Genomic DNA, 72089 nt, shown 5'->3' with positions numbered 1-72089 from the left:
TCATAATCTTCACAAGTCACAAGTTACGGTCCAAGTTCTGGTTTAACAATTTCTCCTCCGAAGACCGACACTAAGACCAACACTTGACCCATCCCAGACTGTAATCCTTAACCATGGACACGGCTATTCGAATAGGTTTAATCTCTGCAGAGGGTGTGCTCTTTACCCACGAGTAACGGATTCCTTTAGTCCATCGGGACTAATTCCGTCTACGGTCTTTTAGTTGAAAACACGCCTAACTTGCACACACCAGCTCAACTCACCGGTGTCTGGAATCACCCACGGCACCTGTCAAGCAAACTCTAAGTGGGGAGGCTACAACCTCGCGTAGCATGGGATCAAATTTATATCGCGCGCTCTAAGGGGTGGCCTCCCCTCTCGGTCCCAACCGGAAACACCCATGCCCCCGGACCAGGTGGCATGCCTACCGGCTACAACCGATATCTTCCACCATGGCCTCTCTGTACGGTGTGTGCTTGAAAGGGGTTGACGACTTACTGAACCATACCCTATCTGCGGCAGGGACAAGTGGTAGTACATAGCAAGTATGGGGGTTACTGGAAACAAGACTCGGTCTGCGGTCGACTCAGGAGGTTTATAAGTTCCCTGCATGACATGTATATCAAATATATTTCAATCAACAAAATCACCACTCAAAATACCTTACCATGCCATACCGGACATAACCGTCCCGACGGGGACCGGCGACAAGCTCACTCCTACCCAAGGCAGAGGCTTTCCCGGATTCCTTTCCGGCATGCATGCAAGGCACATGAGGATGATTACCATCACAAATATATTCATTTCCAACAGCAAGGAAATCACTAATATGCTTCCGTGCAAATGATCATGTCACATGAAATAACAAGACCTCTGAAATAAGGTGGTGTTATAAACGTGTCAAATAACACACCAAAAACATTATGCCAGGGTTCAGACTGCTTGCCTCTAATGGTGTGGAGAGGTGGGGGTGCTCTCCAAAATTTTGAAAGTTTCTTCTCTCTCTCCAAAATCCTATTTTGAAATATATTTGAATTAACACACATTTCAAAAACAGTACAAAAAAGTTGTTTGGAAAATTTTCAAATAAATCTTAAAATAAACTAGACAATATTTGAGAGATGTAGGAAAAAGAATTAATTCATTTGGAGTTATATTTAAAAAGTTATAGCCAGTCAAAGATTTGGTCAAAATCTGTTATTTGAAATAAAACAGAAAAGAAAACGTTTCAGAGGGGAATACGTTTTCGGAGCGGGGAAAACGTACTGGCGTGGATTACGCCTCCACTTACTCCAGCGTGGACGGCGCGCGTCTCACTGACAGTGGGCCCGCCTGGCCCACTGGTCATGTTTGACCAGTCGCCTTTCCCTCTCCTTTCTCTGTCCCGAGCGGAGGCAGAACTCCGGCGATCGCCGCCAGCGATTGGTGGCTCCGTTTGAGAAACCGAAGCCATCCACGGGCTCAGGGGGTCAAGGCGGTCCCGCCGGTGGGTGTTACGGTCTCGGGGGTGGACGGGGTCGTCGGCGGTGAGCTTCGCGGTGGACGGAGAGCTTCAGGAGCAGAGTGTGATTGGGGCTATGGTGATTCCTGATCAACATCGAGTAGTGGGAATGGTTCATGGGAAGATGAGGAAGCTCTTGGTGGAGAGAACGGAGAGTGGGAGGTCCTGGTGGTGCCGAATTGGCCGGGGCAGTGGCGGCGGCTGCAGTTGCCGGAGATGAGGAAGGAGGCCTCCCCGGGTCGATTGGCTGCCACGGGAGAACTAGGGGAGCATTCTAAGATTGCCTGTGTGCTTGAATGGGTTCGGGGACCTCTTTTTATAGCTCGTCGAGGTCGGTTCCACGGCGGCCGTGGATAAGCCCTCCGGCGAACCGCCTCTCTGTAGCCAGGGCGACGTGGCGGCGACGAGCGCTAGTGGACACACTCGCGGATGAGCACGCGCTGTCCCAGGGGCCTGGTGGCGAGCGGAGGAAGGTTCGGCGGCGCCGACATGGGCAGAGGCTGTCGGGCGGCGGCGGCGGCTAGCGCTTGGCCTGCCGGGCGCGGCGAGGGGCGGCTTGGCGCGTAGCTGTGAGAAGGGGAGCGCGTGGCGTGATGCCGCGGAGCGAGCCAAAGCCGTGGGGCCAGCGTGTCGGCTCGGCGCACGGGTCGTGCAATACGCGCGCTCTGGGCGCGTCCCGTGCACGCACTGAGTGTGCTCGACGAAATGCCAGAGCATGCTAGAGGTCGCGGTTGAGGCTGGGGGTTAACAGGTCTAGGTTTGGGCTTGCAAGGAGATCAGTGGACAAGCTGGTTTGGTCAAGGGATCAGGTTCACAGTGCAAACCAAAAATTCATGCCAAAACAGATCCTGCCCATAAGGTGTTTGGCAAAATGCCAAGGGCACTTAGGCAAGTCTTGGAGTGGTCAAAAACTCCAGATGGTGGTCTCTTTAGATGCAAGAGAGAGTGGTGAGGTTAGTTGGCCAAAAGCAGAAACTTGTTAGTGCAAGTTTTGCAAAACTTCAATTCTGGACAGGAAATAAATGATATTATTTCATGAACCAAAAATAATCCAATGGGTGCATGCTCCTGGATTTAGAGGTTTGGTAGGGCTGTCCACAAGTAGGAGAAAGCACAAGGTCATTGGAGCAAAATTTAATAGGGTTGCAGTAGAAATCACAAGGCTGGACCAGAATGGAAAAGAGGTTGATTCACTCAAATTTTTCAAATAACAACACAGGGTTTTTGCTTAAAGTTGAATCATGTGTTACTACCAATATCCCATAATTTTGGTGGAGGCTAGAAAGAATTATTTAAAAGGGTTGTAGTGCAAATAGCACTCTGGACCAGAGAAGGAAAAATTGTTGCAGAGCTCAAAATATTACATAAATAAAAGATATTTTTGCATAAAAGTTATTGAATAACATCACATGACATCTCCAAATTTTTGTGAGAATTTTAAGTGAATTTATCAAATGGTTGTAGTTCAAAAATGGCCATATAACCTTGGAAAACCATTTTCCAAGAAAATAAAGATCAAGCAATTTAATTAGGTAATTAGTTACACTGATAAAAGAAAAGTTTTTCTTGAGAGGTTAAACAAGTCCAATAACATATTTGAAAAGTTTTCTCTTTGGGAAAAACTCATCATAACAGGGAAGTAAATGATTTTAAAAAATCAAAATGGAGCTCAGATATTCAAAGTTTTAATTCCTGGCAAAAAATTTAATTCATTATAACAAGGCCAAATTTTTGGGGTGTCACACGTGATTTGCATGGAGTGAGGACATTGGATATGTAGTAGACCGGCCTTTGAAGGGGGATTTGTGTCCATCCGTTTCCCGCTCGACAACGAGCATTGCGCTGACAACTTGATGTGTTGCTGCAATGTACAATAACATTGGTTCGCCGGTGTTCGGCGCGGCCAGGACTGGGTTTGTTGCCAATATGGCTTTTATTTCATCAAGTCCGGCCGTGGCGGCATCCGTCCACTCGAAGTGTTCGGTGCACTGAAGGAGGCGATAGAGGGGTAGTGCCTTTTCTCCCAAGCGGGAGATGAAGCGGCTTAAAGCCGCCACACATCCGGTTAATTTTTGTATTTGTTTGAGGTCCTTTGGGATATCCAATTGTGACAAAGCTCGGATCTTGGCTGGATTTGCTTCAATTCCTCTACCGGATACAATGAAGCCCAAGAGCTTTCCGGCTGGAACGCCGAAGACGCATTTTTCCGGGTTGAGCTTGATGTCATATTTTCAGAGGTTATCGAATGCAAGCCTCAAGTCGTCTACTAGAGATTCGACATGTCTTGATTTGACGACCACATCATCCACATACGCCTCCACTGTTTTGCCGATCTGGTTTGCCAGACATGTCTGGATCATGCGCTGATATGTTGTGCCGGCATGTTTCAGCCCGAAGGGCATTGTGTTGAAGCAGAATGGGCCGTATGGTGTGATGAATGCTGTTGCGGCTTGGTCTGATTCTGCCATCTTGATTTGATGGTAACCGGAGTATGCGTCAAGGAAACACAACGAATCGTGTCCTGCGGTGGCATCGATAATTTGATCGATACGAGGGAGGGGGAAGGGATCCTTTGGGCAAGCCTTGTTAAGGTCTTTAAAATCGACACACAGGCGCCAGGATTTGTCCTTCTTTGGTACCATCACCAGGTTTGCTAGCCAGTCCGGATGTTTTATGTCTCTAATGAATCCGGCCTCCAATAGCTTGGCTAGCTCCTCTCCCATAGCCTGTCTCTTGGGTTCGGAAAAACGCCGAAGGGCTTGTTTGACAGGTTTGAGTCCTTTTAGGATATTTAAGCTGTGTTCGGCCAGCCTGCGTGGGATCCCTGGCATGTCTGAAGGGTGCCAGGCAAAAATGTCCCAGTTCTCTTGTAGGAACTCTCGCAGTGCGGCGTCTACATCAGTGTTCAGTCGTGCCCCGATGGAAGCTATTTTATTGGGGTCCGTTGGATGGACCTGGAATTTGACTATTTCGTCAGCTGGCTTGAAGGATGTGGATTTGGATCTCTTGTCAAGTATCACATCATCCCTGTTAACCGTGGAGCGCAGCGCAGTCAGTTCCTAGGCCGCTAAGGCTTCGGATAGTGCCTCAAGGGCTAATGCGGCCGTCTTGTTTTCGGCGTGGAGTGCTACGTCCGGATCACTAGCTAGAGTGATAATTCCGTTCGACCCGGGCATCTTAAGCTTCATGTACCCGTAATGGGGTATTGCTTGGAAGATTGTGAATGCTTCCCGCCCTAGTAAAGCGTGATATCCGCTTTTGAATGGGGCCACCTGAAACGTGACTTCTTCGGACCTGTAATTATCCGGCGTGCCGAACACCACATCTAGTGTGATTTTTCCTATGCAGCGCGCTTCCCGACTGGGGATTATTCCTCTAAAGGTTGTGCTGCTTCGCTCGATGCGGTTCCAGTCTATTTCCATTTTTTGAAGGGTTTCCTCATAAATGAGGTTCAGTCCGCTGCCTCCATCCATGAGCACCTTGGTGAGGCGAAAGCCATCCACCACTATGGGACTGGGGACAAATGCGGCTGGTGCTCGGGCTGTTCGGAATCTAGGTTCATCACTTGCGTTGAAGGTAATAGCAGTGTCGCTCCATGGATTTATTGTTGCAACTTGATAGACTTCGGCGAGGCTGAGGAGTGTTCTTTTTCGCATATTGTTTGATGCGAAAGTCTCGAAGACTGTGAGAACGGTACTGGTGTCCTCAGGCTGGCTTTCTGCGGCCTCCAGAATTAAGAGGTCCTCGCCAATTTTGGCCACCTGCCGGAGTATCCAACATGCTCTAAGGCTGTGAGTTGGTGTGGCGTCCTCTGTACTATGAATTCTACAGGGTCCATCAAGCCACCTTTCCAGTACGGTTCCATGCCCTGTAGAGGGTTTTGGCTTTTTGGTGTTTATCCCGGGTGTCCTATGATGATGCACCCTCTTAGTTCGGACGGGATTACTATTCAAGGCCGGATTATCCCAAAAAAAAATCGGTTTTCCAGGCGCTTTCCATCGCACAGTATTTTTGTACTATGGACGCCAAGTCAGCGAAGCGTGTAATATCACGACGACTTACGGCGTTAAGGACTCCCTCATCCGTGCAATTACTGCAGAAAATTGAGATTGCGTCTCCCTCGCGGCAATCCTTTATCCTGTTCATAACCAGGAGGAATCTGGCCCAGTAATGATGTACTGTTTCCTCGGGCCTCTGCCTGATTTGGGAGAGATTGCTTATGTTTGGGTGGGCGGGTGTCATTGAATCTGAAAACTCACCCAATCCAAGATTCGGAGGCCGAAGAGTTTCCGAACTCTGAAGTTTGGATTCTTGGATGTTGTCCAACGAATCTAGCCCGTTGCCTGATCCTAAGCTCAGGTCTTGAGTTACATCCTCCTCTCCGCGGGTATCCGGCTTGGAGGAGTCGGGAATTCGGACGTAGCTAGTCCTTAAAATAGATGAAGGGTCGCCGCACTGCGCCTCTACCACGGCAACGTGGTGGGTGACTTGGGGAGAGTTAATTTCTCTTAGATCGGGTTTAAGCCCAACCTGGTCATAATCCGTAGCAACCCCCAGGGCGGCGATGCGATCCAAGAGCTCGTTTACGGAAGAGAGCTCCATTGGATATAGCTGCTCGACGAGCTCCGAGCTGGCGTGTAGGTTGCTTTTGATGACCCGAGAGGTCACCGTCGGCGCAACAGCCGAACAGGCGGTCATGAGGAAACCACCTAGCCGGAGAGTTTGGCCGACAGCCAAGGCTCCCTTAGCAACGGCGCCGTCTTTAAAGACGGGAGGAGGCATCCTTCCTGATTGCGACGGCACAGAGGAACTCTCAATGAAAGCACCAATGTCGGTGTCAAAACCGGCGGATCTCGGGTAGGGGGTCCCGAACTGTGCGTCAAGGCCGGATGGTAACAGGAGACAAGGGACACGATGTTTTTACCCAGGTTCGGGCCCTCTCGATGGAGGTAATACCCTACTCCTGCTTGATTAATATTGATGATATGGGTAGTACAAGAGTAGATCTACCACGAGATCAAGGAGGCTAAACCCTAGAAGCTAGCCTATGGTATGATTGTTGTATATGGAGTTGATGTCCTATGGACTACAACCCTCCGGTTTATATAGACACCGGATAGGGTTAGGGTTACACAGAGTCGGTTACAATGGTAGGAGATCTTGAATATCCGCATCGCCAAGCTTGCCTTCCACGCCAAGGAAAGTCCCATCCGGACACGGGACGAGGTCTTCAATCTTGTATCTTCATAGTCCAGGAGTCCGGCTGAAGGTATAGTCCGGCTACCCGAACACCCCCTAATCCAGGACTCCCTCAATAATTCTTTCATACATGTCACACTTGATTCATTGCATATCCCGGTACACCGCCGGAGGCATTCATATAGAGTCATACCTTGTTCTAGTATCGAGTTGTAATCATTGAGTTGTAAATAAATAGAAGTGTGATTATCATAATTTAATAGATCATTGTCCCAATAAAAAAAGAGAAAGGCCCAAAAAAAGGGGCAACGCTACTATCCTTTTTTTCACACTTGTGCTTCAAAGTAGCACCATGATCTTCATGATAGAGAGTCTCTTGTTTTGTCACTTTCATATACTAGTGGGAACTTTTCATTATACAACTTGGCTTGTAAATTCCAACAATGGGCCTCCTCAAGTGCCCTAGGTCTTCGTGAGCAAGCAAGTTGGATGCACACCCACTAGTTTCTTTTGTTGAGCTTTCATACATTTATAGCTCTAGTGCATCCATTTCATGGCAATCCCTACTCCTTGCATTAACATCAATCGATGGGCATCTTCATAGCTCATTGATTAGCCTCGTTGATGTGAGACTTTCTCCTTTTTGTCTTCTCCACATAACCCCCATCATTATACTCTATTCCACCCATAGTGCTATATCCATGGCTCACGCTCATGTATTGCATGAAGGTTTATAAAGTTTGAGATTAGTAAAGTATGAAACAATTGCTTGGCTTGTCATCGGGGTTGTGCATGATGAGAGCATTCTTGTGTGACAAAAATGGAGCATGACTAAACTATATTATTTTGTAGGGATGAACTTTCTTTGGCCATGTTATTTTGAGAAGACATAATTGCTTAGTTAGTATGCTTGAAGTACTATTATTTCTATGTCAATATTAAACTTTTATCTTGAATCTTTCGGATCTGAATATTCATGCCACAATTAAAAGAATTACATTGAAATTATGCCTAGTAGCATTCCACATCAAAAATTCCAATATTAAACTTTTATCTTGAATCTTTCGGATCTGAATATTCATGCCACAATTAAAAGAATTACATTGAAATTATTCCTAGTAGAATTCCACATCAAAAATTCTGTTTTTATCATTTCCCTACTCGAGGACGAGCAGGAATTAAGCTTGGGGATGCTTGATACGTCTCCAACGTATCTATAATTTTTGATTGCTCCATGCTATATTATCTTCTGTTTTGGACATTATTGGGCTTTATTATCCACTTTTATATTATTTTTGGGACTAACCTACTAACAGCAGGCCCAGCCCAGAATTGTTGTTTTTTTGCCTATTTTAGGGTTTCTTAGAAAAGGAATATCAAATGGAGTCCAAACGGAATGAAACCTTCGGGAACGTGATTTTTGGAACGAACAAGATCCAGGAGACTTGGACCCTACATCAAGCAACCAACATGGAGGCCACGAGGTAGGCGGTGCTACGTCTTGAGCTTGCGTTGGTTTTCCCCGAAGAGGAAGGGATGATGCAGCAGAGTAGTGTAAGTATTTCCCTCAGTTTTTGAGCACCAAGGTATCAATCCAGTAGGAGGCCACACGCAAGTCCCTCGTACCTACACAACACAAAGAGATCAACGCAACCAACGCGATTAGGGGTTGTCAATCCCTTCAAGGTCACTTACGGAAGTGAGATCCGATAGATAATATTTTTGGTATTTTTGATATAAAGATGCAAAGTGAAAAGTAAAAGGCAAAGTAAAAACAAAACAAGATTAAAGTGATGGAGATTGATATGATGAGAATAGACCCGGGGGCCATACGTTTCACTAGTGGCTTCTCTCGAGAGCATAAGTTTTCTATGATGGGTGAACAAATTACTGTTGAGCAATTGACAGAATTGAGCATAGTTATGAGAATATCTAGGCATGATCATGTATATAGGCATCATGTCCGTGACAAGTAGATCGAAACCATTCTGCATCTACTACTATTACTCCACTCATCGACCGCTATCCAGCATGCATCTAGAGTATTAAGTTAAAAATAGAGTAACGCTTTAAGCAAGATGACATGATATAGAGAGATAAATTCATGCAATATGAAATAAACCCCATCTTGTTATCCTCGATGGCAACGATACAACGTGTCTTGCTGCCCCTTCTGTCACTGGGAAAGAACACCGCAAGATCGAACCCAAAGCTAAGCACTTCTCCGATGGCAAGAACTACCAATCTAGTTGGCCAAACCAAACGGATAATTCGAAGAGACTTGCAAAGATAACCAATCATACATAAAAGAATTCAGAGAAGATTCAAATATTGTTCATAGATAGACTTGATCATAAACCCACAATTCATCGGTCTCAACAAACACACCGCAAAAGAAGAAGATTACATCGAATAGATCTCCACAAGAGAGGGGGAGAACATTGTACTGAGATCCAAAAAGAGAGAAGAAGCCATCTAGCTACTAACTATGGACCCGAAGGTCTGAGGTAAACTACTCACACTTCATCGGAGGGGCTATGATGATGTAGAAGCCCTCCGTGATGATGGCCCTCTCCGGCGGAGCTCCAGAACAGGCCCCAAGATGGGATCTCGTGGATACAGAAAGTTGCGGCGGTGGAATTAGGTTTTTGGCTCCTCTTCTGATCGTTTGGGGGTACGTGGGTATATATAGGAGGAAGGAGTATGTCGGTGGAGCACCGAGGGGCCCATGAGGCAGGGGGCGCGCCCTGTAGGGGGGGCGCCCCCTACCCTCGTGACCACCTCCGGTACTTCTTGGAGTAGGGTCCAAGTCTCCTGGGTCTTATCCGAGAAGGAAATCACGTTCCAAAAATGATTTTTCTGTTTGGACTCCGTTTGATATTCTGTTTCTTCGAAACACTGAAATAGGCAAAAAAACAGCAATTCTGGGCTGGGCCTCCGGTTAATAGGTTAGTCCCAAAAATAATATAAAAGTGGAAAATAAAGCCCAATATAGTCCAAAACAGTAGATAATATAGCATGGAGCAATCAAAAAGTATAGATACGTTGGAGACGTATCAGGCATCCCCAAGCTTAATTCCTACTCGTCCTCGAGTAGGTAAATGATAAAAAGAGAATTTTTGATGCGGAGTGCTACTTGGCATAATTTCAATGCAAAATTTCTTAATTGTGGTATGGATATTCAGATTAGAAAGATTCAAGACAAAAGTTCATATTGACATAAAGAATAATAACACTTCAAGCATACTAATAAAGTAATTATGTCGTCTCAAAATAACATGGCCAAAGAAAGTTATCCCTACAAAATCATATAGTCTGGCTATGCTTTATCTTCACCACACAAAGTATTTAAATCATGCACAACCCCGATGACAAGCCAAGCAATTGTTTCATACTCTAACTTTTTCAAAACTTTTTCAATCTTCACGCAATACATGAGCGTGAGCCATGGACATAGCACTATTCGGAATAGAAGGGTGGTTGTGGAGAAGACAAAAAGAGGGGAAGATAGTCTCACATCAACTAGGCGTATCAACGGGCTATGGAGAGGCCCATCAATAGATATCAATGTGAGTGAGTAGGGATTGCCATGTAACGGATGCACTAGAGTTATAAGTATATGAAAGCTCATCAAAAGAAACTAAGTGGATGTGCATCCAACTCGCTTGCTCACAAAGACCTAGGGCAATTTGAGGAAACCCATCATTGGAATATACAAGCCAAGTTCTATAATGAAAAAATCCCACTAGTATATGAAAGTGACATAACGAGAGACTCTCTATCATGAAGATCATGGTGCTACTTTGAAGCACAAGTGTGGTAAAAGGATAGTAACATTGTCCCTTCTCTCTTTTTCTCTCATTTTTTATTTTTTTTATTTGGGCCTTTTCTCTTCTTTTTTATGGCCTCTTTTTTTCGTCCGGAGTCTCATCCCGACTTATGGGGGAATCATAGTCTCCATCATCCTTTCCTCACCTGGGACAATGCTCTAGAAAATGATGATCATCACACTTTTATTTTTCTTACAACTCAACAATTACAACTCGATACTTAGAAAAAATATGACTCTATATGAATGCCTCCGGCGGTGTACCGGGATATGCAATGAATCAAGAGTGACATGTATGAAAGAATTATGAATGGTGGCTTTGCCGCAAATACGATGTCAACTACATGATCATGCTAGAAATATGACAATGATGGAGCGTGTCATAATAAACGGAACGGTAGAAAGTTGCATGGCAATATATCTCGGAATGGCTATGGAAATGCCATGATAGCTAGGTATGGTGGCTGTTTTGAGGAAGGTATATGGTGGGTGTATGATACTGGCGAAAGGTGCGCGGTATTAGAGAGGCTAGCAATGGTGGAAGGATGGGAAAAAGTGCATATAATCCATGGACTCAACATTAGTCATAAAGAACTCATATACTTATTGCAAAAATCTAGAAGTTATCAAAGCAAAGTATTATGTGCATGCTCCTAGGGGATAGATTGGTAGGAAAAGACCATCGCTTGTCCCTGACTGCCACTCATAAGGAAGACAATCAATAAATAAATTATGCTTCGACTTCATCACATAACGGTTCACCATACGTGCATGCTACGAGAATCACAAACTTTAACACAAGTATTCTTTAAATTCACAACTACTAAACTAGCATAAATCTAATATTATCACCTCCATATCTCAAAACAATTATCATGCTTCAATCTTCTCTTAGTATTCAACGCACTCAAAAGAAAATTTCACATATCTTGAACACCAAGCATATTTATATTAAGCAAATTACCATGCTATTAAGACTCTCAAAATAATTTAAGTGAAGCATGAGAGATCAATAGTTTCTTTAAAACAAACCACCACCGTGCTCTAAAAGATCTAAGTGAAGCACATAGAGCAAAATTATAACGCTCAAAAGATATAAGTGAAGCACGTAGAGCAAAACTACATAGCTCAAAAGATATAAGTGAAGCACATAGAGTATTATATCAAATTTTAATTCATAGATGACTCTCTCAAAAGGTGTGTACAGCAAGGATGATTGTGTCACACTAACAAACAAAGACACAAATAATACAAGACGCTCCAAGTAAATTACCGATGGAAGTGGACGAAAGAGGGGATGCCTTCCGGGGCATCCCCAAGCTTTGACTTTTTGGTGTCCTTGGATTATCTTGGGGGTGCCATGGGCATCCCCAAGCTTAGGCTCTTGCCACTCCTTGTTCCATAATCCATCAAAAGAACTCACCCAAAACTTGAAAACTTCACAACACAAAACTCAATAGAAATCTCGTGAGCTCCGTTAGAGAAAGAAAACATAAAACCACTTCAAGGTACTGTAATGAACTCATTCTTTATTTATTTTGGTGTTAAACCTACTGTATTACAACTTCTCTATGGATTATAAACTATTTTACTAACCATAGATTCATCAAAATAAGCAAACAACACACGAAAACCAGAATCTGTCAAAAACAGAACAGTCTGAAGTAATCTGTAACTAACGCAAACTTCTGGAACTCCAAAAAATTTACCAAAATTAGAAGACCTAGATAATTTGTTTATTGATCAGAAGCAATTGGAATCAGTATTTTATCACGTTCTGATGATTTTTAGTAATTCAGGCACTGAACGCAAAGTTTCTGGAAATTACAGCAAGATCAAATAACTATCATCCAAGAAGATCCAATAGGTCTAGCTTGGCACAAACACTAATTAAAAAACAAAACCACATCCAAACAGAGGGTAGATGGGTTATTTATTCCCTAACAGAAGAAAAACACAAAAAACAAAAAATAAAATTGGGTTGCCTCCCAACAAGCGCTATCGTTTAACGCCCCTAGCTTGGCATAAAAGCGAGGATAGATCTAGGTATTGCCATCTTTGGAAGGAAATCCATAAGTGGATCTCATGATGGTTTCATATGGAAATTTTATTTTCTTTCTTGTAAAGTGTTCCATGCCCTTTTTTAATGGAAATTGGAATCTAATATTCCCTTCCTTCATATCAATAATCGCACCAACCGTTCTAAGGAAAGGTCTACCAAGAATAATAGGGCAAGAAGGATTGCAATCTATATCAAGAACAATGAAATCTACGGGCACATAATTCCTATTTGCAACAATAAGAACATCATTAATTCTTCCCATAGGTTTCTTAATAGTGGAATCCGCAAGATGCAAGTTTAGAGAGCAATCATCAGGATCGCGGAAATCTAGCAAATCACACAAAGTTTTGGGGATAGTGGAGACACTAGCACCCAAATCACACAAAGCATAAAATTCACGATCTTTAATTTTAATTTTGATAGTTGGTTCCCACTCATCATAGAGTTTTCTAGGGATAGAGACTTTCAACTCAAGTTTTTCTTCATAAGATTGCATCAAGGCATCAACAATATGTTCGGTGAAGGCTTTCTTTTGACCATAAGCATGCGGAGAATTTAGCATGGATTGCAACAAAGAAATACAATCAATCAAAGAGAAACTTTCATAATTAAATTCTTGAAATCCAATATAGTAGGTTTAGCAACATCTAAATTTTTATTTCTTTCAATCCCACTTTCGTCAATTTCATCATAAAGATCTAAATACTCCGAATTTTTGGAACGTCTTCTAGGTAAAGGAAGATCATATTCAGTTTCATCAAGATTCATATTGCAAAAAAAAAGATTTTATATGGGACACATCAATAACTTTTAGATCTTCATCTTGATTTTCATAAGAATTAGAAGAACACACTTTAATAAAGGCATCTTTGGAAGCACGCATCCTAGCGGTTCTTTCTTTACACTCATCAATTGAAATTCTCATGGCTTTTAGAGACTCATTAATATCATGCTTAGGTGGAATAGATCTAAGTTTAAAAGCATCAACATCAAGAGCAATTCTATCAACGTTCCTAGCCAAATCATCAATCTTAAGCATTTTTTCTTCAATCATAGCATTAAAATTCTTTTGCGAAGAAATAAATTCTTTAATATTAGATTCAAAATCAGAGGGCATCTTATTATAATTTCCATAAGAGTTGTTGTAGGAATTCCCATAATTATTAGAAGGATTACTAGGATAAGGCCTAGGATTAAAATTCCCTCTATAAGCATTGTTACCAAAATTATTCCTACCAACAAAATTCACATCCATAGATTCATTGTTATTCTCAATCAAGGTAGACAAAGGCATATCATTAGGATCAGAAGAAACACTCTTAGTAGCAAATAATTTCATAAGTTCATCCATATTTCCACTCAAAACATTGATTTCTTCTATCGCATGCACTTTTTTATTAGAAGATCTTTCAGTATGCCATTGAGAATAATTAACCATAATATTATCTAGGAGTTTAGTAGCATCTCCTAAAGTGATTTCCATAAAAGTGCCTCCCGCGGCCGAATCTAAAAGATTTCGAGAAGCAAAAATCCGGCATAAAAATTTTGTATAATCATCCACAAATTTAAACCATGAGTAGGGAAATTACGTATCATTAATTTCATTCTCTCCCAAGCTTGTGCAACATGTTCATGATCAAGTTGCTTAAAATTCATAATATCGTTTCTAAGAGAGATGATCTTAGCAGGAGGAAAATACTTAGAGATAAAAGCATCTTTGCACTTGTTCCAAGAATCAATACTATTTTTAGGCAAAGACGAAAACCAAGCTTTAGCACGATCTCTAAGCGAAAAAGGAAATAGCTTCAATTTAACGACATCATTATCGACATCTTTTTTCTTTTGCATATCACATAAATCAACAAAGCTATTCAGATGAGTAGCGGCATCTTCACTAGGAAGGCCGGCGAATTGATCTTTCATAACAAGATTCAACAAAGCAGTATTGATTTCACAAGATTCAGTATTGGCGAGAGGAGCAATCGGAGTGCTAAGAAAATCATTATTGTTGGTATTGGTGAAGTCACACAATTTGGTAGTATCTTGAGCCATCGCGACAAACAAGCAATCTAACACATGAGCAAACAAAAGCAAATGGGCAAAAAGAGGCAAATAGAGAGGGGGGATAGGGTGAAAGAGGGCGAATAAAACGACAAGGGTGAATTGGGGGAGAGGAAAACGAGAGGCAAATGGAAAATAATGTAATGCGGGAGATAGGGATTGTGATGGGTACTTGGTATGTTGACTTTTTGCGTAGACTCCCCGGCAACGGCGCCAGAAATCCTTCTTGCTACGTCTTAAGCTTGCGTTGGTTTTCCCTGAAGAGGAAGGGATGATGCAGCAGAGTAGCATAAGTATTTCCCTCAGATTTTGAGAACCAAGGTATCAATCCAGTAGGAGGCCACGCGCAAGTCCCTCGTACCTACACAACACAAAGAGCTCAACGCAACCAACGCGATTAGGGGTTGTCAATCCCTTCACGATCACTTACGGAAGTGAGATCCGATAGATAATATTTTTGGTATTTTTGATATAAAGATGCAAAGTGAAAAGTAAAAGGCAAAGTAAAAAAACAAAACAAGATTAAAGTGATGGAGATTGATATGATGAGAATAGACCCGGGGGCCATAGGTTTCACTAGTGGCTTCTCTCGAGAGCATAAGTTTTCTACGGTGGGTGAACAAATTACTGTAGAGCAATTGACAGAATTGAGCATAGTTATGAGAATATCTAGCCATGATAATGTATATAGGCATCACGTCTGTGACAAGTAGATCGAAACCATTCTGCATCTACTACTATTACTCCACTCATCGACCGCTATCCAGCATGCATCTAGAGTATTAAGTTAAAAATAGAGTAACGCTTTAAGCAAGATGACATGATATAGAGAGATAAATTCATGCAATATGAAATAAACCCCATCTTGTTATCCTCGATGGCAACGATACAATACGTGTCTTGCTACCCCTTCTGTCACTGGGAAAGAACACCGCAAGATCAAAACCAAAGCTAAGCACTTCTCCCATGGCAAGAACTACCAATCTAGTTGGCCAAACCAAACGGATAATTCGAAGAGACTTGCAAAGATAACCAATCATACATAAAAGAATTCAGAGAAGATTCAAATATTGTTCATAGATAGACTTGATCATAAACCCACAATTCATCGATCTCAACAAACACACCGCAAAAGAAGAAGATTACATCGAATAGATCTCCACAAGAGACGGGGAGAACATTGTATTGAGATCCAAAAAGAGAGAAGAAGCCATCTAGCTACTAACTATGGACCTGAAGGTCTGAGGTAAACTACTCACACTTCATCGAAGGGGCTATGATGATGTAGAAGCCCTCCGTGATGACGGCCCTCTCCGGCGGAGCTCCGGAACAGGCCCCAAGATGGGATTTCATGGATACAGAAAGTTGCGGCGGTGGAATTAGGTTTTTGGCTCCTCTTCTGATCGTTTGGGGGTACGTGGGTATATATAGGAGGAAGGAGTACGTCGGTGGAGCACCGAGGGGCCCACGAGGCAGGGGGGCGCGCCCCCTACCCTCGTGACCGCCTCCGGTACTTCTTGGAGTAGGGTCCAAGTCTCTTGGGTCTTATCCGAGAAGAAAATCACGTTCCAAAAAGGATTTTTCTGTTTGGACTCCGTTGAAGGAAATATGCCCTAGAGGCAATAATAATGTTATTATTTTATTTCCTTATATCATGATAAATGTTTATTATTCATGCTAGAATTGTATTATCCGGAAACATAATACTTGTGTGAATACATAGACAAACTAAAATGTCACTAGTATGCCTCTACTTGACTAGCTTGTTAATCAAAGATGGTTATGTTTCCTAACCATAGACATGTGTTGTCATTTGATTAACGGGATCACATTATTAGGAGAATGATGTGATTGACATGACCCATTCCATTAGCTTAGCATCCGATCGTTTAGTATGTTGCTATTGCTTTCTTCATGACTTATACATGTTCCTATGACTATGAGATTATGCAACTCCCGTTTGCCGGAGGAACACTTTGTGTGCTACCAAACGTCACAACGTAACTGGGTGATTATAAAGGAGCTCTACAGGTGTCTCCAAAGGTAAATGTTGGGTTGGCGTATTTCGAGATTAGGATTTGTCACTCCGATTGTCGGAGAGGTATCTCTGGGCCCTCTCGGTAATGCACATCACATAATCCTTGCAAGCATTGCAACTAATGAGTTAGTTGCGAGATCATGTATTACGAAACGAGTAAAGAGACTTGCCGGTAACGAGATGGAACTAGGTATTGAGATACCGACGATCGAATCTCGGGAAAGTAACTTACCGATGACAAAGGGAACAACATATGTTGTTATGCGGTCTGACCGATAAAGATCTTCGTAGAATATGTGGGAACCAATATGAGCATCCAGGTTCCGCTATTGGTTATTGACCGGAGACATGTCTCGGTCATGTCTACATTGTTCTCGAACCCGTAGGGTCCGCACGCTTAAGGTTTCGATGACAGTTATATTATTAGTTTATGAGTTTTGATGTACCGAAGTTAGTTCGGAGTCCCGGATGTGATCACGGACATAAAGAGGAGTCTCGAAATGGTCGAGACATAAAGATTGATATATTGGACGGCTATATTCAGACACCGGAAGTGTTCCGGGTGATTTCAGAGAAAACCGGAGTGCCGGAGGGTTACCGGAACCCCCCCGGGAGAAGTAATGGGCCATATGGGCCTTAGTGGAGAGAGAGAAGGGCAGCCAGGGTGGGCCGCGCGCCTCCTCCCCCCTTGGTCTGAATTGGACTAGGAGAGGGGGGGCGGCGCCCCCCTTTCCTTCTCCCTCCCCACTTCCTTTCCCCCTCCTAGTAGGCCGGCCTCCTCCCCTTGCTCCTTTATATAGGGGGCAGGGGCACCCCTAGACACACAAGTTGATCCACGTGATCGTTTTCTTAGCCGTGTGCGGTGCCCCCTTCCACCATAATCCTCGATAATATTGTAGCGGTGCTTAGGCGAAGCCCTGCGACGATAGAACATCAAGATCGTCACCACGCCGTCGTGCTGACGAAACTCTTCCCCGACACTTTGCTGGATCGGAGTCCGGGGAACGTCATCGAGCTGAACGTGTGCTAAAACTCGGAGGTGCCGTAGTTTCGGTGCTTGATCGGTCGGGCCGTGAAGACGTACGACTACATCAACCGCGTTGTGCTAACCCTTCCACTTTCGGTCTACTAGGGTACGTAGATCACACTCTCCCCTCTCGTTGCTATGCATCACCATGACTTGCGTGTGCGTAGGAAATTTTTTGAAATTACTACGTTCCCCAACATCCGTTTGATATTTTGTTTCTTTGAAACACTGAAATATGCAAAAAACAGCAATTCTGGGCTGGGCCTCCGGTTAATAGGTTAGTCCCAAAAATAATATAAAAGTGGAAAATAAAGCCCAATATAGTCCAAAATAGTAGATAATATAGCATGGAGCAATCAAAAATTATAGATACGTTGGAGACGTATTAGGGGGCGCGCCTACCCCCCCCCCCCAGGCGCGCCCTCCACCCTCATGGGCCCCCTGTTGCTCCACCAACGTACTTCTTCCTCCTATATATACCGACGTACCCCCAAACGATCAGATACGGAGCCAAAACCCTAATTCCACCGCCATAACTTTTTGTATCCACGAGATCCCATCTTGGGGCCTGTTCCGGAGCTCCGCCGGAGGGGGCATCGTTCACGGAGGGCTTCTACATCAACACCATAGCCTCTCCGATGAAGTGTGAGTAGTTTACCTCAGACCTTCGGGTCCATAGTTATTATCTAGATGGCTTCTTCTCTCTTTTTGGATCTCAATACAAAGTTCTCCCCCTCTCTTGTGGAGATCTATTTGTTGTAATGTTCTTTTGCGGTGTGTTTGTTGAGATCGATGAATTGTGGGTTTATGATCAAGTTTATCTATGAACAATATTTGAATCTTCTCTGAATTCTTTTATGTATGATTGGTTATCTTTGCAAGTCTCTTCGAATTATCAGTTTGGTTTGGCCTACTAGATTGATCTTTCTTGCAATGGGAGAAGTGCTTAGCTTTGGGTTCAATCTTGCGGTGCCTTTCCCAGTGACAGTAGGGGCAGCAAGGCACGTATTGTATTGTTGCCATCGAGGATAACAAGATGGGGTTTTCATCATATTGCATGAGTTTATCCCTCTACATCATGTCATCTTGCTTAAGGCATTACTCTGTTCTTATGAACTTAATACTCTAGATGCATGCTGGATAGCGGTCGATGTGTGGAGTAATAGTAGTAGATGCAGGCAGGAGTCGGTCTACTTGTCTCAGACGTGATGCCTATATACATGATCATACCTAGATATTTTCATAACTATGCTCAATTCTGTCAATTGCTCAACAATAGTTTGTTCACCCACCGTAAAATACTTATGCTCTTGAGAGAAGCCACTAGTGAAACCTATGGCCCCCGGCTCTATCTTCATCATATTAATCTTCCAATACTTAGTTATTTTCATTGCTTTTATTTTACTTTGCATCTTTATCATAAAAATACCAAAAATATTATCTTATCATATCTATCAGATCTCACTCTCGTAAGTGACCGTGTAGGGATTGACAACCCCTTATTGCGTTGGTTGCGAGGATTTATTTGTTTTGTGCAGGTGCGAGGGACTCGCGCATAGCCTCCTACTGGATTGATACCTTGGTTCTCAAAAACTGAGGGAAATACTTACGCTACTTTGCTGCATCACCCTTTCCTCTTCAAGGGAAAACCAACGCAGTGCTCAAGAGGTAGCACACCTCTAAAAGGTTTAGTCCCTGGCATCTAATCGAAGCAACAGAAGATTTCTCTTGATTTAGTCTAAGGCCCATGGCATCGCCGAACATCTTCAGGATATCTAACAAAGTATCGACCTCCTGCTTGTCTGGGTTCGTGAAGATAATGGCATCATCAACATAGAGACTAACTCTCATGCTAACTCCCCTTCCAGGTAGAGGGGCAAGAATTCCTTGCTCCATAGCAGCGGCCAGGAGGCGATGAAGAGTGTCAATTGCTAGGTTGAATAGCAGGGGCGATAGTGGGTCGCCCTGCCGTAGGCCCTGCCTATGTAGGATCGGTGGACCGGTGACTCCATTAAGCAGGCATGATGAGGACACCGTGGAGAGCAAGAGGGCGATCCAATCCCTCCATCTAACACTAAAACCTAGCTGTTCTAGCAGATCCAGGAGATAATCCCAGGACATCGAATCAAAAGCCTTTGCTATGTCTAGTTTAAAAAGGAGAGCCGGCTTGTTGTGTCTGTGCAACGATTTCACACACCCTTACACATAGAGGTAACTATCATGTATGCATTTTCCTTTTTGAAATGCCGATTGTGCCGGGGAAACAACCTCTCCGATGACTTTGGCGAGCCTAATTGAGAGTACTTTGGCGATCAATTTTGCAACCGAGCTCATCAAGCTTATGGGCCTGAAGTTTTTGACCTCTCTCGCTTCCTCCTTCTTGGGGATCAGGGCTATGAAGGTTTAGTTTAGCTCCTCAAAGTTTGAGCTTGCTGCGTGATAGAATTTTGTAAAAACAGCCATGATATCCTCTTTTATAGTACTCTAGCTAGCTCTGAAGAATTTGCCCATAAAGCCATCCGGTCCCGGTGCTTTTTCAGCCAAAGAGGCTTTGATTGATTCCCACACTTCTTCCTCTGTGAAAGGAATATCAATTCCCTGCCCTGATATGGTTGGCGTTTCCAGTGCCTCCCAGTTGAACGTATGAGCCCGTTGCGATCTTGACCCAAGCTGGCTGAAAAAATGCCGGTGTATCTCTGCTGCCTTTTCATTGTGCTCAACAATCATTGCACCATCCTCTGTTTTAAGTGTTTGAATAAAGTTTTTCTCTTCCTGGCGCTATACTTTGCATGAAATTTTTTTGTGCTAGCGTCTTCTGCTCTTAGCCAGGTCACCTTCGAGGCCTATCTCTTCCGCGCCCTTTCTATGGCCGCCAGTCCCAGGACTCCAGATTTTAGCTGCTTTCCATGGTAGTGTTCTTCTGGTGACAGCAGCCTTGATTCTTGCGCGATATCTAGTCTGAGGATTACTTCTTGCGCAATGTGGAACTGAATTTTAGCTTGGCTCATCATCGACTTGCTCCAGGTTTTGAGATCCCTTGTTGTTCTTCTCATCTTGACCTTGAGCCGGATAAAAGGGCAGTCGTGGGGCACCGGTCTAGTCCATGCATGTATTACTGTCTCTGCGTACTGAGGAAGCTTTGGCCAGTGGTTTTCGAACCTGAATCTTTCCGGTCTCGGAGGGTTTATGATTTGTGACGGAAGCAACGGGCAGTGGTCAGAGACAGACGTTGCTGCAGCGTTCAGAATGGAGCCTCCGTGGGTCGTTTCCCATTCCACATTACAAAAAAACTTGTCAATGCTGCAGAAAGTTGGTTGTTCTCTTTCATTGCTCCAAGTGAAACATCTATTTTGGCACTTGATCTCTTTGAGGCCCGCTTGATCAAGGGCTTTTCTAAATCTTCCCATTATTCTCCTCTTCAGGTTCAAATTGCTCTTGTCCCTTGCTTCATAAATCATGTTGAAATCTCCAATGATTAACCAGGGCTCTCCTGCTGGTGGCGCGTTGGTGGCAATATCTTGCAGAAAATCTTCTTTGAGGGCATCATTGGTTGGGCCATATGCTATTGTGAGCCACCATTGCTAATTATTCCTGATTTCTGTGACCTTTGCGGTGATTGTGAATCTGCCAATTGCATGTGATGCGATCGAGACCCAGTCTTTATTCCAGAGAATAGCCGCTCCTCCCCTAGTACCCAGGGCGGGCAGCACTACACACCCTTGCAGCGCAGATCCACCAATCTCCCTGACTAAGGTAGGTGACCATTGCTCGGTCTTTGTTTCTTTGTATTGTGAGAATCACTGCCTTATGTGTAACTGCTACCTCGTTGATCGTCATACGTCTAGCTGGGGTGTTGAGGCCTCTCACATTCCATGATAACACATTGCAGAAATTTGTACTCATGGGGGCACACAGATTTTTCTCCGTCGACTATCATTGCTAAAATAAGGGATACAATACACCACCAGACGTGCCGGGGGGGCAATGATGGCCACCAACATGCCCAAAACCCCGTCGTTGTCTAGCCTTGCTCGCTAACCTGAGACTAAACATGGAAGATAAACCTAACTCCAACTGGCTTAAGGCCAGCCGCCGACGAAGACTAAGAAGGCTAAAACACATCTAGAACACTAAACTGCCATGCTGGCAGCGCCATCAGGGCCGATCATGCCAGCCACGATCATCCTCAGGGCGTCAACATTCAGGTTGGTGAGGCAAGCAATCACGTCGATGTCTTCATTGGTCAGGGGCACCTCAAATTTCTTGAACAGAGCATCTGTAGCTTGTGGAGTCATCTTGTCACTTGGTCCCATCTTGCCCAGCTCCTGGACCAGCCGGAGAATTGATCTTTGCGCCACCGGAACCGTGCAGTTTGCTGCAGCCTTTCTTGCGCTTATGCGGGAGGGAACTGAGGTTGCTCTGGTCTTGGGGGAGCTGAAGAGCGAGGCGGCTTTGGGGAGGCAAGCACTGAAACCGGCTTTTGGGCAAAGAGGCTCTGAAGATCTGTGGTGCCCGACCTCTTCCAAATCTGCATGGTGTTGACCTTTTGGGTGACTGCCTCAACCTGAAATGCTATCTATGCAGTAGTTGGCTGGGTGGCACAGGGCATGATGTTGGGGAGCAGCGCAAGTGGGGTGTGCTCGGCCTCCCGCTTGTTATTGCTGGAGACGTCGGCGTCTTCCTCGAAATCGAGAGGGGTGGCCAGGGCCTCCAGCATAGCGTTCTCAGATTCCAACTGCATGCAGTCAGTCCGCGGTGGGGGGAGATGGCCCTGCTTGAGTCGGCGAAGGTGAAGAAGGAAGATATCGGGTCCTCTTCCGGAGGGGGGGTGGGGGCTCTTGGCACCAGGGGCAGGGGCGGCGTCGCACGCTGCACCGACAGGCCCCTTGCGCCCACCCTGTGGTGGCGCGGGCCGAGAGTTCTGCTACGGTGGTGCTGCTCCACCGCTTCAGGCGCCTTGCTCTTGGACTGGCGGCCGTGGCCCCGGAGTGCGTCTTTCCAGGACCTGCTGCTACGGCTGCCGTTGTCGTCCCCGTCGTGGTCACACCTGTCGCCGAGGATGGGGAAGCTGCTGCATCCTGACGTGGCCACTTGGAGGACACTACGTCTCGTCCTGCTCTAGCCATCCTCAATGCCAGCCACCCAAGAGCCCGGCTCAGAGAGCCTTGGCATGGGGCGGTTGTATTCTTCTTCGGAGGACGGCAGTCCGCTCTAGCCGGAGTGTGAGGATCGCGGCGAGAGTGGAGTCCGGTCCTCCACTCTATCCGCATGGATGATGAGGTCGTATCAGTGCACGCCCGGCGAAGGAGGCACGTTGTGGTCTGGCGGGGAGAGACCGAGATCTCATCGACACGCCCCACGCCCCGTCGCAGGACCCAGAGCACCCTCTTCGTCGGGATGTGGGCGACGTCCTAGCCCCACAGCCAGCATGCAAAGGTCTTAGTGTGCCCACGCTCGTACGTGCGGCTGTCAAGGCGATCGATCCGGCCGAAGTCACCGAACGCCTCGTTCGCCCCCTCCAGGCTCCAGAACTGCATGGGGAGGTTTTCCACGACGATGCGCACATGGAGGTTGAGCTTCAGGATGGCCGCGTGGTCGTCGGGGTGCCAGGCTCGGACGAAGTACTTGCCGCCGTCCATCTTGATGATGCCGCGATGGACAACATTGTCCCGGTGCGCCGGCTGATCGAAATGCACCAGAAAGGCTTCAGGGTGGTGCGCCGTGACACGAAGCAGATGGGGCGGAGTGTAGAGCTGAGCATCGACGGCCCGGCCCACCGCCATGGGCTTTGTGGCATGCGTCTGGTCCGCGGCCGTGAGGGTGACCGTGTGCTGGCGAAGAACGTACTCCGCGTGCTCGAGCGCCGGGGTAGCAACCACCATCTTGTTGCTGTCGCGCAGCCTTCTGGACGGGTCGGTGTGGGAGAAGCCCACCATCGGAGGGGTCGGCGGTGGGGCGGGGCGGGAGGGAGGGTCGAGGCAGAGTCGCTCCCGCACCGGCACCCTGGTGGACGTCGGCTTCGGGTCGACACGGCCGGCCTCCAGCAGCTTGCGGCGGCTTGGGCACTCTCTCCCGAAATGCCCTTGGAGCTCACAGAAAACGCATCTCAGTGGGTCTCTGCAATCCTTTCTCCGGTGGTGTTTCTCAGGCAACGAAAACATTTGCCGCGGAACCTTCTTAAGAAGGCAGCGCGGTCCTTGGATCGCTGGGAAGAGTGAATGCGGTCCGAGCGGGGAGCCTTTGAGCGCATCGTGTTGCCCGTCGGCCTCATGCCAGCGCTCCGACTTTTCCTCGAAACGACCTCCGTCCATCCCTCCCCATCCTCCTGATAGGAGAGGAATTGATTGCCAAAGGGCACAACGACGATGGATTTAAGGCGCTGGTGCTGGGATGAGGGATGGGCGGCCAGATCCGTCGGTCCGACAGTGAAGGCAACGATAGAGGACTCGCCGTGCTACAAGATACGCGGCGGCTGATCTGGATCTGCCGCCCGCTCGGCTTGAACCTGTTCCCACGAAGTAGGGCAGCCAACGGACCGCTGGGCAGAGCGACGCCACCCCCGGGCGGACAGCCGCTGCTCCCGCATCCAGGAGACCGAGGGTTGCACCCCATCAAGGCTGGTTGGTGGCAGCCGCGGCCGGAGTGGCCAGCTACGCGGGGAGGGGGAGGGGGAGCGGGGAGGATGGAGGGAACGACTCCTGGTTCCCCTTGTGCTTATACAATATGTTTGCAGGGCCGGCCCTGGGGGTATGGCGGCGGGGCGACGGCCCAGGGCCCAAGCGAGGAGGGGGGCCCATGACAAAGTATATATCTATATTATAGCCCAGCAAAAAATAGGTAAAAATAATACAAAAGAACTAGAGAAAAGAAATAAGATGGGCTAGGCCCATCAAATAGCTAGCGAGCCATCGCTGATCGATTAACGAACGCGAAGTCGCGAAGCGGCACCGTGACTCACGCCAGTTGGCAGACAGACGACTGCTCGTTTTCCTTTTCCTTCATAGGTTAGGTTCGTCAGGCGCCGTGACGCCCGTTGGCCTCCTCGCTCCGTCGCTCGGTGCCTTGCCGTGTCATCCTCGCCTCGCCCGCCGCTGGCCCGCTGCCCGCTGGAGCGCGTGCTGCACGACAGTTCAGCAACCCAGCGGCCCGGCCATCCGGCATCCGGCAAGGCGGCACCGCGGCAATACGTATATAAGTATACATCCGACTGGCGACTACAAGTCTTGAAGTCTGCAACGCGGCCGTCCCCAATCCCTAAAGTACGTTTGAATGTTTCCATCCATGTTCCTCAGTTCCAGTCCATCCCCCAAACCCTAATTTGACAATTTCAGCACTTTATTTATTCTTTATTTAGTATTTAATTACGGATTCAACTATACATCCATGATCCATCCTCCAATTTCAGTATGCACGAAGTTTTAAAATTTTCTAATTCAATCTATCATTTTTTTTGTCATTCTATGTACATGTCTAGGGTTCCAATCATCTGATGTATAAATTCCTAATTCTTTGTATCCTCTTTTGATCTTTTCTTCGTGATTGTAGGACATTAGCCTGCCATGTTACCTAAGAAGAAGCAATTGTCGGGTGCTGAAAAAAGAAGAAAAAAGAAAGAAAGTGATCCGAAAATTCTACCATTGAAGGGTTCTTTGAATAACTTCTTTACATCTTCAAGCAATGTTGATGTCATTGAAGAACAGGGGCAAGAAACTACTCCCGAAGAAACCTTTTTTGAAGCACTGAAGTATTATTGTTGTCGATGGAGTCAGTCTAATTTGGTTATTATTGTTCTCGATGGAGTCATTTGAATTATTATAGTCAAATTTTAAACTAAAGATGTGTGACTGAAAGTTACTCTTAATAAGTCATATATATAACACACACGCATACATATATATGGTCTTAGGACTTAGCACATAGGGGCCCATGTCGTCGAGTTCGCCTAGGGCCTCCCAAAACATAGGACCGGCCCTGTATGTTTGTAGTCTGTAGCTTTCCTTCTTCAATCTGTATATGCCGTCTAGGGTTGCGTCCTGATTTTCTTTTATTTTTCATTGTTTGTAAGGTCTTGTTGGCTATTATTATAGCTGGTTGATGGCTTTATTAATACAAAATCAAGGTCAGTTCAAGCCTTTTCTTTAAAAAAGATCAGACGACCGACCTATAGAAAAAGGCGACAAAACTGGTTAGACAGTCATCCCAGATCTAGCTAGACAGAATCGAGAGGCCTTACAAAACTAGCTTTCCAAGGAAGCCAAAGATGGTCGTACACAGAAAAAGCCCCAAAAAAAAAAAAACCGTCGCCGATCACTCCACGAACAATGTTGTCCAAGACCACCCAAACGAAATACTCCCTCCGTTTCTCAATATTTATCCTTTTTTTGAGATTTCAACAAATGACTACGACATACAATGCAAAATGAATGAATCTACATTTAAAATATGTTTACATACATTCATATGTAATAGTTTATTTGAAATCTTTAAAATAACAAATATTTAAGAACGGAGGAAGTATAAGGCAAAGATCAAGCCCTTACGAGGTTCCCCGGGGCACCGGAAGCCACTCGAGGCAAGGAGAAGCGGTCATTATCATACAACAACCTGCCAGCCAGATGCGCTCTACTCCCTCCTTTCCTAAATATAAGTATTTTTAGAGATTTGAATATGGACTACATATAGATGAATATAGATGTATTTTAGAGTGTACATTCAGTCATTTTGCTTCATATGTACTTCCTCTGTCTCTAAATATAAGTATTTTAAAGATTCCACTATGGACTACATACAAAGTAAAATGAGTGAATCTACAATCTAAAATATGTCTATATATATATATATATATATATATATATATAGTTTGTAATGGAATATCTAAAAAAACTTACATTTAAGAATGGATGGAATAGTTCATATTAGAATTTTTATAAAAAAAGACTTATATTTAGAAACGAAAGGAGTATCGTGCACGCATGCATCATCGCGACGGTGACGCATGTGGGTATTTTCAAATGAAAAAAATAATCATTCGGCCAATCCTCCCATGTATTCAGAGAGCTTAAACCAGGACGCGTTCTGCTTTGTTTGATGCTCATGCTGAATGCACAGGATCACTGGCGGAGCTATGTGTATGGCTAGGGGGGCTGTGGCCCCCCCAAACCTGGTAGCTTTTGTGAAGAATTTTTTTGGGATGACATAGATTGAGAAAAATAGGGACTTTTACCCCTTCATAAAGACATATTTTGTCAACCCCCCTCCCTCCCCCCCAAATGATCCTGTGCTAGCTCATGACGCGTTCTGCTTTGTTTGATGCTCATGCTGGATGCACAGGATCACTGGCGGAGCTATGTGTATGGCTAGGGGGGTTGTGGTCCCCCCAAGCCTGGTAACTTTTGTGAAGAATTTTTTTGGGATGACATAGATTGAGAAAAATAGGGACTTTTACCCCTTCATAAAGACATATTTTGTCAACCCCCCCTCCCTCCCCCCCAAATGATCCTGTGCTAGCTCATGACGCGTTCTGCTTTGTTTGATGCTCATGCTGGATGCACAGGATCACTGGCGGAGCTATGTGTATGGCTAGGGGGGTTGTGGTCCCCCCAAGCCTGGTAACTTTTGTGAAGAATTTTTTTTGGGATGACATAGATTGAGAAAAATAGGGACTTTTACCACTTCATAAAGCCAAATTTTGGTCAACCGCCCGGGGAGGGGGCCTCCGCACAACCACCATCTGGCCTTTACTCCGACCAGCCCTCAAAATGATCCTGTGCTAGCTCCGCCACTGAGGATGCAAACCATCGAACAACTGTCCGGTATGTATGCATGTATACGTATTCAACGGGATCTTCTTCTTTCCTAGCCACGCGCGTTCAACACGGTCGTCATTATGGTGACAATACAAACCCGGCCAGGTCCCTTCTCTGGAGAAAGGAAAGGGCAGAGGGTGCCGCGTCGTCCTCGTCTCCCTCACACGGGCTCGCGCAAAAGTCCATCCCACTTTGGGTTAAAAAAAGCATCGCATAGTATTGTCAAGAAAAGCATTCCTTCCGAGTGCAGTGTCTCGGTGCCCAGGCTCATCCGCACCCAGTAAAAAAAATCACAACAAATAAAAAAATCAAAAAATTCCAAAAAAAATTGCATGGTAGAAAATTTGTCGCGTCCGCCCCAATTTTCAGACCATTTGGATATCTCAATATCTCTCAGCAAAAAAGACAAATCGGGTCAAAACAATGCATGAACGGTAAGCTTTTTTTACAGATCCCGAATTTGTCTTTTTTTGCCGAGAGCTGCTCAGATGTCCAAATGATTTGAAAACTGAAGCGAACCTCACGTATCAAATTATCTACCATGCAAAAGAAAAAAATTATAATTTTTGTAGTATTTGTTTTGATTTTTTTTCCTCGGCATGCGTGCAGATGAGCCCGGGCTCAAAAGTGGATTATCGATTACTTCTTTCTTATATCAGCTCAGTTTGGCCATGCTGGGTTTGGTCTTGGAACTGCATCTTTCATTTTGTCTTCTATATTACCGTAGCCTGTTTCTCAGTAAGAGTGTCATCTGCATGCCTACTGGATACACACCGGAGGACTGGGAAATCATGGCAAGAATAACATATCACAGGTGGTTGTATGAGCTTCCTTTTGCATTGCATCACTTAAGATGGTCTGAAGAAAACCAGTAGCCACAACAAACAACAACGGAGAGAGAGAGAGGGGTCACCCTGCCATACCCCTCTTCTACATTCAACGTCTGGCCCTGGGACACTATTAAGAAGGACAGCCGATGTACCTATAGATAAACTTTGTTTTGTCCAACAACCGGCCGGTATGTACGTAGAATGTAGTGCAGTCTGGGTGGGTGTGTTCTTCTTCCTACCCCCGTGCAGTCAACACGGTCGTCGTCGTGATTACGCTGACAAAACAAATCCAGGTCTTGCCTGTGGAGAAAAGAAGGGGTGGAGGCCTGGAGGGTGCTGCGTCGTCCTCGTTCACACTGCCCCGCCGCGCATACGTCCATGTCCATCTTCGCTTTGGGTTAAAAACTCGCATAATAATGTCAAGAAAAGCATTCATACTTTATATCAGCTCAGTCTGGGAATGCGCCTCAGCTTGGTCGCACTGGGTTTTGGTCTTCTAATAACTGTAGCTTGTTCCAGTTCTTTACTCCAGCACAGCCAGCGGACTGGTTCAAAAGAAAGATCAGCGTGCGCTCAAGGAGCGAGCTGCAGGTAGGGCCTCGTTATCACGCTGACGGGCAGCTGATTCTAGCAAAGATTATCAAACTGAACTCCATGGCAAGTCTTACCTTTAGACTAATGCAAGTAGCAGTTCACCTACTGATGGACAAAGCTTTCGCTTTCTTTATCACACCGCGCCGATTGAGCTCGGGTCACTAAAAATACAACTAAACCGGCCGCGTTAGCTGGTTTCCTCTGCCATATAAGTGCACAGGGTTGCTCTGTGGCACATAGGGATGCCTCTCGCCTGCAAGGCCTTGCAAAAACCCAAGAGTGCCATGGCGATCATCAGCTCGGCGAGTACAAAACTGACGTGGATCTTGGCACCGCTGCTCGTCCTGGCCACGACGACAATTCGAGTCCATGGCCAGCCTTCTTCTACCACTGGTAATGAAATCCGCGTCGTCCTGCTTTTCCCTCTAGATAGATCCCTGCACCTCTTTGACCTCTGCTCCATCTGCATGCACAGCTCAGTTTACTTCAGTCAGTTCAACTTAAGAAATCTCAGTTTACTTTGATCTTAACACTCGCATACTATTAGCTATTGGATATCTAGAGTTGTGATCTCTGAGCATATCTTAAACCTGAAACACATGAAACCGATACATACTCTCCGTTATGCAGGGTTCATAAGCCTCGACTGTGGATACAGAAACAATACTCCCTACACCGACAGCAGCATACGAGGAATACAGCACCAGTCCGACGTTGGATTCGTCGAGGGCGGTTTGACCCACCAAATAGCAGCAGTGTACATGGCTGGTGCCCCATATGAGAGCCAAAAAACCTTGAGGAGCTTCCCCAACGGCTCAAGGAATTGCTACACGCTGCCATCCACCCCTGGTAAAAAGCTGGTGAGGGCCTTGTTTACTTACGGCGACTATGACGGGTTGAACCGGACCATGGACGGGTCGCCATTTTTATTTGGGCTCCATATCGGTGCCAATTTCTGGGAGGCGGTAAACTTGACAAATTGGGATCCATCAAGCACAATATGGAAGGAGGTGCTCACCGTTGCTCCGGGCGACTCCGTGTCAGTCTGTCTCATAAACTTCGGTACAGGGACTCCGTTCGTGTCTGCGTTGGAGCTGAGGCCCCTGCAAGATTCAATGTACCCTTTTGTGAATACTTCGGTGTCAATCAGCTACTTTAGACGAATCAGATTTGGTCAAACCACTGACTTCATCACAAGGTGAGACAAGACTGACATCCAAAATCTTGCATTTGATCGTAATTATGCCTGACAATAGTTTAGAAGTGAGTTGGCTAGCTAGGAATGAAGTATTTGCTACTTAATCTGTTTCCTGAATCCTTGCAATTGCTTCTAACAAAAACTAATGTCTTTGTGTATGATGCAGATATCCATTGGACCCTTACGACCGGTTCTGGGAGGCCTGGTCCTACACCACCTACCCCTGGATCAGCCTAAACACTAGCACTCAAGTGAGGAGGCTACCCGGCGACAACACCTTCCAGGTACCAGAGGGCATCCTAAAGCAGGCCTCGACCCTAGACACAAACTACTCCTTCCTCGAGATCAACGTGACAGTGGGTCCCAACCTGGACGCCAAGAACCTGCAGCTTCTCCCGATCTTCCACTTTGCCGAGATCAACATCAGCAACCAGAACAGGAGGTTCAACATCTACAGCGACAACGACTTGCTGTTTCCAGACTTCTCACCGTCACGATTCCAGGCAGACAGCATGCATGAAAACGGGCGGTTCTTGCACAACCCTGCTGCGATCTTCCTCCTGAACAAGACGCGCAGCTCAAGGCTCCCGCCGCTCATCAATGCATTTGAGGTGTACTCGCTAGTGCGGATGGATAACCTCACCACTGACGCTGACGATGGTAAGATTAATGTATATACTGCATGTGCATTACACTTTTGTCATGTATACGTAGCAGATTCACATGATCATCATGCAGTTTATTCAGTTGGTGGAACAGCACCTCCAGCTTCCTGCATTTAAACAATTCTTAATTACGAAGATCTCACTGTGTAGACTCCCGAAGGTCCTCAACTCCATTTTACATTATCAATATCCACATTAAAGTAATAGAAACAAGTGTATCAACCAGCTGATTCAGTAGTAACTCCTTAGCAAGAAACCTTCTAAAGTTCAATTGCCAATGAGCCATGGCCAAGACTATAGTAGATAAATACTCACTTCATCCCATAATGTAAGACGTTTTTTGACACTACACTAGAGTCCAAAAACGTCTTACATTATGGGACGGAGGGAGTAGATCAATACAATTTATTCACTTCTATTAAATAGATAAAACTTGCATATGAAATAACTTTGCAACTAGTTAAGTTAATGTTTACATTTTTTTTAATACATATGAGGGCCCATACCCAACATATACAGCATTCTTTATTCTGTTCATATTTAATTCCATTGTTTTCTGGGCCTTGTAGTCAATTACATGAAAGAAGTCAAGAAACACTACAATTTGGCACGAATAAACTGGAATGGAGATCCATGCTCCCCCAGAGACTATTCCTGGGAAGGTTTGACTTGCGACTACTCTAAGAGAAACCAGAATCCGAGGATTGTTGCAGTGTAAGAACATAACCAGGACTTGTACCATATACATTTTGGAATCTAAACATCACAATTCATATTTTTAACCTTTGAAGTATATTGTATTTGTATATGGTATAAGAAACACTCGTCACGTGCCTTACTAGCTATTATCTTGTACTAAAATGAGTTGTTTTGCAGAGATCTGTCTAATAGTGGACTGAAAGGTGGATTAGTCATATCATTCATGAACATGGCATCACTGGAGAACTTGTAAGTAGTGCCTACCACTAAATATTAATGGGCTAAATGGGATTATTTGTGACATTTTTTATGACCCTAAGCACAAAACATATGTAGGGATTTATCACACAACAATTTGACAGGAGCTATTCCAGACTACCAAATAAAGTCACTCAAAGTTCTGTAAGTCTCTCTGCTTAATATAATATTTGGTTGATGATATAAAATTTAGAGAATAATTTTAACTTTATTTTACAGCGATTTGTCATATAACCAGCTCGATGGACCAATACCTAATTCTATTCTTCAAAGATCTCAGGCTGGTCTACTTGACTTAAGGTTTGTAAGCTCTGTTGCACAGTTCCTTTTCTTTTAACTGAATGTTTCGCAATTTTTGACTACAGAAAAAATAGATCAAATTAAACAACTACACTCAAAAGAAACAGGGTTGAGCTTCATAGAAAAATCAAGGTTTAGCAACAGTCTTTGCAAATACAATGTAAATACGCCACACTTCATCAAACAAGATTTACACAAGTTTGACTTTCTATGGCCACAGTTTAGTTGGTGTTATATTTTGTGTCGTGCCACACTTTTCTAATGTCATGCTGCAGCAGCACCATGGCTGTGTGCATCGCTTGATGCAGAGGCCGGGCGTAATCCTCCTTTTCCAAAAGAAAAAAAATGCCGCAGCAGCACCACTTGTCGTACATGTGAACAGTTATCAAATTTGACGAAGTTGTGATGGCCAATTCAGGTGCCACAAGAAGTGTGTGTAGCAACACTTTTGCAGAGCATTACATTGATTCAAGCATGCCCTCAGTTACATGTACTAGCATCTAGTAACTATAAAAGCTTTATTGTCTATGGGCATTCAAGATGAGAAATAGATAAGGACCTTAGTAACTGCACATAATTTACGAACCATCAAGTTTCTTCTGTTAGAGTGCATATATGAGAAACCATGAAGTTTATTCGTTCAGAGTGCATACATGTTTAGCATGTTAGTCGTGTTAGAACATGGAGGCATCTTCTAATCATAATTTTGTAGAGCTGTTGTAGCTAACATTGTATTAATTCATTTTTTTCCTATATGTTGTGTAATGGTGCCACTAGGTTAGAAGGCAATCCCGTATGCTCAAAAGTCAAAGATACGTACTGTTCAAATAAGAAGAATACCAAATCTACCATGCTCGTCGCAGTGATAGTTCCTGTAGTACTGGTATCCCTCCTAGTAGTGATGTGCATACTCTGGAAATTGTGCTGGAAAGGTAAAATAAAATTTTCCTCTCTTAAACTCTCTTTCATCAATGGAATAGGTGGTAGACATTAAACAGCAGCTTCACCCAAAACTTTCATGTAACACACTACTTTATGATTCTGCAGGGAAGTCAGGAGACAATGAGGATTATGCTATGTATGAAGAGGAAACGCCCCTACATATTGATATCAGACGGTTCACATACGCAGACCTGAAACACATAACAAACGACTTCAAACAAATCGTTGGAAAAGGAGGTTTTGGTACTGTTTATCATGGCACAATGGAAAATGGTGAGGAAGTAGCTGTTAAGGTGCTTATGGAGACATCAATAGCAGAGTCAACAGATTTCCTCCCTGAGGTATACCACAAAACCAACTAGGCCAAATCAATAATTTCTTCAATAGGAAGTAAACTATAAGTGTGCAAGATATCAACCCTTTCCAGAGTCCATATCCAATTAAATGATGCAATTGTCTTCAGCTCTAGGATGATTGGTAACTATATCTGTTGCTGCAGGTGCAAACCTTGTCCAAAGTTCATCACAAGAATCTCGTGACTCTACAAGGATATTGCCAGAACACGAAGTGCCTAGCCCTCATTTATGACTTCATGCCCAGAGGAAATCTTCAGCAGCTTTTAAGAGAAGGTTTTCCCTCCACTATTTCAATTTTTCTATCAAACATAGTTGACTTAGGTAATGTTTTACATCATTCAAAATCAATAACTATAAAGAGACCAACACGCCAATAGCTTTTATTAACCACTTGGAAACCACCTACCCGCCAAACTTTATATTGTGCGTTGCAGCATAATATAAAATTTGGCAGGACCTAGCATAATTTAAAAAAAACTCGAATCAAATAAATCTGGCTTTGACACCCTTGATCCTACTGTAAACAAGGAGATTTTTAATAAAACCTGATTTCCTTGTCAAAGGTTTAGTTGATTGTATAGACTGTTATTGCTGCTGCTAATCAATACACTTGAGTTGGTGGACCTAGTTCTTCTTTGAGCTTTTCTTTTTTGGAATTTTTTCTTAGAATTGTCCATTGCCAAATTCATAAGCATGGCATAGTCATAGATACTCGGCTAACAAATTGGGGCACCACAGTTACATACCTCTACTCAGTCATAATTATGACTCGATAGTTACATATTTGAAATCAGTAAGAAACAAAACAACGACAGAGGTACATATTCAAAGAATACTTCAATAGACCATAATACTTATTAAAGAGAAGAAAAAGCAGTGACCTCTCAAAGATCAAGTGCCTATTTATGCCAGGTTCAGACCATAATAGACCAATTGATAACATGCTTAATCATTGTGGTTTAAACATCATTCTGAAGTTAAATGTGCAAAAATTATAAAGCTAGTATGTATGCTACCATGCATGTATCTTGTGGCACTTGCATTAACTTTGGTACGTCTTGATGCAGGAGATGACTACGGTTTGACTTGGGAACAGCGACTTCATATTGCACTTGATTCGGCACAAGGTTCACATTTCATTTTGCATGCTTTCTTTTAGGTGATGTATGCATATGCTGACAAAGTAAACTACAGGACTGGAATATCTACACGAGTCATGCACCCCATCAATAGTTCACAGAGATGTCAAGACCGCCAACATCCTTCTGGACAAGAACCTGGTGGGGATAATAGCTGATTTTGGGCTTTCACGTGCTTTTAATGATGCACACACGCACATATCTACTGTTGCTGCTGGCACTCTCGGCTACCTCGACCCCGAGTACCATGCAACTTTCCAGCTCACCATCAAGACAGACGTTTACAGCTTCGGCATTGTGCTCTTGGAGATCATCACTGGCAAGCCCCCGGTATTGATGGACCCTCACACCTACCACCTACCAAACTGGGTACGCCAAAAGATTGCGAAAGGCAGTATTCAAGATATCGTGGACAAGAGGCTGTTGGATCAGTACGACGCCAATGCCCTGCAGAGCGTGGTGGATCTTGCCATGAACTGCGTAGAGAGTGCAGCCATCGACAGGCCAAGCATGACCGAGGTTGTTTCAAGGCTAAAAGTGTTGTTGCCAACGACTCCAAGCCAGAAACAGTATGCTTCCCCGTCCTCCACGAAGTCCATGAATGATGAAATGCGAAAGCAGTTCCAGCTGTTGATTTCTGGAGAAGTCAACGACGAGAGCTCCAGCTCCTTCCAGTCTGGCTATACCAGTCGGATGACACAACTGGTCCCCTTATCTGGACGGTGAAAGGAAAATGCCTGCGAGTTATTGTTGCGTCTGCTTAGACAAAGTTTGGTAGTTTGCTCAACTTGTCATGATTGGTCGTAGATAAACAGAAATCCAGTCATTTTGTTTCCATTTTCTGATCCTGCTTGTTGTTTGGATGAGGGGTAAAAGAAATTGTGCGAAGTTTGGTATTTTTGTTCAAGGAATTTTCAGACAGGGAGCACCTACTTCCACCTGAGAACTCGGTGATCTGTTAATTGGCACTCGAACATTAGGTTCCAGACCAAATCTAAAACAAGCTAAACACTGCAGCTTAAGAACTCCGCATTTTCATTACCCCCAATCCCTCAGTCCCTCTTGCAATGCTGTTGAATCGTATTAAACATACGTGCTCGTACTACCAAATCCTCTGAGCATTTCCCCGGTTGGAGTTACTACGACTCTAATTAGTATGAGCGAGTTGGCACCTGAGCTACGAAGATGGTGATGCGAATGCAGGGGAAGAAATGCAACCGCGTGACATACCTAACCTCGTCGCCGGTCGCCCGCAGGCGGCTCATCGACTCGGCCGCTTACTGCAGCGCCTCCAGGCGGAGACCCGAGATGTTGTGGCGGTGGCCTTGTGGGAGAGAAGGTGGGCGGGGCAATCCCGCGCCGTGCGTGAACCCATGGCCGCCACCCCCGACGGCGACGGTAGAGGGGAGGGCCTTGCCTGCTCAGTGTAATGCAATCTGGTCCCTCAAACGGAAAACGTTGTGCAATCTGGTCCCCCGATCCCCAAATGCGAGAGTCGAGGCGCGCGTGTAGAATCGCCCGTGTTTCTCGGCGTGCCTCCGCGTGCGCCGACCCCGGAGAGCGCGCGTGGTCCTGCAGACCGTGCGCCGCCATTTCGCAGTGACCGCGGCCGGCACAGGGCGAGGAAGCCGTCGCCGCCTTGTCGATAAACTAGATTGCGGGAGTTGATTGACGCGTTCCTCTACGTAAGCGGGACAGGGGCACCTACCCCAAACTAGATTAGTAGATTGGAACCAAGTTCAAATCCCTTATAGACGTAGAGTAAATATAATATAAGAGCGTTTTTGACATTAATTACTATATTAATGTTAAAAATGCTCTTATATTATGAAACGGAGGGAGTACTATACAGTCTTCGACGCGCGACCAAGTGCCATCCCCCGCGTACGCGCTGATGAAACTCGATATTCATCATCATCATGGTAATAAAAATACAGTTTGTCTAATTCACATCTAGATGTTTTTTAAGGATGTCACATCTAAGCTTCCACAAGTATATAATGCAGCAGCAAAAAACAAAAAAATTGACCACAAGCAGAGTGGACATCAACTTAAATGTGACATAATTATGTCACATCTAGATGTGTCCTAAACAGATCCATAAAAATAATAAGAATCCTATTGACATTTGAGACCGACCGACCGGCGGACATGCGTCCTCCGAGCTCACACCCGGTCGTTCTTATATCGCCCTGCGAATCGGTCGGGCTCGCTGGAACTCGCTCCTTTTTTTTATCTGAATGATTGCAGGTCGCAGCAGTAGTTTTATCTGGCACACCAGACTGGTTCAGAGAACCGTCAACGTCAGTTGCTTTAGATATGGGCGATCCGCAGGCCCGATTCGCCCGCCCGCCCAAACAATTGTGCCCGAGTTGGGACTTGGCTATCAGGCTGACGAGCGGTTCGTTGGCCGCATACGGAAGACTGCAGAGCGCCGCGACATTTGGCGTGCGGCCTATCCTCCATGCCAAGTTGCATCCATTTCTTTCACCACAAGGTTTACCTACTGGTGAGCAAAACATTTTGTTAAATTGAAGGCCAAGCCCAAGTCAAACTAAATACTCAAAACACCAACAAACCATTAAGAAAAAACACTACACCGCGTTTGGTGTTTTCCCTGCTATATAGTTGCACAAGTCTTTTGTACTGAACGGCTGTTTCTTGCTTCCAAAAATTGCGAGAGAGAACCATGGCGATCAGCTTCAGTTCCTTGGCGAGCATGGAGTTGACATGGATCCTGGCGCTGCTGCTCATCCTGGTCACCATGATTCAAGTCCATGGCCAGTCTACAACCGCTGGTAATGCAATACTCCCGGCTTTTCCCTTCTACGTACTGTTCTACACCATGCACCTCTTTGAGCTCTGCTCCATCTGCATGCACAGTTCACTTTACTTTAGCTTGCAATTTAAGAAGTTCCACTCTGAAATCTTACATTTCAACAAATTCTTAGCTGCCAAATACCTAGTTGCACATGTCATGACAATCTTAAACTTGAAACACATGAAACTGATACATACTCTCTCCATCACGCAGGGTTTGTAAGCATCGATTGTGGATGGACAAATAGCAGTGCCTACAACGATAGCGCACTAGGACTACAGTTCTATTCTGACGGTGGATTTGTTGAGGGCGGTTTGAGCCATGATATTTCAGCAGAGTCCATGGCTGGTGCAGGGAATGAGCAACAGAAAACCCTCAGGAGCTTCCCTAACGGCTCCCGAAATTGCTACACACTGCCATCCATCACCGGCAAGAAGTATATGCTGAGGGCCACATTTACTTACGGCAACTACGATGGGTTGAACAGGACTATGGATGGGTCAACGTTTTTATTCGGGCTACATATAGGCGTCAATTTCTGGGAGGCTGTGAACTTGACAAACTGGGATCAGGCAGTATGGAAGGAGGTGCTCACCGTTGCTCCGGCCAACAACCTGTCGGTCTGTCTGATAAACTTCGGTACAGGGACTCCGTTCGTGTCTTCATTGGAGCTGAGGCCACTTCAAGATCTGATGTACCCTTTTGTGAATTCTTCGGTGTCAATCAGCTACTTTAAGCGGATCAGATTTGGTAACACCACTGAATTTCTCACAAGGTAAGATACAGTTGGCATCCACAATGATTTTGGATTTGATCTTAATTATGCCTGACAATGGTTTTAAATTCGGTTGGCTAGCTCGGCAAAGTGTTTGCTCCTTAATCTGTTTCCTGAAACCTGCAATCACTTCTAACAAAAGCTAATGTCTTTGTGTGCTATGAAGATATCCATTGGACCCGTACGACCGGTTCTGGGAGGCCTGGTCTTTCTTCTACAACACCTACCCCTGGATGACCCTAAACACTAGCAGTCCAGTGAGGAGACTACCCGGCGACAACACCTTCCAGGTACCAGAGGGCATCCTAAAGCAGGCCTCAACCATAGACACGAACTACTCCTTCCTCGAGATCAATGTGGGAGTGGGTCCCAACCTGGACGCCAAGAACCTGCAGCTTCTCCCGATCTTCCACTTTGCCGAGATCAACAGCAGCAACCCGAGCAGGAGGTTTGACATCTACAGCAACAACGAATTGCTATTCTCAGACTTCTCGCCGTCACGATTCCAGGCGGACAGCATGCACCAGAACGGGCGGTTCTTGCACAACCCTACTGCGACCTTCCTCCTGAACGAGACACGCAGGTCGAGGCTCCCTCCGCTCATCAACGCGTTTGAGCTGTACTCGCTCGTTCGGATGGATAACCTCACCACTGACTCCGACGATGGTGAGTTCAATGTATAAACTGCACGTGCATTACACATGTATATGTGGCAGATTCACATGATCATCATGCAATTTATTCACTTCTGTTCAATAGATAAAACTTGGATATGAAATAACTTTGCAACTGGTTAAGTTAATGTTTATTTTCTTTTTAATACATATATATGAGCGCCCAAAGCCAACATATACAGCTTTATTTATTCTGTTCATATTTGTTTCCATTGTCTTCTGGGTGTTGTAGTCAATTACATGAAGGAAGTCAAGAAACACTACAACTTGGCACGAATAAACTGGAATGGAGATCCATGCTCCCCAAGAGAGTATTCATGGGAAGGTTTGACTTGCGACTACTCTAAGAGCAACCAGAATCCGAGGATTGTCGCAGTGTAAGAGCATAACCAGGACTGTACCATATACATTTTGGACTTTAAGCATCACAATTCAATATTTTTAACCTTTGAAGCACATTACATTAGTAAGAGACACTAAGTCACATATCTTGCTGGCTAATATCTTGAAAACGCAGTTAATTTAGTTGAAAGCTTGAAAACACATGTAATTTAGTGTAAACCTGAACCACAGAATGATATTGTAATAATCTTTAAAAAACAAGTTAGCTGAATGCTATCACTAAATTAATAGACCTGCATTAAAATGAGTTGTTTTGCAGAAATCTGTCCACCAGCGGACTGAAAGGTGGATTAGGCATATCATTCATGAGCATGGTATCACTGGAAAACTTGTAAGTGGTGCCTACCACAAAATATTGATGGGCTAAGTGTGATTATTTTTGACATCCTTGTGACCCTAAGCACAAAACATATGTAGGGATTTATCACACAACAATTTGACAGGAGCTATTCCAGACTACCAAATAAAGTCACTCAAAGTTCTGTAAGTTTCTGTGCTGATTATAATCTTTGGTTAATGATATAAATTTTAGAAAATGTTTTAACTATCATTTTACAGTGATTTGTCATATAACCAGCTCGATGGACCAATCCCGGATTCTATTCTTCAAAGATCTCAGGCTGGTCTGCTTGACTTAAGGTTTGCCTGCTCTGTTGCGCAATTCCTTTTGTTTTAACTGAATGTTGCACGATTTATTACTACATAAAAAAATAGATCAAACTAAAAAAGAACACCGCAAAGAAACAGGGTTGAGCCTCATAGAAGAAATTCAAGGTTTAGCAACAGTCTTTGCACATATAACAAATATGCCACACTTTACCAGACTAGTGTTATGCAAGTCTGACTTTCTCTGGCCACAGTTTAGTTAGTGTCATACTTGTGGCCTACCACACTTTTCTAACGCCATGACGAAGCAGCCTCACTTGTTGTATAAAAGAAAACTTACAAATTTTACTAAGTTGTGATGGCTAATTTGGATTCCACAAAAAGTGTGTGAAGTCACTCTTCTGCAGAGCATTGAATTGATACAAGCATGTCCTCGGTTACATGTACTAGTACTACGATCTAGTAACTATACGCTCTATTCTCTATGGGCAACCAGTATGAGTGGTCGTAGAAAAGGACCTTAGTAACTGCAGGTGATTTACAAACCATTAAGTTTCTTCTTTTAGAGTGCATAGATAAGAAACCAAGAAGTTTGTTCTTTCAGAGTGCATACATGTTTAGTAGGTTAGTCGTGTTAGAAAACTGAGGCATCTTCTAGTCATAATTTTATAGCTAACATCTTATGAGTTCATTTTTCTATATGTTGTCTAATTGTGCCCCTAGATTAGAAGGCAATCCCATATGCTCAAAAGTCAAAGATACGTACTGTTCAAATAAGAAGAAGAAGACCACATCTACTGTGCTCATCGCAGTGATAGTTCCTGTGGTACTGGTATCCCTCCTAGTAGTGATGGGCATACTCTGGAAGTTTTACTGGAAAGGTAAAACAAAACTATATGCTCTAAATTTCCCTTTCATCAATGCAATAAGTGGCAGACATAAGACAGCAGCTTCGTACCTAAACTTTCATGTTAAACACAACTTCTTGACTCTGCAGGGAAGTCAGGAGACGATGAAGATTATGCTATGTATGAAGAGGAAACTCCCCTACATATTGATATCAGACGGTTCACATACGCAGAGCTGAAAGTCATAACTAACAACTTCCAATCAATCATCGGAAAAGGAGGTTTTGGTATGGTTTATCATGGCACACTGGAAAATGGTGATGAGGTAGCTGTTAAGGTGCTTATGGAGACATCAATAGCAGAATCAACAGACTTCCTCCCTGAGGTACAACACAAAATCAAGTAGGCCACTACAACACATTATTCAAGAAACATTTTTTTCTGAAACTGGAAGCTTTTATTACCCCCGTCCTCTGCATCATAGACGCATACAGCCTCAATTATTCCAACGTTTGTTACAAGTAATCCAAAAGTAAACTACAAGTCTGCATGACATCTAAAACCATTTCCACGGTCCATATTGAATAAAATGACGCAACTGGCTTCAGCTCTAGGATGTTTGGTAACTATATCTATTACCGCAGGTGCAAACTTTGTCCAAAGTTCATCACAAGAATCTCGTGACTTTGCAAGGATATTGCCAGAACAAGAAGTGCCTTGCACTCGTTTATGATTTCATGCCCAGAGGAAATCTTCAACAGCTTCTAAAAGGAGGTTCCTCTCTTAACTTTTCTAAATGTATCTATCAAGCATAATTGACTTATGTTTAACCAATCCAACTTGCATTTTGTTATTATCACCAACTTGCATTTGATTTCTACCGAGGCATTTGTACTTTAACTCAATAAAAGTGAATGTTCAATCAAACCTAAACCTGCTCAATCTAAAAGGTAAGTTGACCAATTCAGGGTTTTACTTCTTGAGAATCCAACAACTACATGCAGACCCAGATGCCAACATTGGGAGAGTAAATAATTGTAACCATATACATATAAAATGACAGCAATGGAATCCCAATCCCCTGCTTTTATTTGTAAAGTCTCTATTCCTCGGTGATCAAAGCCCAAAGATCTATGAACCACCTCATGTTTGACTAGCCAATTAGATAACCAACCCTGCTGCATTGTCTTCATATCTCCCTCTTTGTATAAATATTTCACATTTCGGATGCAAGTTTGAAAGATTGCCCTGCTTTTTATTTTTCTACACAAAAGAGCCCCTCTCCTAATTCACTAAGCTTTGGTTAAGAACTTGGGAATCACCTGCTTCTCAAATTTTACAAATATATTGTGCTTCACAGTATAAGAATAAATTTTGACAGGACCTAGTCATAAGTATAAAAAATAAATTCTAAAACTATTCTGGCTTTGACACGGTACTGCAGTCAGGATTTTCAAAACTGAATTTTCTTGTTAAAGGTGTAGTTTGATTGCCTAAACTGTTATTGCTGCTGCTAGTCAATACAGTTGAGTTGGTAGGCCTAATTTACTCTGTATATATAATGGACTAACAAGTGAGGCAACCGTAGCTGCATTCTTACAGCTGCACATTCCAAGTCTGAACCATGGCACGGTCATAGATATTTGGTTAACAAATTGGGGCTACCACAATTAAATTCTTAAGTCATAACCATGGCATGATAGTCACAAATTAGAAACATGTGCATCTTTCAAAAGCCAGTAAGAAACAAGAAAAACTAAGAGATATATGCTAAAAGAATTCCAATATCTTGGTCCGTTTGTTAACTGGAACTGTATATAAAAATGTCTGATAACAGAATGAAAAACAGTGATATCAAAGTGCCTGTTTATGCAGGTTTTAGATCTTAACGCGACAATTGATGCTATGGTTAATCATTTGTGTTTGTAACCATCATCTGTTAGCTTAAATATGTGCAAAGAGTCGATCTAAGAAAATATGTGCAGGGATTGCAAAACTGGTATATATATGCTAACATGCAGGTTTCAGATAGCCCTTACATTAATTTGGTACATGATTGCAGGAGATGATTATAGTTTGACTTGGGAACAGCGACTTTATATTGCCCTTGATGCTGCACAAGGTCCGTATTTCAATGATGTTTCTACCTTTAGGTCGTGTACGTATGTGTGTATTCATAAAGTATGAGTTCTAATAAACTACAGGACTGGAGTATCTACACGAGTCATGCACCCCATCAATAGTGCACAGAGATGTGAAGACCCCAAACATCCTGCTGGACAAGAATTTCGTGGGGGTCATATCTGATTTTGGGCTTTCACGGGCTTTTAATGATGCTCACACACACATATCTACTGTTGCTGCTGGCACTCTTGGCTACCTCGACCCTGAGTACCATGCAACTTTCCAACTCACTGTCAAGACAGACGTTTACAGCTTCGGAATCGTGCTCTTGGAGATCATCACCGGCCAATCCCCAGTATTTATGGACCCTCAAACCGTCCACCTACCGAATTGGGTGCGGCAAAAGATAGCTAAAGGCAGCATTCGTGATGTTGTAGACAAGAAGCTGCTGGATCAATACGATGCCAGTTCCCTGCAGGGTGCGGTGGACCTTGCCCTGAACTGCGTCGAAAATGCAGCCATCGACAGGCCCACCATGACAGAGGTTGTTTCAAGGCTCAAAACGTGGTTGCCAGCGGTTTCAAGCAACAAGCAGTCTGCTTCTGGGACTCCTCGACGCAAGTACTCCCTGAATACTGAAATGCCAAAGCAGTTCCAGTTGATGATTTCAGGAGTAAGCAACGCGGAGAGTTCCTTCCAGTCGTCTGGCTATACCGATGGGAATGGGATGTCACAAGCAACCATCTTTTCTGGACGGTGAAAAGGAAACGCCTATCATGTTACTATTACATCTTGCTTAGATAAAGTTGGGTAGTTTGCTTAACTGCATTGTGATTGATCGTCTGTAAACTGCAACTTCTAGCAATTTTTCGTTGTAAACATTGCTTGTTTATTACTACTCCCTATCAGTTTTCAAGCATGAAGCATCCTATTCCATTTGAGAACTCGGTGGTCCATTAATTGCTACTCGTACATTAAATCCGAACTTGTTTATTAGTTACTGTATTACACTGTCGCTTAAGAATTCCGCCTTTTATTCCCCAATCTCTCTTGCAAAGCTGTGGATTCAAATCAAAATACTTGTTTCGATCAAATCCTCTGAGCATTTCGGAGTTTGTGGAAACACAGAATCATAAGCCACAGCTACGAAAGGGCAGAAACGCAAAGCACGGGACATACCTAACCCTCGTCGACCGCCGTGGGCAGCTCCTCGACTGGGCGAGCGCGCTGCAATGGATCCTCCATCTCCGCGACTGCGGCGGCGGCCTGGTGGGAGTGCGGGGCACCGGGATGGCCTCTAGTCGCCCGCCGCGGGCAGTTTCTCGAATCGGCGGCGGTGCGCTGCAGTGTGCAGTGGCTCCATGTCCCGCGACTGTAGTGGTGGGGACCACTAGGATCTGACGGGGCAGGGCCACCCCGTAGGGTCCGCGAGCCGTGTCTGCCCAGCCCACGAGACAGCCCAACAGCTGTTATAATTTTTTTTCAGTACAGCAGCTGTAATAAAAAAATTTGAACATCAGCACACAAGCGCTCATACATACGCGCATACATTCATCCCTATAAACGTACACACGCACACTCTACTTCTATGAGTACCTCCGAGAGACTGAGCCGGCATGTCATCTTGAAATTTACGAAGTCACCGTAGGGGCCTCGCCATTGACGGAAACGTCTCCTCCCAATAAAAGTGCATCGCCGGAAATCGTGAAATAAATGCAGAAATAATGCGAACACCAGGACTTGAACCCTGGTCAGCTGAAAATAAATCCAGGAATAATGCAACTGTAATAATTTGGAGAAGTATATTTGCTCCTCTTAAGAAGTGACGTTTCTAATTGATCCTCTAATTTAACGAATATGAAAAAAGCCAAATCTTTATAATTTTAGTTCACATAGTACATTTCAACTACATATTTACACACATATTAAATCCAAACATAAAAATTAAGGTTCACACAATTCACGAATATTACAAAGTCATAGTTTTCTTGGAGCTGGGTATGAATTTCTCAGTTCTTGAAGCTAGGAATCTATGTATCCTATTTGCATTGTGCTCCGGCTCAATAGGATCCCCATTGGAGATGCACCGAAAGTTCTAAGGCATGCCTCTCTTATCTTCAATGATCATGTTATATGCAACACATGATGCAACATGTCATGATTTGCCATAGGATCTTGGTGTTCCAATACTCGGCATGGCCACGAATGATGGCAAAGTGCTTCTGAAGCACACCAAAAGCTCTCTTCACATCCTTGTCGACTTTTGACGCGTTGCAAAGTGAGATGTCCTGTTACCTTTAGGACGCACGGTTGTCTTGACAAATGTGACCCATGGAGGATATATGTCATCTGCAAGGTTCAATTGACAAAAGAAACAAATGAGATGAAAAAGCAAAAAAAACTCACCTAGGCAAACCGTCGAACACTTGCAAGGCGGAGAAGGTGTCACGGCCGCCCAACAGCGTTGAGAAGATACTAGCGGTCGGTGGGGCTTCGAGATCGCACGCAGTGGATGGTGAGGCTAGAAGGAAGAAGATTTGAACCTGCTTCCAGCAACGAGATCGATGCAGAGGCGACGTTTGAGCTCGATTTCGGTGACGGAAACGGCCGACGCCCGACTCGGACTGGGGCATGAGGGCGGCGAGGGTGAAGGGAGGCGGTGGGGTGTCGACGAAGAAGGTGGGTAGTTGCCCGAAGCTGTTGGGGGACGCAGTATTTCAAAAAATTTACCTATGATCACACAAGATCTATCTAGGAGATGCATAGCAACGAGAGGGGAGAGTGTGTCTATGTACCCTCGTAGACCGAGAGCGAAAGCGTTTAGTAACGCGGTTGATGTAGTCAAACGCCTTCGCGATCCAACCGATCAAGTACCGAACGCACGACACCTCCAAGATCTGCACACGTTTAGCTCGGTGACGTCCCTCGAACTCTTGATCCAGTTGAGGCCGAGGGAGAGTTTCGTCAGCACGACGGCGTGGTGACGGTGATGATGAAGTTACCGGTGCAGGGCTTCGCCTAAGCACTACGACAATATAACCGAGGTGTAAAACTATGGAGGGGGCACCGCACACGGCTAAAAGATCAACTTGTGTGTATATGGGGTGCCCCTGGCCACGTATATAAAGGAGGGAGAGGGAGAGGCAGCCGGCCCTAGGGGGGTGCGCCAAGGTGTGGAGTCCTACTAGGACTCCCTAGTCCTAGTAGGATTCCACCTCCCACGCGGAGTAGGAAAGGGGGAAGGGAGAAGGAGAAGGAAAGGGGGGGCGGCCCCCTTCTCCTAGTCCTAATCGGCCTCCTGCCCTAGGGGGGCGCACTGCTACCTCTTGAGCATGCGTTGGTTTTCCCTTGAAGAGGAAAGGGTGATGCAGCAAAGTAGCGTAAGTATTTCCCTCAGTTTTTGAGAACCAAGGTATCAATCCAGTAGGAGACCACGCGTGAGTCACCTCGTACCTACACAAACAAATAAGAACCTCGCAACCAACGCGATAAAGGAGTTGTCAATCCCTTCACGGCCACTTGCAAGAGTGAGATCTTATAGAGATAATAACAATAAGATAAATATTTTTGGTATTTTTATGATATAAATTGAAAGTAAAGATTGCAAAATAAAATAGATTGGAAACTTGTATGATGGAAAATAGACCCGGGGGCCATAGGTTTCACTAGTGGCTTCTCTCAAGATAGCATAAGTATTACGGTGGGTGAACGAATTACTGTTGAGCAATTGATAAAATTGAGCATAGTTATGAGAATATCTAGGTATGATCATGTATGTATGCATCACGTCCGTGACAAGTAGACCGACTCCTGCCTGCATCTACTACTATTACTCCACACATCGACCGCTATCCAGCATGCATCTAGAGTATTAAGTTCATAAGAACAGAGTAACTCTTTAAGCAAGATGACATAATGTAGAGGGATAAACTCATGCAATATGATATAAACCCCATCTTTTTATCCTCGATGGCAACAATACAATACGTGTCGTTTCCCCTACTGTCACTGGGATCGAGCACCGCAAGATTGAACCCAAAGCTAAGCACTTTTCCCATTGCAAGAAAGATCAATCTAGTAGGCCAAACCAAACTGATAATTCGAAGAGACTTGCAAAGATAACCAATCATACATAAAAGAATTCAAAGAAGATTCAAATATTGTTCATAGATAATCTTGATCACAAACCCACAATTCATCGGATCTCGACAAACACACCGCAAAAAGAGTTACATCGAATAGATCTCCAAGAAGATCGAGGAGAACTTTGTATTGAGATCCAAAGAGAGAGAAGAAGCCATCTAGCTAATAACTATGGGCCCGAAGGTCTGAGGTAAACTACTCACACATCATCGGAGGGGTCATGGAGTTAACGTAGAGGCCCTCCGTGATCAATGCCCCCTCCGGCAGAACTCTGGAAAAGGCCCCAAGATGGGATCTCTTGGGTACAGAACGTTGCGGCGGTGGAAATAGGGTTTCGTGGTGCTCCTGGATGTTTTGGGGGTACGTAGATATATATAGGAGGAAGAAGTAGGTCGGTTGAGCCACGAGGGGGAGGTCGCGCCCAGGGGGGTAGGCGCGCCCCCTGCCTTGTGGCCACCTCGTTGGTTGCTTGACGTCCACTCCAAGTCCTCTGGATCACGTTTGTTCAAAAAATCACGCTCCCGAAGGTTTCATTCTGTTTGGACTCCGTTTGATATTCTTTTTCTACGAAACACTGAAATAGGCAAAAAAATAGCAATTTGGGCTGGGCCTCCGGTTAATAGGTTAGTCCCAAAAATAATATAAAAGTGTAAAATAAAGCTCATTAACATCCAAACAGATAATATAATAGCATGGAACAATTAAAAATTATAGATACGTTGGAGACGTATCAAGCATCCCCAAGCTTAATTCCTGCTCGTCCTCGAGTAGGTAAATGATAAAAACATAATTTTTGATGTGGAATGCTTTCTAGAATATTTCTCAATGTATTTTTCTCTATTGTGGCATGAATGTTCAGATCCGAAAGATTCAATATAAAAGTTTATTGTTGACATAAAAATAGTAATACTCCAAGTATGCTAATCAAGAAATTATGTCTTATCAAAACACCATAGCCAAAGAAAATTTATCCCTACAAAGTCATATAGTTTGGCCATGCTTCATTTTCATCACACAAAATGCTCTCATCATGCACAACACCAATGACAAGCCAAGCAATTGTTTCATACTTAGCATTTTCAAACTCTTTCAACTTTTACGCAATATATGAGCGCGAGCCATGGACATAGCACTATGGGTGGAATAGAATATGATGATTGAGGTTGTGTGAGAAGACAAAAAGGGAGAAAGTCTCACATTGACGCGGCTAATCAATGGGCTATGGAGATGCCCACCGATTGATGTAAATGCAAGGAGTAGGGATTGCCATGCAAAGGATGCATTAGAGCTATAAATATATGAAAGCTCATCAAAGAAACTAAGTGGGTGTGCATCCAACTCGCTTGCTCATGAAGACCTAGGACATTTGAGGAAGCCCATCATTGGAATATACAAGCCAAGTTCTATAATGAAAAATTCCCACTAGTATATGAAAGTGACAAAATAAGAGACTCTTTATCATGAAGATCATGGTGCTACTTTGAAGCACAAGTGTGGAAAAAGGATAGTAACATTGTCCCTTCTCTCTTTTTCTCTCTTTTTTTATTTGGGCCTTCTTTCTTTTTTTCTTTTGGCCTATTTTTTTCGTCCGGAGTCTCATCCCGACTTGTGGGGGAATCATAGTATCCATCATCCTTTCCTCACTGGGACAATGCTCTAATAATGATGATCATCACACTTCTTTGTACTTACAACTCAAGAATTACAACTCAATACTTAGAACAAAATATGACTCTATGTGAATGCCTCCGACGGTGTACCGGGATTGCGATGAATCAAGAGTGACATGTATGGAAAAATTATGAACGGTGGCTTTTCCACAAATACGATGTCAACTACATGATCATGCAAAGCAATATGACAGTGATGATGCATGTCATAATAAATGGAACGGTGGAAAGTTGCATGGCAATATATCTCGGAATGGCTATGGAAATGCCATAATAGGTAGGTATGGTGGCTGCTTTGAGGAAGATATAAGGAGGCTTATGTGTGATAGAGTGTATCATATCACGGGGTTTGGATGCACCAGCGAAGTTTGAACCAACTCTCAAGGTGAGAAAGGGCAATGCACGGTACCGAAGAGGCTAGCAATGATGGAAGGGTGAGAGTGCGTATAATCCATGGACTCAACATTAGTCATAAAGAACTCACATACTTATTGCAAAAATCTACAAGTCATCAAAACCAAGCACTACGCGCATGCTCCTAGGGGGATAGATTGGTAGGAAAAGACCATCGCTCGTCCCCGACCGCCACTCATAAGGAAAGCAATCAAAGAACACCCCATGCTTCAAATTTGTCACATAACGTTTACCATACGTGCATGCTACGAGACTTGCCAACTTCAACACAAGTATTCATCAATTTCACAATTACTTAACTAGCACGCCTCTAATATTACCATCTTTATATCTCAAAACCATCTATCAAGCATCCAACTTCTCTTAGCATTTAAAATTTATAGCCAAAGTGAATTACCATGCTGTTCTAAAGGACTCTCAAAATGATATAAGTGAAGCATGATAGATCAATTATTTCTATAAAATAGAACCACCACCGTGCTCTAAAAGATATAAGCGAAGCACTAGAGCAAAAATTATCTAACTCAAAAGATATAAGTGAAGCACATATAGTATTCTAATAAATTCCAATTCATGTGTGTCTCTCCCAAAAGGTGTGTACAGCAAGGATGATTGTGGAAAAATAAAAATCAAAGACTCAAATCATACAAGATGCTCCAAGCAAAACACATATCATGTGGCGAATAAAAATATAGCTCCAAGTAAAGTAACTGATGGACGAAGACGAAAGAGGGGATGCCTTCCGGGGCATCCCCAAGCTTAGGCTTTTGATTGTCCTTGGATTCTACCTTGGGTGACTTGGGCATCCCCAAGCTTAGGATCTTGCCACTCCTTGTTCCATAATCCATCAAATCTTTACCCAAAACTTGAAAACTTCACAACACAAAACTTAAAAGAAAATCTTCGTGAGCTCTGTTAGTAAAAGAAAACAAACCACCACTTCAAGGTACTGTAATGAACTCATTCTTTATTTATATTGATGTTAAACCTACTGTATTCCAACTTTTCTATGGTTCATAAACTCTATTACTAGCCATAGATTCATCAAAATAAGCAAACAACACACGAAAAACAGAATCTGTCAAAAACAGAACAGTCTGTAGTAATCTGTAGGTTTTGAATACTTCTGGAACCCCAAAATTCTAAAATAAATTGCTAGACGTGATGAATTTATCTATTAATCATATTCAAAAATAATCATATATACTTAATAAGTTCACCCCAACTACTTGATTTATCTCAACATGCAGCATAGACACTTCAGCATCCAATCACAGGCATCCACATCACACCTAAGCAGTCCCACGAGCCCACCTTCGAGGTCATTTTCCCTGAAAAGAAAAAAAAACAAAATTCCCCGTGCGGCCACGCCCCACGCCCCTGGTCCCCTCGCGATTTCCTACCGCCGCCAGCCTCCCTTGCCCTGGTCCGCTCCGGATCCTCCTCACGACGGCGACGGCGGCGCTCCGGACGCGACCCAGTCATCCCATTGCCCGCCCTAGTTTCCCGCGGCGCCACATCACCTCTTTTCCTCTCGCCTTCCACACACTGGAGGAGTTCCTACACCTTTCCTTCAACGCATGGCTGTACAAATCCTGGCCAATTGACTCCTCCTGCATTAATATCTTCTGCCCCGAATAAAGGTCCATATGCTGCTCGGTTACAGAAGACAAGAAGCTTTCCATGCTGCTCGAACTGGTCGATATCTCTGTTCGTCTTCTGTAACCGAGAAGCCATCCATGATCCATCAATCATAAATATGATATGGAGCCGCTGGGGAACGGACGAAGCGTGTTGTCCCATCTCCCTCCAGTACGTGCTCAAGCCTCAAGCATCCTTGCAATGTTTGCTCTCTACTTGATTGTTCACACACGATCTACGCCCATTCCTTTATGGGGACCTCGTAGATTCCTCCATGGACATCTCGCAAAGTGAAGACGTACCATACCAGCAGGAGCCCGTCCAAGACACAAACTCCAATCTCCGCAGTCCCCAAGAGACAGGCGACGATGTGCTACCGCTGGAGATCTACAACCACAACTTCTCTATCTTCATGGAGGACGTTTGAGCGTCAACTCACCCCCACCTACGACATGCCAGTGCCAAGCCACACACACCCACAAGATGAAGAACAAGGTCATTACTACATCGTACTAGATGAAAACGCCCCATCTTCCCTCCAATCGAAATCTTGAAGACTCCGGGTAAGATGAGGCATGCGAGCTCGCGCTGCCCCGGACCTGGCAGCTTTGGCCTCTGGCTTCTCCAACACCCTAGCTTATGATTCCTGAAGTGGGACATCGGGCAACTAGGCGGCCATGTGTTTCTCATGTGGACTAGGGAGGCCCCGACAATGCCACGCGGTTGACGGTTCCATCGACGCATCCACACGTCCTGCGAGCAACGGCGTGAAGCGGCCACAGTTGATCGACAGTGGAGGATGGGCGTCATGGACGCCGGTAGTTCTTCAACTATCCCTTAATCCATCGGATCAACTGAATCGTCATTTGGTCACTCTCCCAGTACCGCGGGCGCTCCCAGTTGCCGGGCCACTGCGCACACTGCCACCAGGTTGCCCTTACTGATTGCGTCCATGACTATACCTCGGTGACTTCTGGCCGCTGCTGCCCATAGTTGGTGTGCTACTGGTCTGATCGCCGTCATCACTTTGGTTAGGCATCCTCTACCAAATCAGCATATATCTTGCTAAGTTACTCATTTTAGATGTGAACTCCTCCTTTTCTGAAAGAAAATGTTAGATGTGAACTCACTTGTACTTTTTATTCAGTATGTTTTTGATTTGTTAACTTAACTCACAAGGGCAGAAATAGTTTTATCAGTGTGCTTCTTATGTGAGATGTGAACTTACAATTTCAAAGTGCTGGGAACTGAAGAATTCAGTGAGCATGAACATAATATTCAGGCAGAGTGAAATATTCTTATCATCTATGATTTTCTTTGATGACTTGCTAATTAAGATACCCCTCATTGCTAAAATTGATTATGTCTCGAGGAAGCAAAATGGTCTCACATAGTTGTTCTTGCTAGGGTAATTATTTCTATATTTCAGGACTTTATATTGCTCTGAAACTTGCCTTCGTTGAGACACTCATGCATTGCATTGAGGTTGACTGAGGTTTGAATGGCTGTTTTATTTAGAGCATTCTCATTTTTTTCAGTGCAAGAAGCAATATGAAGAAGCTACCGAGGGAACAAACTAAGTCTCAGAATTTTCATCATCATACACTGACCATGATCATAAGCATGTCTCTTAATGTATGAGAAGTTCTTTGATAAAAAGAGAGGGGCTACGAAGTGTACTTAGCATTTTCTAATATTTCACGAGATGTGTAAAGAGAAGCCTATCATAGCCAATCTGTTAATAAATTTACATTTTCTATCATGACTAGCCATGTTGAATAAACCATGGGGAAAAACCTTCTTACAGTGCCATTATTTGCACTTGCATCCATCTTGCATTTCTGACACCCGCAAAATCACTCCGACAATGTGTTCTTCTCTGTTGTGTGTCGAATGTGGGAAACTGTCCATCTTTAAATCATACTTCAAATAGCATGCTGCAATTTTTCATCTTAAAGTCATATACTATGCAAAAATATTTATCAGTTTATGTATTATATCATGTGCATATATGTGACTAAAAGTTCCCGCAGCAACGCGCGGGGTATCATTTAGTTAACTAAATAGCACTCTCCAGTAAAAAATGGCAGCAGTTCTCGTGAGCGCTAAAGTTTCTGTTTTTTACAGCAAGATCAAAAAGACTTTCCCCAAGTCTTCCCAACGGTTCTACTTGGCACAAACACTAATTAAACACAAAAAACACAACCAAAACAGAGGCTAGATAAATTATTTATTGAATAACAACAAGGAAAAATATTGGGTTGTGTCCCAACAAGCGCTTTTCTTCAAAGACTTTTAGCTAGGCATTGATAATTTCAATGATGCTCACATGAAAGACAAGAATTGAAGCACAAAGAGAGCATCATGAAACACGTGACAAAAACATCTAAGTCTAACATACTTCCTATGCATAGGCATCTTATATGAAAACAAATTATCAAGGCAAGCAAAAACTAGCATATGCAAAGGAAGCAGAAATAAACAATAGCAATCTCAACATAACGAGAGATAATTTAGTGACACGAAAATTTCTACAATACTCTGCTTGGAGCTACTCTAGCTAATTGCTCCCACTTTCAATATGTATCCAGATTGAGACTCAGAGTCATCCAGATTGGTGTAAAAGCTTGCATCGACGTAACTCTTTATGATGAACTCTTTATCACCTCCATAACCGAGAAACATATCCTTATTCCACTAAGGATAATCTTGACCGTTGTCCAGTGATCCACTCCTAGATCACCATTGTACCCTCTTGCCAAACATTATGGTGAGGTACACATAGGACTGGTACACAGCATAGCATACTTTATAGAACCTATGACTGAGGCATAGGGAATGACTTTTCATTCTCTTTCTATTTTCTGCCGTGGTCGAGTTTTGAGTCTTTACTCAACTTCACACCTTGCAACACAGGCAAGAACTCCTTCTTTGACTGATCCATTTTGAACTACTTCAAAAACTTGTCAAGGTATGTACTCATTGAAAAAACTTATCAAGCGTCTTGATCTATCTCTATAGATCTTGATGCTCAATATGTAAGCAGCTTCACCGAGGTCTTTCTTTGAAAAACTCCTTTCAAAAACTCCTTTATGCTTTCCAGATAGTTCTACATCATTTCCGATCAATAATATGTCATTCACATATACTTATCAGAAAGGTTGTAGTGCTCCCACTCACTTTCTTGTAAATACAAGCTTCACCGCAATTCTGTATAAAACTGTATGCTTTGATCAACTCATCAAAGCGTATATTCTCATCTCATCAAAGCGTATATTCCAACTTCGAGATTCTTGCACCAGTCCATAGATAGATTGCTGGAGTGTGCACACTTTGTTAGCACCTTTAAGGATTGACAAAACCTTCTTGTTGCATCATATACAACTCTTCTTTAAGAAATCCATTAAGGAATGCAGTTTTGACATCCTTTTGCCAGATTTCATAAAATGTGGCAATTGCTAACATGATTCGGACAGACTTAAGCATCGCTACGAGTGATAAAATCTTATCGTAGTCAACACCTTGAACTTGTTAAAAACATTTTGCGACAATTCGAGCTTTGTAGATAGTAACACTACTATCAGTGTCCGTATTCCTCTTGAAGATCCATTTATTCTCAATGGCTCACCGATCATCGGGCAAGTCAATCAAACTCCACACTTCGTTCTCATACATGGATCCCATCTCAGATTTCATGGCTTCAAGCCATTTCATAGAATCTGGGCTCATCATCGCTTCCTCATAGTTCGTAGGTTCGTCATGGTCAAGTAACATGATCTCCAGAACAGGATTACCGTACCACTCTAGTGTGGATCGTACTCTGGTTGACCTACGAGGTTCGGTAGTAACTTGCTCTGAAGTTTGATGATCATAATCATTAGCTTCCTCACTAATTGGTGTAGGAATCACTGGAACAGATTTCTATGATGAACTACTTTCCAATTCGGGAGAAGGTACAATTACCTCATCAAGTTATACTTTCTTCCCACTCACTTCTTTCGAGAGAAACTCCTTCTCTAGAAAGATCCATTCTTAGCAATGAATATCTTGCCTTCGGATCTGTGATAGAAGGTGTACCCAACAGTTTCTTTTGGGTATCCTATGAAGACGCACTTCTTTGATTTGGGTTCGAGCTTATCAGTTTGAACTTTTTCACATAAGCATCGCAACCCCAAACTTTAAGAAACGACAACTTTGGTTTCTTGCCAAACCATAGTTCATATGGTGTCATCTCAACGGATTTAGATCGTGCCCCATTTAACGTGAATGCAGCTGTCTCTAATGCATAACCCCCAAAACGACAACGGTAAATCAGTAAGAGACATCATAGATCGCACCATATCTAATAAAGTGCGGTTACGACATTCGGACACACCATTACGCTGTGGTGTTCCAGGTGGTGTGAGTTGCAAAACTATTCCGCATTGTTTCAAATGAAGACCAAACTCATAACTCAAATATTCTCCCCCATGATCAGATCGTAGAAACTTAGTTTTCTTGTTACGATGATTTTCCACTTCACTCTGAAATTCTTTGAACTTTTCAAATGTTTTAGACTTATGTTTCATCAAGTAGATATACCCATACCTGCTCAAATCATCTGTGAAGGTCAGAAAATAACTATACCCGCCACGAGCATCAACACTCATCGGACCGCATACATCAGTATGTATGATTTCCAATAAGTTTGTTGCTCGCTCCATTGTTCCGGAGAACGGAGTCTTAGTCATCTTGCCTATGAGGCATGGTTCTCAAGTATAAAGTGATTCATAATCAAGTGATTCCAAAAGCCCATCAGCATGGAGTTTCTTCATGCGCTTTACACCAATATGACCTAAACGACAGTGCCACAAATAAGTTGCACTATCATTATTAAACTTATATCTTTTGGCTTCAATACTATGAATATGTGTATCACCACAATCGAGATTCAATAAACCATTCACCTTGGGTGTATGACCACAGAAGGTTTTATTCATGTAAATAGAATAACAATTATTCTTTAACTTAAATGAATAACTGTATTGCAATAAACATGATCCAATCATTTTATGCTCAACGCAAACACCAAATAACATTTATTTTAGGTTCAACACTAATCCTGAAGGTAAAGGGAGTGTGCGATGGTGATCTTATCAATCTTGGAATCACTTCCAACACACATCGTCACCTTGCCCTCAACTAGTCTCTATTAATTTTATAACTCCTGTTTCAAGTTACTAATCATAGCAACTGAACCAGTATCAAATACCCAGGGGCTACTATGAATACTAGTAAAGTACACATCAATAACATGTATATCATATATACTTTTGTTAACTTTGCCATCCTTCTTATCCGCCACGTATTTGGGGCAGTTCCGCTTCCAGTGACTATTCCCTTTGCAGTAGAAGCACTCACTCTCAGGCTTAGGTCCAGACTTGGGCTTCTTCCCGGGAGTAGCAACTTGCTTGCTATTCTTCTTGAAGTTCCCCTTCTTCCCTTACCCTTTTACTGTTGGGGAACGTAGTAATTTCAAAAAAATTCCTACGCACACGCAAGATCATGGTGATGCATAGCAACGAGAGGGGAGAGTGTGATCTACGTACCCTTGTAGATCGACAACGGAAGCGTTTGGTTGATGTAGTCGTACGTCTCCACGGCCCGACCGATCAAGCACCGAAACTACGGCACCTCCGAGTTCTAGCACACGTTCAGCTCGATGATGATCCCCGGACTCCGATCCAGCAAAGTCGGGGAAGAGTTCCGTCAGCACGACGGCGTGGTGACGATCTTGATGTACTACCGTCGCAGGGCTTCGCCTAAGCACCGCTACAATATTATCGAGGACTATGGTGGAAGGGGGCACCGCACACGGCTAAGAATATGATCACGTGAATCAACTTGTGTGTCTAGGGGTGCCCTCTCCCCTGCATATAAAGGATCCAGGGGAGGAGGCCGGCCGGCCCTCTATGGCGCGCCAAGGAGGAGTCCTTTTCCTAGTAGGAGTAGGACTCCTACTAGGAGGGGGAAAGAAGTGGGGAGGGAGAGGGAAAGGGGGGGCGCCGCCCCCCTCTCCTAGTCCAATTCGGACCAGGGGGGAGGAGGCGCGCAGCCCACCTCTGGCAGCCCCTCTCTCTCCACTAAGGCCCATATGGCCCATTACTTCTCCCGGGGGGTTCCGGTAACCCTCCGGCTCTTCGGTTTTCTCCGAAATCACCCGGAACACTTCCGGTGTCCGAATATAGCCGTCCAATATATCAATCTTTATGTCTCGACCATTTCGAGACTCCTCGTCACGTCCGTGATCACATCCGGGACTCCGAACTAACTTCGGTACATCAAAACTCATAAACTCATAATATAACTGTCATCGAAACCTTAAGCGTGCGGACCCTACGGGTTCGAGAACAATGTAGACATGACCGAGACACGTCTCTGGTCAATAACCAATAGCAGAACCTGGATGCTCATATTGGCTCCTACATATTCTACGAAGATTTTTATCGGTCATACCGCATAACAACATACGTTGTTCCCTTTGTCATCGGTATGTTACTTGCCCGAGATTCGATCGTCGGTATCTCAATACCTAGTTCAATCTCGTTACTGGCAAGTCTCTTTACTCGTTCTGTAATACATCATCCCGCAACTAACTCATTAGTTGCAATGCTTGCAAGGCTTAAGTGATGTGCATTACCGAGAGGGCCCAGAGATACCTCTCCAACAATCAGAGTGACAAATCCTAATCTCGAAATACGTCAACCCAACATGTACCTTTGGAGAAACCTGTAGAGCTCCTTTATAATCACCCAGTTACGTTGTGACGTTTGGTAGCACACAAAGTGTTCCTCTGGCAAACGGGAGTTGCATAATCTCATAGTCATAGGAACATGTATAAGTCATGAAGAAAGCAATAGCAACATACTAAACGATCGGGTGCTAAGCTAATGGAATGGGTCGTGTCAATCAGATCATTCACCTAATGATGTGATCCCGTTAATCAAATAACAACTCCTTGTTCATGGTTAGGAAACATAACCATCTTTGATTAACGAGCTAGTCAAGTAGAGGCATACTAGTGACACTCTGTTTGTCTATGTATTCACACATGTATTATGTTTCCGGTTAATACAATTCTAGCATGAATAATAAACATTTATCATGATATAAGGAAATAAATAATAACTTTATTATTGCCTCTAGGGCATATTTCCTTCAGTCTCCCACTTGCACTAGAGTCAATATTCTAGATTACACAGTAATGATTCTAACACCCATGGAGCCTTGGTGCTGATCATGTTTTGCTCGTGGAAGAGGCTTAGTCAACGGGTCTGCAACATTCAGATCCGTATGTATCTTGCAAATCTCCATGTCTCCCACCTGGACTAGATCCCGGATGGAATTGAAGCATCTCTTGATGTGCTTGGTTCTCTTGTGAAATATGGATTCCTTTGCCAAGGCAATTGCACCAGTATTGTCACAAAAGATTTTCATTGGACCCGATGCACTAGGTATGACACCTAGATCGGATATGAACTCCTTCATCCAGACTCCTTCATTTGCTGCTTTCGAAGCAGCTATGTATTTCGCTTCACACGTAGATCCCGCCACGACGCTTTGTTTAGAACTGCACCAATTGACAACTCCACCGTTTAATGTAAACACGTACCCGGTTTGCGATTTGGAATCGTCCAGATCAGTGTCAAAGCTTGCATCAACGTAACCTTTTACGATGAGCTCTTTGTCACCTCCATATATGAGAAACATATCCTTAGTCCTTTTCAGGTATTTCAGGATGTTCTTGACTGCTGTCCAGTGATCCACTCCTGGATTACTTTGGTACCTCCCTGCTAGACTGATAGCAAGGCACACATCAGGTCTGGTACACAGCATTGCATACATGATAGAGCCTATGGCTGAAGCATAGGGAACATCTTTCAATTAATTATATTACTTAAGAACTCCCACTTAGATAGACATCCCTCGAGTCATCTAAATGATCACGTGATCCATATCAACTAAACCATATCTGATCATCAGGTGAGATGGAGTAGTCTTCAATCGTGAACATCTCTATGTTGGTCATATCTACTATATGATTCACGTTTAATCTTTCGATCTCAGTGTTCCGAGGCCATATCTGCATATGCTAGGCTCATCAAGTTTAACCCGAGTATTCTACATGTGCAAAACTGGCTTGCGCCCGTTGTATGTGAACGTAGAGCTTATCACACCCGATCATCACGTGGTGTCTCGGCACAATGAACCGTCGCAATGGTGCATACTCAGGGAGAACACTTATACCTTGAAATTTTAGTAAGGGATCATCTCATAATTCTAACGTCGTACTAATAAAAATAAGATGCATAAAAGATAAACATCACATGCAATCAAAATATGTGACATGATATGGCCATTATCATCTTGTGCCTTTCACCTCCATCTCCAAAGTACTGTCATGATCTCCATCGTCACCAGCATAACACCATGATCTCCATCATCTTGATCTCTATCAACGTGTCGTCACATGGTCGTCTCACCAACTATTGCTTTTGCAACTATTGCTATCGCATAGCGATAAAGTAAAACAATTATATGGCGCTTGCATCTTATGCAATAAAGAGACAACCATAAGGCTTCTGCCAGTTGCCGATAACTTTAACAAAACATGATCATCTCATACAACAATTTATATCTCATCACGTCTTGACCATATCACATCACAACATGGCCTGCAAAAACAAGTTAGACGTCCTCTACTTTGTTGTTGCAAGTTTTACGTGGCTGCTACGGGCTTCTAGCAAGAACCGTTCTTACCTACGCATCAAAACCACAACGATTTTTCATCAAGTGTGCTGTTTTAACCTTCAACAAGGACCAGGCATAGTCAAACGCGATTCAACTAAAGTTGGAGAAATAGACACCTGCCAGCCACCTGTGTGCATAGCACGTCGGTAGAACCAGTCTCATGAACACGGTCATGTAATGTCAGTCCGGGCCGCTTCATCCAACAATACCGCCGAATCAAAGTAAGACGTTGCTGGTAAGCAGTATGACTATTATCGCCCGCAACTCTTTGTGTTCTACTCGTGCATATAACATTTACGCATAGACCTGGCTCGGATGCCACTGTTGGGGAACGCGGTATTTCAAAAAAATTACCTACAATCACGCAAGATCTATCTAGGAGATGCATAGCAACGAGAGGGGAGAGTGTGTCTATGTACCCTCGTAGGCCGAAAGCAGAAGCGTTTAGTAACGCGGTTGATGTAGTCAAACATCTTCGTGATCCAACCGATCAAGTACCAAACGCACGACACCTCCGCGATCTGCACACGTTCAGCTCGGTGACGTCCCTCGAATTCTTGATCCATTTGAGGCCGAGGGAGAGTTTCGTCAGCACGACGGCGTGGTGACGGTGATGATGAAGTTACCGGCGCAGGGCTTTGCCTAAGCACTACGACAATATGACCGAGGTGTGAAACTGTGGAGGGTGGCACCACACACGGCTAAAAGATCAACTTGTGTGTCTATGGGGTGCCCCCTGGCCACGTATATAAAGGAGGGAGAGGGAGAGGTAGCGACCCTAGGGGGGCGCGCCAAGGTGTGGAGTCCTACTAGGACTCCCTAGTCCTAGTAGGATTCCACCTCCCACACAGAGTAGGAAAGGGGGAAGGGAGAATGAGAAGGGAAGGGGGGCGTGATGTCTACTACACAACCTTCTTCTTGTAGATGTTGTTGGGCCTCCAAATGCAAAGGTTTGTAGGACAGTACCAAATTTCCCTCAAGTGGATGACCTAAGGTTTATCAATCCGTGGGAGGCATAGGATGAAGATGGTCTCTCTCAAACAACCCTGCAACAAAATAACAAAGAGTCTCGTGTGTCCCCAACAGCAATACAATGGTAAATTGTATAGGTGCACTAGTTCGGCGAAGAGATGGTGATACAAGTGCAATATGGATGGTAGATATAGGTTTTTGTAATCTGAAAATATAAAAACAGCAAGGTAACTAATGATAATAGTGAGCACAAACGGTATTGCAATGTGTTGAAACAAGGCCTAGGGTTCATACTTTCACTAGTGCAAGTTCTCTCAATAATAATAACATAATTGGATCATATAACTATCCCTCAACATGCAACAAAGAGTCATTCCAAAGTCACTAATAGCAGAGAACAAACGAAGAGATTATTGTAGGGTACGAAACCACCTCAAAGTTATCCTTTCTCATCGATCTATTCAAGAGTCCGTAGTAAAATAACACGAAGATATTCTTTCCGTTCAATCTATCATAGAGTTCGTACTAGAATAACACCTTAAGACACAAATCAACCAAAACCCTAATGTCACCTAGATACTCCAATGTCACCTCAAGTATCCGTCGGTATGATTATACGATATGCATCGCACAATCTCATATTCATCTATTCAACCTACACAAAGAACTTCAAAGAGTGCCCCAAAGTTTCTACCGGAGAGTCAAGACGAAAACATGTGCCAACCCCTATGCATAAGTTCATGAGGTCACGGAACTCACAAGTTGATCACCCAAACATACATCAAGTAGGTCATGTGATATCCCATTGTCACCACAGATAAGCACATGCAAGACATACATCAAGTGTTCTCAAATCCTTAAAGACCCAATCCAATAAGATAACTTCAAAGGGAAAACTCAATTCATCACAAGAGAGTAGAGGGGAAGAAACATCATAAGATCCAACTATAATAACAAAGCTCGCGATATATCAAGATCGTACCACCTCAAGAACAAGATAGAGAGAGAGATCAAACACATAGCTACCGGTACATACCCTCAACCCCGAGGGTGAACTACTCCCTCCTCGTCATGGAGAGCGCCGGGATGATGAAGATGGCCACCAGAGAGGGATTCCCCCCTCCGGCAGGGTGCCGGAACGGGTCTAGATTGGTTTTCGGTGGCTACGGAGGCTTCTGGCGGCGGAACTCCCGATGTATTGTGTTCTATGATGTTTTGGGGGTATATGGATATATATAGGAGGAAGAAGTACGTCGGTGGAGCAACGAGGGGCCCACGAGGGTGGAGGGCATGCCTAGGGGGTGGGCGCCCCCTGCCTCGTGGCTGCCTCGTTGATTTCCTGACGTATACTCCAAGTCTCCTGGATTGCTTCCATTCCAAAAATAACTCTCCCGAAGGTTCCGTTTGGACTCCGTTTGATATTCCTTTTCTTAAAACACTGAAATAGGCAATAAAACAACAATTTGGGCTGGGCCTTCGGTTAATAGGTTAGTCCCAAAAATAATATGAAAGTGTAAAAATAAGCCCAATAACATCCAAAATAGGTAATATAATAGCATGGAGCAATCAAAAATTATAGATACGTTGGAGACGTATCAAGCATCCCCAAGCTTAATTCATGCTCATCCTCGAGTACGTAAATGATAAAAATGGAATTTTTGATGTGGAATGCTTCCTAACATATTTCTCAATGTAATTTTTCTTTATTGTGGCATGAATGTTCAGATCCGAAAGATTCAAGATAAAAGTTTAATATTGACATAAAAATAATAATACTTCAAGCATACTAACTAAGCAATCATGTCTTCTCAAAATAACATGGCCAAAGAAAGTTCATCCCTACAAAATCATATAGTTTGGTCATGCTCCATTTTCGTCACACAAGAATGCTCTCATCATGCACAACCCTGATGACAAGCCAAGCAATTGTTTCACACTTTAGTAATCTCAAACTTTTTTCAACTTTCGCGCAATACATGAGCGTGAGCCATGGATATAGCACTATGGGTGGAATAGAATATAATGAAAGGGGTTATGTGGAGATGACAAAAAAGGAGAAAGTCTCACATCGACATGGCTAATCAATGGGCTAGGGAGATGCCCATAAATTGATGTCAATGCAAGGAGTAGGGATTGCCATGCAACGGATGCACTAGAGCTATAAATGTATGAAAGCTCAACAGAAGAAACTAAGTGGGTGTGCATCTAACTTGCTTGCTCACGAAGACCTAGGGCACTTGAGGAGGCCCATTGTTGGAATATACAAGCCAAGTTCTATAATGAAAAGTTCCCACTAGTATATGAAAATGACAAAACAAGAGACTCTCTATGATGAAGATCATGGTGCTACTTTGAAGCACAAGTGTGGAAAAAGGATAGTAGCATTGCCCCTTTTTATTCTCTTTTTTGGGCCTTCTTTTTTTCTTTTTTGGCCTTTATCTTTTTTTTATTTGGGACAATGCTCTATTAATGATGATAATCACACTTCTATTTATTTACAACTCAATGATTACAACTCGATACTAGAACAAGATGTGACTCTATATGAATGCCTCCGGCGGTGTACCGGGATGTGCAATGACTCATGAGTGACATGTATGAAATAATTATGAACGGTGGCTTTGCCACAAATACGATGTCAACTACATGATCATGCAAGGCAATATGACAATGATGATGCGTGTCATAATAAACAGAACGGTGGAAAGTTGCATGGCAATATATCTCGGAATGGCTATGGAAATGCCATAATAGGTAGGTATGGTGGCTGTTTTGAGGAAGATATAAGGAGGTTTATGTGTGATAGAGCGTATCGTATCACGGGATTTGGATGCACCAGCAAAGTTTGCACCAACTCTCAAGCTGAGAAAGGGCAATGCACGGTACCGAAGAGGCTAGCAATGATGGAAGGGTGAGAGTGCGTATAATCCATGGACTCAACATTAGTCATAAAGAACTCACATACTTATTGTAAAAATCTACAAGTCATCAAAAACCAAGTATTACGCGCATGCTCCTAGGGGGATAGATTGGTAGGAAAAGACCATCGCTCGTCCCCGACCGCCACTCATAAGGAAGACTGTCGGTGTCAAAACCGGCGGATCTCGGGTAGGGGGTCCCGAACTGTGCGTCTAGGCCGGATGGTAACAGAAGGCAGGGAACACTTTGTTTTACCCAGGTTTGGGCCCTCTCGATGGAGGTAATACCCTACTCCTGCTTGATTAATATTGATGATATGGGTAGTACAAGAGTAGATGATCGAAACTAATAACAACTAGTCACGATTAGGGACAAAGCTCAGCTAGTATACGTAATGTGTTCAAGGCGCATTTCCTCCAACAACTAGACTAAAGAAAATAAGGGTATCTACCACGAGATCAAGGAGGCTAAACCCTAGAAGCTAGCCTATGGTATGATTGTTGTGTATGGAGTTGATTGCCTATGGACTACAACCCTCCGGTTTATATAGACACCGGATAGGGTTAGGGTTACATAGAGTCGGTTACAATGGTAGGAGATCTTGAATATCCGCATCGCCAAGCTTGCCTTCCACGCCAAGGAAAGTCCCATCCGGACACGGGACGAAGTCTTCAATCTTGTATCTTCATAGTCCAGGAATCCGGCTGAAGGTATAGTCCGGCTACCCGAACACCCCCTAATCCAGGACTCCCTCAGTAGCCCCTGAACTAGGCTTCAATGACGATGAGTCCGGCACGCAAATTGTCTTCGGCATTGCAAGGCGGGTTCCTCCTCCAAGTCCTTCATAGAAGATTGTAAACACCAAGAGTAGTGTCCGGTTCTGCAAAATAAGTTTCCACATATCGCCATAGAGAGAATAATATTAACACAAATCAAATCTGCTGACGTATTCTGCAGTGCGCTATCACACTACGGCCAAGTTCTTCACTCGAATCGTTTTTACTTTTCCACCTCAGCATGTTTTGCGAGGCGGTTTCCTTGGCACGTCTTGTCAAAGCAGAGATCATGTGCCCTTTTTATGGGATTCTCGTCAATACGGACGTGGGTAACCCTAACCGCGCCATTTACCACGGCGCTTGGGAGGCAAACGAGTTTTATTAGGCAGGTGGGGACGCACAACCGCATCCGCCCATATAAGGGGATAAGGATCCACCTTTTTACTTACGCCTTCTTCCTCCTTTGCCTATCCATCTCCTGCACACTCGAGCTCCAGTGCCCAAGCCCGCACTTCCTACCTCAACCTTCTCCAGCAATGTCTGGAGCGGGAGGCAAGTGGATGGTCTCCTCCGTCATGGAGGGCCATGTCAAAAAGCTAAGGAAGGCCGGATACTTGTCCAAAGACATCGCACACCGTCTTCCCGAGGAGGGGCAGCTTCTCCCCACCCCAAGGCCCCATGAGAGGGTAGTATTCCTTCCCCACTTTCTCCGTGGACTGGGTTTTCCACTCCACCCCTTTGTCCGGGGGCTCATGTTTTACTATGGCCTGGATTTCCACGATCTGGCCCCGAACTTCGTCCTCAACATCTCGGCATTTATCGTCGTGTGCGAGGCTTTCCTCCGCATCCGCCCCCATTTCGGCCTCTGGCTCAAGACTTTCAACGTCAAGCCCAAGGTGGTGCGTGGCAGCCAGGCGGAGTGCGGAGGCGCCATGGCGGGCAAGATGGCCAACGTCCTATGGCTCGAGGGCTCCTTCGTGGAGACCCTGAAGGGGTGGCAATCGTGGTGGTTTTACATCACCGAGCCGCGCGATCCGAAATGGATCGCAGCCCTCGAGTTCCGATCCGGACCCCCCACGCGGCTTATGTCCTGGAAAGAGACGGGCCTATCGTGGGGCGACGAAAAAGAGCTGACCGGACTGCAGACATGCATCCAGTCCCTGGTGAGCAAGCCGATCAAGCTCGTCAATGTAGTCCAGGTTATGCTCGTCCGCCGGATCCTCCCGTGTCAACAACAGGACTTTAATCTGTGGGAGTTCGACCCGGCGCAGCACCGAACCCTTAACAGGCTCTTTGACACGACGTATGAAGACGTCTGGAGGGTGCTAACCAAAGGCGCCGAGGCTCCCGCATCCGCTTCCGAGGACCGCAGATACAGCTCGCAGCGTCACGCTAGCGAGGTAAGCTATTTTCACCTTTTACAGGATGTTAAGTTTTTTCATAGTTTGACTCTATGCGGGATCTAAACTCCCTTACCTTTGACAGGCTTGGCGGGCGGTATCCGGACCGATTAACTGTCCGGCTCCGCTGCCCGAAGACCCAACCCCAGCTCTACTAATGAAGCTGCTGGCTCCGGCGCCTTATGTGGTGCCGGAAAAGAAGGCCAAGAAGAAGAAGACCACGGGGACTCGAAAGAGTACCCGCAACGTGGTGTTGTCGGACTCGTCATCCGACGAGTCCGAGACGCCCTCCTCCCGTGAAAACGAGGAGGAGGAAGAAGAAAGCTCTCCCCCCCCAGCGGAGGGAGGAAAGAAAAGGAAGGCTGCCCCAAGGGGGAAGGCCGAAGGGTCCAAGAAGAGGAAGACCCCTCCGCCGGACTACGCCCCCAATGCCGATGAGGTCGAAGAGGAGTGGCCGGACAGGGCCAGGCGTCCGGCGAAATCGTAAGTGTTCGGATACCAGAGTAAATCATGATATTCCTTTTGTTGCACAACTTTCCCTAATGTTGAATATAATCATGCAGCCTGCCCTGGGCCGAACTCAACGAGTCGTCGAGCGGCTCCCTGGATTCATCGGACGTGAACTCAGTTCCGCCCGTTGTCTCCCCCCGCACTGCGGACGACGCCGAAGTGGCGTCGCAACGAGCTCCGGGGCAGGAGGAGGTGGTCCTGGAGGAGCCGCAAGGCGACCTCCCGGACTCCAGGAGTAAAGGGGACAAGACCCCCCAGGGCTCCAAGTCCGGCTTTATGCCGGACACCGCGCCGGAATCTTCAACAGTTCCGGACTGTGGTAGGCAAACTCCTTCCAAGAGGAGCAAGTCTTCTGAGCCGGCGGCCTCCGTCCAACCGGAGGTGCCGGACAATCTGCTGGAGGTGCTTGACGGCGCCTCCATCGACGAGGAGCACCGTACTATTATGAGTACGGTGATCCAGAAGGTTCAGTCCGCTAAGAGCGGACTGAGTGAAGCTTGCGCTAGCCTCCTAACAGGCTTCGAGGTAAGTAAAAATATGTAAAAATATTACCGCATAGACAGTAGCCCCTAATGCTCTGTTTGGCGTTCGGAAAGAAAAGCCGAATAGAGGATCTATTAAATTTCGCAGGAGTCTAACAACAAAGAGTCAATATGCGTATGCAGGTTTGGCTGCTAGCCACCGCCGCACTGACTGCGGAGGTGGGTGCCCTGAAACAGGGACTCGAGCGGACCGAGCAAGAGCTCGGCCTTGCCAAGCGGCAGCTCGAGGAGAAAGAAGGTAAGAAATACCTTACAGAAAAAAGTGCCTATAGAGAGGCGTGATTGCAAAAAATAACAGGATTGTACTACTTATTGTAGGGGCCATGACTGAGGTGGCGACCCTCAAGCAGGCGCTGTCCGAGGCCGAAAAGAAAACGGCCGCGGAGCGAACCGAGCGAGAGAAACTTGGGGCTCAGGTCGGCGAGGTGCAGCAAGAGCTTCAGGCTCTCATGAAAAAACATGAGGGTTTGGAGCTTGAGTCAAAGACCCAAGCGTCCGAGCTCGCGGCGGCCCTTGAGACTGCCAAGTCTGCCAAGGCCGAAGCCCAAAAGGCCCTCCAAGAGTTGGAGGAGATGAAGAAGATAGCAGCGGGTAAGGCATTCTTCATGCAAAGCAGAAATATAAAAGTAAACTACTTGTTACTTACCCAAATCTAGAGTTCTCCAGGGGCATTCGCAGATCTTCCCCGCAGCGTATCCGCCGCCGCCGTATTCTACCGAGCTGAAGAGGGCAGCTCGATGGAGAAGGTGTTCTGGTCTCAGTATGCTGAGGCCGGACACCCTGTGCCCTTGAGCGACCAGCTGAAACAGCTGGTCGAGCTCCACAAGGCGGCCGAACAGGCCATGAAGGGCTTCATAGTTCGGCTGTGGCCCGGAGAGGCCCTGCCTGGGAGCTACTTCGGGCTGGTGCGGCGGCTGGTGGAGGCCTGTCCAAGACTCGAGGTCATCAAGCGGTCCGTCTGCATCGAAGGAGCCCGTAGGGCCCTTGCCCGTGCGAAGGTGCACTGGGGTAAGCTGGACAGTGAGAAGCTTGTGAGGGACGGGCCGCCGCCGGGGAAGGAGCATCGCAAGCCCGAGAACTATTACAAGGATGTTCTTGCAGGTGCCCGCCTTGTGGCAGATGAATGTACCAAGGATGTAATTTTTGAATAAACTCACTCGTTTTTATCCTATGCGCTGAAAACTTGTTCATATGCGCTAAGCAATGCTTATTGAATTTAAAATATTATTTTCTGTGCGGCCGCTTATCAAAAATTGAGAGATGGCCAGTCGTCGGCTTCTGCCCCCATGCCACTAGTGCTGGGGTGTTCGGTGATAAACCTGAGCGCTCTTTTTCCCATGGTTGGGTCCTTCGAGGGAGGCGCTCAGCACGACGAACCAGGCAATCGGACTATAATGCTCGAACACTCTCACTTAGCCATAGAACTTTATAATTTTAAATTTCGGCGAAGCCCCTAGTTCGGAAGACCGAGTTCGGGGCGCTATCCACGCCTTGGCTGGGGTTATCCAGCTCCTCGCTCGAAGCGGCATAAGCCTTTAGGGACTCGAAAAAACCTCTCGAACAGCGACCGGTCTCTCGCCTCATCATGACAGTCAGTTTTAGCTTTCTCCACTAAGGTGCTTAACCCAGCTCAACTGGGGCACAATCGTAGTGGTTCTCCTAGTGCTACCTTAGCCGATATAGCGGAACGTAAGGCACCAAAACATAGGAGCCAGGCAAACCCAACTATTGACCCAAATCATGATTCGGAGCCGATGCATATAGTGCTATAAGTTCGGGGTGCCGCACTTGTGAAAGTGTATGGACTTCTCACACCATATTAAAGGGTACTGAAGCCCCTGGCGTACTTGCCGTACCACAGTGTACGGGTGCAACATGTCATTAATGAACATATATAAAAGAGAGTAATGCAAAAAATAGACAAAAAGCTATGCATTGTTTATAGAGAGGCTATTTATCAAAGCCGAACGATACAAATAGTGTGGTAAGCAAAAGATATTGGACTATTCAGTATGTCCTGACCAGGGGCAGGCCGCGGAATTGTATTTAAAATAGGTATACCGCTCGTAACAGAGACCACCTGGGAGTTCCATAATGCGGCATGGCTTGTCTGCCTCCCTGGATCTTGCATCGTTTGTGCGGCAGTCGAATTGCCGAACAGGTCGTCCGAAGTATGGAGTCCTGAAATTAAGAAAAATTAAAAAAAGAATCCGGCAGCCCCTAGTACGTTTTAAGCCGTATTTTGGGTGTGCCGTTATTGTGCCCCTTCCCCTGTGCCCATGGTATTTCCAGGGCGTAGTTATGTACGCGAGGTACTGGTTTCGCTATGTTGTGAAAGCTGGGGTTGGGGCCGCATTGCTACGCTTGCTCAGGGCGTGCCAGGCGGTCCTGCTGTGGATTACTCCGGGCGTGCTTGGCAGTGTCTGGCTTTTTAATGGCCGGACTGGAGAATTGCCCGAGAAGGCTACTTTGTACCTCCGCTGCGAGAGCCGCCGTATGCTCCTCCGTACGGAGGGAGCGTTCGGTGTTTTCGTTGACCGTAATTACTCCTTGAGGGCCTGGCATCTTGAGCTTGAGATATGCGTAGTGCGGCACCGCATTGAACTTTGCGAATGCGGTTCTTCCGAGCAGGGCGTGATAGCCACTGCGAAACGAGACTATATCGAAGATTAACTCTTCGCTTCGGAAATTGTCCGGGGATCCGAAGACCACGTCAAGTGTTCCTGAGCCTGTACAGTTGGCTTCTACACCTGGTATGACGCCTTTAAAGGTCGTTCTTGTGGGCTTAATCCTTGAGGGATCTATGCCCATTTTCCGCACTGTATCCTGAAAAAGCAGGTTCAGGCTACTGCCGCGGTCCATGAGGACTCTTGTGAGGTGAAATCCGTCGATGATTGGGTCGAGAACCAATGCGGCGAAGCCGCCATGACGGATGCTAGTGGGATGGTCCCTTCGATCAAAAGTGATCGGGCAGGAGGACCATGGTTTGAACTTTGGGGCGACGGGCTCCATCGCGTATACGTCCCGTAGCGCACGCTTCCGCTCCCGCTTGGGAATGTGGGTTGCGTATATCATGTTCACCGTCCGCACTTGTGGGGGAAAGCCCTTCTGTCCATTGTTGTTCGGCGGCTTGGGCTCCTCGTCGTCGCTGTGCAGCCCCTTGTCTCTGTTTTCGGCCCTTAACTTGCCTGCCTGCTTGAACACCCAACAATCCCTGTTAGTGTGATTGGCTGGCCTTTCGGGGGTGCCATGTATCTGGCACAAGCGATCGAGTATTCGGTCCAAACTGGACAGGCCCTGAGTATTCTTTTTGAATGGCTTTTTCCGCTGACCGGATTTATAGCCTTTGAATTTGGTGTTCACTGCCGTGTCTTCGTTGCTGTCGCTGTTAACGCGGCGTTTTTGCTTATTCCGACGTGTCCTGCCACTTTTGTCCTTGGTATCCGAATTACCAGGGTTCTTTGATAAGTTGTTACTGCGAGCTAGCCAGCTGTCTTCTCCTGTGCAAAAGCGGGTCATGAGTGTCGTGAGGGCTGCCATGGATTTCGGCTTTTCCTGTCCCAGGTGCCAGGCAAGCCACTCATCGCGGATATTATGCTTGAAGGCTGCTAGGGCCTCTGCGTCCGGACAGTCGACTATCTGGTTTTTCTTTGTTAGGAACCGTGTCCAGAATTGTCTGGCCGATTCGTCTGGCTGCTGAATTATGTGGCTTAAGTCGTCGGCATCCGGCGGTCGCACGTAAGTGACCTGGAAGTTGTCGAGGAATGCGGCTTCCAGGTTCTCCCAAGAACCGATTGAGTCTGCTGGCAAGCTGTTAAACCAATGCCGGGCCAGTCCTTTAAGTTTGAGCGGGAGGTATTTGATGGCGTGTAGATCATCGCCGCATGCCATGTGGATGTGAAGGAGATAATCCTCAATCCATACCGCCGGATCTGTTGTGCCATTGTATGATTCGATGTTTATGGGCTTGAAACCCTCTGGGATTTTATGATCCATTACTTCATTTGTGAAGCATAGCGGGTGTGCGGCGCCTCTGTACTGGGCTATATCACGACGCAGCTCGGAAGAGCTATGTCTGTTGTGTTCGGCCCGGCCGGATTTGTTGTATCCGGAGTGAAGATCATTGTCACATGCCGTAGGGCGCCTGCGCGATCCGTAGATCGATCTTGTTTGTCTTGCCTTATTCTCCAGTATGTCTCGCAGGTCGGGCGCATTTTTCCGTGCCTTAGTTGAGTGGCGTCGGGGCATGGCTTGGATGGAGGGCCGAGAGGCCTCTCTGTCACGGCCGCGAGGTGGCCGGTCTGCCATGTCATGCGCTGGTGATGTAGGTGCTTCCTCCTATGATTGGGGTAGCGGCCTGCGCTTCGGGTAACTCTTGGAGGGGTGTTCGAGTTCATACTCTTCGGCCGCAAGGACTTCAGTCCATCTGTCAGCTAGCAAATCTTGGGCAGCTCTAAGCTGTTGCTGCTTTTTCTTGAGGCTGCTTGCCGTGGCTAAAAGCCTGCATTTAAAACGCTCTTGTTCGGCGGGGTCTGATGGTATGACGAATTCGTTGTCATCGAGGCTTGCCTCGTCTTCGGAGGGAGGCGTATAGTCATCATCCTCAACCTCTTGGTCTGCCGCTCTCTCATGAGGGCTAGCTTCTCCATCTTCCTGTGCCGAATCTTGCTGAGGTGGGTGTTCTTCGGCACTATCCGGGGTAGTACTATCTCCCGTGCCGGAATCACCGTTTTTGCTTTGGCGGGATTTAGAGCGACGCCGCTGACGCCGGCGCTTTGGCTGTTTCTTGGGGGCGTCATCCCCCACTGTTCCGTCGCCATCTCCATATTTTGGAGTATCCACCATATATATGTCGTATGACGAGGTGGCCTTCCAGCGCCCTACAGGTGCTGGTTCCTGTTCCTCTCCTACATCGTCGTCCATGCCATCGATGTCTTCGGAGTCGAAGTCAAGCATGTCGGTTAGATCGTCGATAGTGGCTACAAAGTGGGTGGTGGGTGGGCTTTCAATTTCCTCATCGTCCGTATTCCACCCTCGCTGACCGTAGTCCGGCCAGGGCTCTCCTGATAAAGAGAGAGACTTTAGAGAATTCAGGATGTCGCCGAAGGGCGAGTGCTGAAAGATGTCCGCAGCGGTGAACTCCATTATCGGCGCCCAATCGGATTCGATTGGCAAGGGCGTGGGGGGCTCGGAGTTCGGAGAGGAATACGGCTCCTCGGAGTCACGGGCCATGCGGAGTGCGGGGCTGGAATTCGGCTCAATCGCCTCTGAGATCGCAGCCCCTGAGGCAGCGTCCAACCGCTAATCCTCGATCGGTGCAGTAGGCTCTGAATCAATGGTCGGAACCGATGCGTGTGCGGCCTCCAAGGCGCTGTTCGGTGGCAGAGCTATATCATGCCCATCGAGACAGTGCGGCGTGCTTGGTTGTGGCTCGAATCCGTCGAAGATCAAGTCCCCGCGGACGTCAGCCGTGTAGTTTAGGCTTCCAAACCTGACCTGATGGCCAGGGGCGTAGCTTTCGATCTGCTCAAGGTGGCCAAGCGAATTGGCCCGCAATG

At 45.1% G+C, this 72089-nt stretch overlaps 2 protein-coding genes and 1 long non-coding RNA gene across 4 annotated transcripts; 2 read left to right on the top strand and 1 right to left on the bottom strand.

Moving 5' to 3' along the window:
* The first annotated feature begins 29189 nt into the window (after nucleotides 1-29189).
* Nucleotides 29190-35450, top strand: LOC125545091 (senescence-induced receptor-like serine/threonine-protein kinase). Its single transcript, XM_048708954.1, has 12 exons — nucleotides 29190-29340; nucleotides 29578-30145; nucleotides 30312-30805; nucleotides 31380-31524; nucleotides 31687-31758; nucleotides 31846-31911; nucleotides 31987-32067; nucleotides 32845-32999; nucleotides 33115-33350; nucleotides 33509-33638; nucleotides 34433-34492; nucleotides 34560-35450. Exons 1-12 carry the CDS (start codon nucleotides 29190-29192, stop codon nucleotides 35228-35230), a joined length of 2829 nt encoding a protein of 942 aa, XP_048564911.1. The 3' UTR covers nucleotides 35231-35450.
* LOC125545093 lies at nucleotides 29273-44153 on the bottom strand. 2 transcript variants are annotated; one of them, XR_007299894.1, is made up of 5 exons: nucleotides 43934-44153; nucleotides 37105-37375; nucleotides 35735-37010; nucleotides 29966-30050; nucleotides 29273-29410 (listed from the first exon to the last, which is right to left on the bottom strand). It is a non-coding gene; the product is annotated as an uncharacterized LOC125545093 (long non-coding RNA). The 2 variants fall into 2 exon arrangements; XR_007299895.1 differs by lacking the exon at nucleotides 29966-30050 and having other exon boundaries at nucleotides 29274-29410; nucleotides 37084-37375.
* On the top strand, nucleotides 37167-43690 carry LOC125545092 (probable LRR receptor-like serine/threonine-protein kinase At1g51810). The gene is made up of 12 exons (XM_048708955.1): nucleotides 37167-37302; nucleotides 37539-38100; nucleotides 38267-38766; nucleotides 39007-39151; nucleotides 39436-39507; nucleotides 39594-39659; nucleotides 39735-39815; nucleotides 40506-40663; nucleotides 40780-41015; nucleotides 41275-41404; nucleotides 42693-42752; nucleotides 42835-43690. The coding sequence occupies exons 1-12, from the start codon at nucleotides 37194-37196 to the stop codon at nucleotides 43512-43514; spliced, it is 2799 nt and encodes a 932-aa protein (XP_048564912.1). The 5' UTR covers nucleotides 37167-37193; the 3' UTR covers nucleotides 43515-43690.
* Nucleotides 44154-72089: the final 27936 nt, after the last annotated feature.

The sequence above is a fragment of the Triticum urartu genome, chromosome 3 (genome assembly GCF_003073215.2).
Source record: "Triticum urartu cultivar G1812 chromosome 3, Tu2.1, whole genome shotgun sequence".
NCBI classification, from domain to species: domain Eukaryota; kingdom Viridiplantae; phylum Streptophyta; class Magnoliopsida; order Poales; family Poaceae; genus Triticum; species Triticum urartu.
Note: the sequence above shows the minus strand (reverse complement) of the source record. Positions and strands in the feature narration are given on the sequence as shown.

Excerpts from the sequence above, each read along its gene's own strand:
- LOC125545091 (XM_048708954.1), top strand. The coding sequence starts at position 29,190 with ATGCCTCTCGCCTGCAAGGCCTTGCAAAAACCCAAGAGTGCCATGGCG. Across the intron at positions 29,341-29,577 it reads CCAGCCTTCTTCTACCACTG|GGTTCATAAGCCTCGACTGT; the intron begins GTAATGAAATCC and ends TCCGTTATGCAG. Across the intron at positions 31,912-31,986 it reads ATAAAGTCACTCAAAGTTCT|CGATTTGTCATATAACCAGC; the intron begins GTAAGTCTCTCT and ends TTTATTTTACAG.
- LOC125545092 (XM_048708955.1), top strand. The coding sequence starts at position 37,194 with ATGGCGATCAGCTTCAGTTCCTTGGCGAGCATGGAGTTGACATGGATC. Across the intron at positions 39,816-40,505 it reads GCTGGTCTGCTTGACTTAAG|ATTAGAAGGCAATCCCATAT; the intron begins GTTTGCCTGCTC and ends TTGTGCCCCTAG. Across the intron at positions 42,753-42,834 it reads TGCCCTTGATGCTGCACAAG|GACTGGAGTATCTACACGAG; the intron begins GTCCGTATTTCA and ends AATAAACTACAG.